Source organism: Sesamum indicum, linkage group LG6 (assembly GCF_000512975.1).
Source record: "Sesamum indicum cultivar Zhongzhi No. 13 linkage group LG6, S_indicum_v1.0, whole genome shotgun sequence".
In the NCBI taxonomy this organism is placed as follows: Eukaryota; Viridiplantae; Streptophyta; class Magnoliopsida; order Lamiales; family Pedaliaceae; genus Sesamum; species Sesamum indicum.
Window position 1 is genome coordinate 10,168,951 of NC_026150.1, and position 66,198 is coordinate 10,235,148.

At 31.2% G+C, this 66,198-nt stretch overlaps 4 protein-coding genes across 4 annotated transcripts; 2 read left to right on the plus strand and 2 right to left on the minus strand.

The window, feature by feature from the left end:
• LOC105164292 (adenine phosphoribosyltransferase 4) lies at positions 8,194–13,246 on the plus strand. The gene is made up of 6 exons (XM_011082914.2): positions 8,194–8,558; positions 8,754–8,864; positions 10,884–10,976; positions 11,427–11,576; positions 12,581–12,639; positions 12,987–13,246. Exons 1-6 carry the CDS (start codon positions 8,477–8,479, stop codon positions 13,038–13,040), a joined length of 549 nt encoding a protein of 182 aa, XP_011081216.1. The 5' UTR covers positions 8,194–8,476; the 3' UTR covers positions 13,041–13,246.
• Positions 18,845–20,182, minus strand: LOC105164293. The gene is given in 2 exon segments (XM_020694509.1): positions 18,845–19,113; positions 19,116–20,182. Coding segments are annotated over 2 exon segments (888 nt in total). The 5' UTR covers positions 19,783–20,182; the 3' UTR covers positions 18,845–18,892.
• LOC105164429 lies at positions 45,148–45,886 on the plus strand. The gene is made up of 2 exons (XM_011083082.1): positions 45,148–45,726; positions 45,851–45,886. Exons 1-2 carry the CDS (start codon positions 45,148–45,150, stop codon positions 45,884–45,886), a joined length of 615 nt encoding a protein of 204 aa, XP_011081384.1.
• Positions 45,918–48,611, minus strand: LOC110012084. The gene is made up of 5 exons (XM_020694188.1): positions 47,958–48,611; positions 47,649–47,886; positions 46,880–47,538; positions 46,137–46,434; positions 45,918–46,051 (listed from the first exon to the last, which is right to left on the minus strand). The coding sequence occupies exons 1-5, from the start codon at positions 48,609–48,611 to the stop codon at positions 45,918–45,920; spliced, it is 1,983 nt and encodes a 660-aa protein (XP_020549847.1).

Sequence of the window (66,198 nt, forward strand, 5' to 3'; positions counted from 1 at the left end):
TGAACAAGTTTGAAGTCATGGATTTTTGTTCCACCGATCGTATAAGTATTTGTCACATTTTATATACGTTTATTGTAATTTATTTTATAAAACTTATTTATATTAATGTATTAATTAAAATTAATGTGTTGCAGAATTTATTAAAATATTGATATAATTATCTTTTTAAAAAAAAAAATAGGGAGGGGGGAGGTTGCCCACAGAATATTTGAGTAGATTTTTTGATAGGAACATGTGATGTACCAAGAAAGAGATGGCCACGTTGTCTACAAACTACAATAGGTATAACCTTTCAAATCGCTCGAGTTTTGGACCTCAACTTGTCCTATTAAAAATGACTATTGAATATTATAGTAGGTTTATTTTATTAAATAGTGGACCAATTTTAATAGTTTTGGTCCATTTATTTTTTATAATTCAATTATATATAATGTGATGGATGATTTTTCACGTCTCTCAATTAAAAGCCTCCTACCCTAACATCTATACTATACATAATTAAAGATCACAAAAATTATGAGAATATTTCTTCAAATTAATTATATGATATTAATATGAGAAATAAATCATGAATTATATAGAAATAGTGAAAGTCATAAAAGATAACACAAATATTGATCAATTAGAAACATAATATTAATTATCAAAATATGTAAAAGGGATATTGATATTAATATATATATATATATATATATATTATGAAAAAGAAAGTAATTTCTTATAAAAGGGCTTTGAAACGTATATAGATTTTGTACGCCTCTTTATACAAAAAATTAAAAATTAAAAATTAAAAATAATATACGTAAATCAAAATCGATCGATGCAAATGTGTGAGATGTAATATAAAGTTCATATAAATATTGGGTTTAATACAAATTGCCCCTATGTTATTTTATATGTTTAAAAAAATCAATGTGAAAAAAATATCATTTTACTCCCTGTATTTTTAAAAGATACGCAAATTACTCCCCTCCGTCTGGAAGTGTTAGTCATGCATTCAAAATGCGGATGGGTAAGCAATTATCGCTTGTAAAAGGACAAAAATACCCTCCCTTCTCCAAATACGTTTTCCCCTCACCCAAAAGGAATTGTGCAGAATGTAAAATAAATTTAATTGAAGTAAAGATTATTAGCAAAATCTGAAAGCAATACGCCGTCTTCCCACATCATAATTAAGTAGATAATCAAAATTCCAATAGCCTCTAATTCTTGGATTACATTAAATCTCTTGATTTAACATTACCTTTGTCAAATCAATATTATATATCTTGTAATGTTGCTTTGATTTGCTAAGTTTGTCATTAAATAATTATTCCTAACTAAGTTTAAAGAAATAAATCATATTCTTATGGACTAACTACACCAACATATCACCTCCTTTCACTATCATCAATTTTCAAGGAAAAAAAAAGTTTTATATATATATAACTTTTGAAAAATTAATTTATATGTTTTTTTCACTATATCCAATAATTATTATTTTTTTTAGTGGACAGGTTACAATTATATCATAAATTTCAATTATCAACAAGCAATATACGATAATTATTAATAGCAAATATGTATAACTAATTAGTAGCTATTATTACAGTAGACTGGTAACTACTATTACAATACACACTGATGGAACAAAACTCATGATCTCTAACAGTAGGGCCTCAGCTTCATCGACTAAACTAGAGCTCATCCACCAATAATTATTAGGATAATTACACTCTCCTCTCATGAGGTTTGGTGTAATTACACATAGACCCCCTGTGATTTAGAAAATTACATATAACACTCCTGAGGTTTGCTCCCGCATAAAAAATAAGTCTCTCCGTTAGTCAAAATTCATCGAATTTGCTGATATTAACAAAAAAATCAGAAAAAATTATCCCCAGTTGACTTATTACAGGTCAAATAGATCTTTTTATGACCAAATCACCCTCATACTTCTTTATGCGTTAATGCATGTGAGGAGATATATTTTCACCGTTATAAGGATAATTTAGTCCAAAAAAAATATTTGACCTGCAATAAGTCAGTTATAAGTCAATCGAGGGTAAATATCAATTTTCATTCAGTTTTTTATTAATGTCAGCAAATTCGGTGAATTTTGACTAATGGAAGATTTTCTTTGTTAGACGGAAGTAAATTTGAAAAATACTAATTATAATTTTTCAAACTATAAAAAATTTACTTATAATTACACTAAATCTCAAAAAAGAAAAGTGTAATTATCTGATAATTTTTAATTGAGATAGTAGCTTTCAGTCCTACATATGAAAGATACAAGGGCAAAGCGCAGGTTGTGCAAAAGAACAAGAGTTAGGACAGAAGAATAGATTAGGATATAATTTCTGAAATTCTTCGAATGTGATGGGCTGCAACTCTCTGTAGATTTCTGCACAAAAAGACAAAAAGAATTTTTGCTCGCATCACTCACTTGTGTCTTATTATTATTGTTCGTAAAAAAACCTTATTATTGTCCTAAATTAGTTGCTTGATATTAATTTTGTAGTAATTGATGCAATAAGAATAATAATGACAATTAAAAAATTACATATATCTTGTAGTTTTTTTTTTCAAAAAAAAGATATATAGCGGCCGTTTATTAAATATAATTTATCTACACACTATATGCTGGAACTCTGCATTGAAACGGCAAATTTAGCCCTTATATAGTTTTGTTTTATATATATATATATAAATATATATATTCTGTTTATATTGCTATGGCAGAAAAAATAACGACACATTCATCTAATGCTATCATATAATTAGGCGACGGTACAACAAAATTAGACTAGTCTTCAATTTATTCCTATTAAATATGAAGCCTCATTTATTTTGAATCAATTCTAATTCTTTTTTTTTTTTTAATTTATTTGGTACTTGAATAAACTCTTTTGAATATTGCAGGAGCAAATATGTTCTACAATGTTATTTGAGACATGATATTGATGCTCATTAATTGGAGTTCAATAATACTGTATGATTTCAAAGGATCACTTTAGTATTATAAGGATATTTATCGAAAGACTAATTTGTAAAATAGGAATTAGAATTTCAATACTTAAGTTAGTAAAGAATTTTAAGAAAATACAATAGGAACACTAAGTAGGCTCGTAAGAATGAGTAATTTTGGTGATAAAATATACGTATTCATGTGGAATAAGGTGATAAGAGATAGAGAATTTTGCGTGTTAGAGTTGATGGAAAGTTGAAATACAAGTTGAGAATAAGTTACCTCCCTTGACCTGCTTAAACTTCTATTTATATGAGTAGGATGAGAAAACGAGGAGGTTATTGAGGGTGGTTGAGATATCCTTCGATTCCTCAGTATGTCTACTTTCCCATTATATGGTTGGTCTAGTTGTACGCCACATCATTTGTGTCCCAACAAAAATATAATCTATCACATTAAGCAGGGAAGTAACGAAAATAAAGAAAAGTGGTTATTTGTCGTTCCTATGCAATAGACAATATAGTTTGTCACGTTTATCCTTACTGATGTGCTTTTGTGACGACGTGTTATTCGAGGATCAGAATGTAGCTAACGTATTCGTTGAGCTAGATGGGCCATCAACGATCTATACTTAGGCTTGAATTAATTGTTGTCTTATCAATAGGATGAGAGTATTGTCAGACTGGTTAGACTTGATGCTTCACGCCTACTGGTATCATCCTATTTAGGCCTAATTTCTTAAGTTGATTTAGGTTGGACTTTTGTCATTGGGATTCGAAAAGGATACCCTAAGTATCAGTACCCCTTCCACTCTAGTAGTGCAATACTTTGTATTGGAATGTTAAATTAGAGTCTTAGTCTTGCTGAGTCCGGTCCATACCTACATAGAAAAATAAAAAATTTTAACTAGATGCCTCCCCTTTATGTGTTATCATCAGAAGGGGGGGGGGGGGAACGGGGGGGGATACTGTGCTGAGCTAAGACGGATACCAATCGTGCTATGATGAAACAATGGTTAGTCGCGTTGTGCTAAAGCAATGGTTACCCGTGTTGTGCTAGTTTCTACCCAAGTGGTTTTCTCGAACATGGGCTAATGTAGTTTAGTAGATAAGATGTTCAAGAATCTATTGTAAAAGTAGACCGCAAAAAAGAAGCAAGGTGATGCTTCTCTTGCTAGCACCTCCATTGTGCGCCGTATAATTGTTCACAGTCCGCCTCTTCCTGCAAGCTCTGCTCAAGCTAGGGATTCTTCCCGAGGCAAGCGCCTTGCCAAAGTCCTACTGGCCCCTCCTAAGCTCTCGAAGGGGTCTCCAAGCTCTCAAGCCCGTTGATGGTTCTCGACCTTCCTTAGAGTGCTACTACTCCTATCTCTCACCTTGAGAAAGGAGCGCGTCGAGGGAAGCATGTACTTAACTCATCCCTTCTCAAGGATCAGTCATTCTTCTTTGATGATGCTAAGGGTGACTTGGCCCTAAACATCGTGCGAACGACTCCTACTCCCATAACTAGGTCTATGTAGAGTGTCTCCCCTTGCCTCAGGTTGTTGTCTGCTTTGCCTCTTAGCTTAGGTAAATTTGTTAACGTTATCATAAATATACATTATTGACTATCGTACCAAAAAAGCATTTTTTAGAAACTAACTTGGAGTTCTTTAAGTTGCATTTGAATGGATGTATTCAAATTTTAAACAAAAGTTTGGGAGAAAACCTCGAATCCCTCTAAATTCTTATTGAATCTTGTGTAAAGTAAGAGCGGATAAGTGATTTGACAAGTTTTGGTTACATACTTCCAATAAATCTATTGATATTCCTTTTAAAAATTTTTTATAGTCATTCAAGATGTATTTTTATGAATTTTACCTGTTCTTTTTTTTTTTTTTTATTAAGATCTTACAACATCAAGGCATCTACTTATGATATGTTTGGATAGATAGATCTTTAGGTAGGGATTTCAAAAGTCTCTAATAATAAATCCTTTCTGATTTGTTGTAATAATTTCTTATTACAAATATTCCAAAAAAATCTTTCAACTATATTTTGTGAAATATTGATAGATTTCAAAATCTCTCATATAAAATAATTTAAAATTATCTTTTAAAATTCTTATAATTTCATCCAAATGTAGCCTTATATAACTTTCCACGGTCAAGGGTAATTAAGATATTATACACTCGTGCAACTAATTGCAAATAAAACTATAAAATCATTCCACTATTCCACATTTCATATATTTGTCTGTAAGTTTTTTTTTTTTTTTATTACTCCAAAGGTCCATAGAACGTAAATCCTAACATCACATATTATTTTTGTCTAATATTTTTTTACACATTACATTTACTATTAATCACAATTTTAAAATTTATTTCTATTGTAAACCAAACCTATCGATCTCATCATGTTATTTTTTGGATTAAATATATTTTGCCCCCTTAAATTATGCATATTGCCGCATTTATACATCTAAAGATGAAAGATAGCAAAATATAATTTGACATTGATAGAACAAAACTCACTTACTCCCTATACTTTTTATTTTACTCCTTAAAATATATTTTATTAAAAAAATCTCACGCAGAATTACTTATAGTGATTTAAAATTTTACTAAAATTTTAGTTAAAAAATTATATTAAAAATTTTTATAGCTTTTTATAATTTATGTAATACAAAAAATATTTACAAGCTAAATATATTTTACAAAGTAAATTATTTATGTTAAAAAATACATGTAAATATGTGTAAATACATAATGCATATAATTTTACAGAAAAAAAGAATGTTATATAACTTATAACTTTTATTCAATTACATGTACAAATAATTAAAATATATAATATTATTACTAAAAACTACAACATATTATAGATTAATTATATTATATATTTGTATATTTTACAGTGTATATATAGATGTTCAATGTAATATTTTGATAAAGACTATACTGATAATTTGTTTTTGAAAAAAGTTTAATATATATAATAATACAAGCAAAAACTATGTAAATATTGAACACATATGTAAAATATATAAAGATTGTAAATTGATAGAATTTATACAAATTCTATACTCATTATAAAAATCATAGATTTTGAATAGTATTTATTTTAAATAAAATTTTAATAATAATTTAAATTAAATTTTAGGGGTGTAAATAATAAAAATATTTTTATTATAAAAAATTGATTCATATCATGAATGGACATTTTATCATATTTTATTATTTGTAGAGATAAATACACTTAATGCAATATTCATGGTAAAAAATGCATTCAACCCTTCTTTTCCTCATAGAGAGAAGATGAAATCTGAAGCAATCTCTTTTCAGACATCTCATATTTATTATCAATAATATGGACATTTATAACACTTTAATTGATAAGAGTCACTGATTGCTCCAATATTTCTACTTCTAGGAAAGTAAACATTTAGGCCTACACGTAACGTGCTTTTTTGGGAGGCTTAGAGTTAATAACACGCTTCTTAAAACACACAACGATTTTATGTTTCAATGTGAAGTAGATTATTACTATGTACCATTAATAGAAAATTTTTATTAGCATTAAGTTTGATCTTATCCCATCAATTATGTGGAGAGTTATATTCACACTGGTTCTTAATGATATATGATAGGGAAAAATACACTAAATTTGTAAAAGGGCATAAAGACTTATGTGTGCATTAGACGGTTGACCTATTGATATGCGTCTGTATGAATTCTGACATATAAAGACTTATAAATATTTATAGGGTTCATTTAACAGGTATGCATTTATCGTACGAGAATGCACTCTCTAACGAGATCCCATTGTGAGATACTTATAACCCAAACCCCGACTAACTTAAGCTTCAAAGAATTTTAATTGAGGGACACTGCGACTAGGCCATCGATTCGTGTGTGCAGGCCAACCATTATTAATTCAACTCGGAATGCTCGTCGAACGTAACTTTCATATCGTTGTCAGGTCATCATCCAAATAAGCTCTAAGTAGCGAAGGACCTCGATTCAGGTCAATAACAAATTATGTCAATTATGTTGAGACCCGTGGTTATGAGGTTATGGGTTCGGATCCTATAAATATGAGTATTTTTCTATTTTAATGGTAGCTACGTATCTACTTTAATGGCAATGTTGTAAATGGTTTGAGTTGAACTAAATACATCATTGTTCAAGCTTGAAATTACCATTGAGCTTCAAAAGTTGTGTTTGAATTTGGTTTGTTTCTTAATCTAATTGAACTCAAACGAGATGTAATATGAATCGAGCTCGAGTTTTTCAATATTTTTATGTATATTTCATTTTTTTTGCACTAACTGTATCGAGTCGGCAAGTTTATCGAACATTTTTTTTTTCAACTTTTGTTTGTTAAATTGACATATTGAATTCAAACGAGCTTTTGTCGATCGATTTCAATCGAGTGTCAAACAATTTGATTTATTTTCAGCCCTGTTGTGATTTATGATATTTTTTTAGAAGCAATAATTATAGAGTTACATCAATATTTTAATAAAATTTGATGAACACATCGGTTCAGTCAATACATTAATATAACAAATAACATCGAAATAAATTATAATAAATTTCATAAAGTTATACAAATACTTACACAATCCATGGACTGAAACTCATGATTTTGAACGTGTTCGTAGGGCTTCATCCTCTCATTATATTTGATATATTAATAAAATAATTATAATTGTCTCTGATCGGGATTATCATGTCATTTTAATAAATTGTCTAAAAAATTCTACATAAATTGCATAATAAGTACAAGATACTCATCATATAATGAACTTTGCATTTGATCAAACTTGATTTAGACTAACATTTTTCAGTCTTAAAAAAGTTTGTTGAGAAAACGAACGCCCGATAAAATATTTATTTTAAAAAAGAACCGATCAAATATAATATTCAGTAAATCAAGATATTAAATGCTTATTAATAAATACATTAAAATAATTAAAAATACATCAAAACCTAACAAGTGACAACAAATATAAAAAAAATTTAAAAACCATTATACAAATAAGAAATACATATATATATATATATATAGGGGCCTCAAATTTAAAATTTCAATCAAACCAAGAATTTCGAGACTTGAACCTTATTATCGAGGCAAGACTTCGTTGGCCCATTAAAATACTATTTACTACTTCCACAAATGAAATTTTGTTTTAAATTATTTTTTTTGGAAAAGAAAAAAAGAAAAGGTAGAATTTCTTTGGAAGAAAAGCTAGTTTAAAAGAACATACGAAGTGCGAGATTTTACTATGATCCGGTTTGCTTATCGAGTAGATTTTTGCCTCTCTTGTGCAGAGCGCCCCGAAACACACACACATCTCCCTCTGTCCTATAAATAATTCCGAGTCCTTCTGAGGCTTTAATCTCCCTGCACCTACTGTTCTTTCTTCCATTTCATTCTTTACCTCAAAACACACACAAACACACAGAGCAGGGAGAGGGGATACAGCAAACACCACAACATTCAAAGAAAGCAAGTGAAATTAGCCTCCTTAACAGGACTCACAATGTCAGTTCTCAAAGCCGATGATCCACGTATTCCAGCCATTCAATCAAGAATCCGCGTTGTACCCAACTTCCCGAAACCAGGTTTTCACGCACACCCACTGTGTGTGCGCGCGTGTGTTCTTTTCTTCATATACATGTCATACACCCGCTCACTCGTACGGGTTGTTTTGTTCTTGAACTCTTCTTGGTTCAAGATTTTTCTTTTTTCATCCTTTTTCAATTCTTGAGTTCTTGTTTTGATTCTTATGATGTTAATTTTTTGTGGGTTCTTGACAGGGATAATGTTTCAAGACATCACCACACTCTTACTCGACCCAAAGGTCTTCAAAGACACCATTGATTTGTTCGTTGAGCGTTATAAAAGCAAGAACATTTCTGTTGTTGCTGGTATATATTTCTTTTATCTTTGTCTTCTTGCATTTGTTACTTGCGTATTTTACTTACCTTTGTCTTTCCACAGTATATCTTTTACTGTGTGGTCCCGTTTAATTTATTTATGCTGCTTTCTCTTGGGCTGGATGGAAATTTCATCTGATTCTGTCATTGTTACTGAATGAAACTGCTCTACATGTGGTCTTTTTTTTGTCTTCTTTTCCATTCTTAAAATGGACAGCTGAGCACTACTGTTGCTACATGGATGGGTTTGAAGAGATGGTGTAAAAAGACTCTGAATTTGGGAGTAATATTTTATGGGATTGGATTGGAGTGGGGAGAGGGGGAATTCATTTGTAAAGGTGGGGATGGGGGGGGGGGGGGGGTTTGAATTCTTTTGTAAGGGGGGGGGTGGGGGGGGGGGGTGTTTTAGATTTCTTTTATGGAAACATGAATATGAGGGTTTCAGAGTGATGAATGTTGGCATGTGCTTCTTAAGTCCCATTTGGGCATCAAGGGTTAAATTGTGGTGATGGTGGTGGTTGGTGATGGGTTCCCACAATCCACATTGTTGTTTAAATAAGGGCGTAGGGCCCATCGGGCAAAATGATGGGCTTATTTCTTTCATTGTATCCGTTTAATTCTATTAAGATTATGAAGTCGGTTGGGGGTATTCACTGTTTGATGCATTGGTGTGAGCCTCATCGGAGTAACAAGCGAGCGACCGATCTGTGTATCATGATTATGAAATATGATTGTATGTGAGTGGCATTGGGTTTTTCTGATAAGCAATGATGAAAAATTATTGTAGGAAAGATTGTTTTTTGAGGTCCAGAGTCCACTATGATCGGTAGCACCTTTATCTACTTCCACTGGTATTGGTTTCACTATGTTATGTTATGGTTGTTGAAACTTTATTATACTACTAACTTTATGAAAGTGGGAATGAATAGTGTCCTTGCTGTTGCATCTTTCCGTTTATTCGGGATGTTTTGTCAATGTGATATTTAAGTGAACAAAGAATACAAATTTGATTTTCCGCAGTGCCAAACAATTTACCAAAAAACACGCCTAAGATAAACATATTATATGGCTTGATGTTTTTACACTTATTTTTGTTTCACCAGTAGAGTTTTTGTCAATCATGTATGTCGCTGTAGTGTCAATATATGATACCTATTGTTCCTTTTTTCATGCATTACTTTCGACATATTATGTGAACATTTTATGTTGGCGATTCTTTTTCCCTTTTTCTTTTGTTTGGGTTTGGGGGACCTTGTTCAACATGTTCTTTTTATAGATTTTATGAAAGTTGGAATTTCTGTATCTACTCCTTGTTTTGTCCTTTTGCGTTTCTCGATACATCTCATCTACTTTTTTCAACTGCAGATTACCATCTTCTTGAATTCATAGAAGTTTCATAAGCAGTTCTGGAATCTTTACTTGCCAACTTTTTATTGTTGATATACTAGTATCCTGCTGTGCACATGTCCGTTAATTTGATATATATCTGGTACCTTTTAAAGCAAACCACACACATACACACACACACACATATATATAGAAGAGTTATTTGCTGACTGTTATAATCGTCCGCAGCATTTTCTTGTTCAATGTATTAAGGGTGTTCAAATGATTAGAGGCATAGTGAGTGATATAAATGTAAAATATGTCTGAAATGTTGAACTGAATCTCATACCTTGTTAATGTAGGTCCATAGTTACTTTGATCTTCACAGTACGCTTTTTATTTATTTTTTGCTGCGTTCTAGATTTGCTCATCTCGTCAATCACAAACTTGTGTGTTATCTAATATTAGTATGGGTTTGTGCTGGTGCTTTACAGTTCTCACAAGGTCTGTTGCTCATTTTACATTCTTAGAAGAGCATGTCTAAGTTAGCAAAACCCTGACTTTTCTCTACTGGATATCAGTATTAAATATTTAAGAGAAAAACATTATAAGGTCACTTGAAAAAATTACTGCACATTCTTCATTTATGATTTTGATATACTAATTGTCCATTTCTGTACTCAGGTGTAGAGGCTCGCGGCTTTATATTTGGTCCTCCTATTGCATTAGCAATTGGAGCAAAGTTCGTTCCATTAAGAAAACCAAAGAAACTTCCAGGTAACCTTGTACTCTTTTATTGAATTTTTAATTCAATATTTAAATGAGTGAACTGCTTGACCAGTTGAAACAAGAACATCAGTCAACTTGTAGTTTGCTGCTGCGCCATGCCATTCATTTAGTTCTAGAGTTATTGATTTTCTTCCTCTCTTGACCAGTTCAATATAGTTTTTACTTACATTCTTGTGTGGTGAAAATTGTTCAGGTGTTTGATATTACCACCCTTCCTTTCTTGTACATTTTACCAGTCTTAATCAAGCTCAGTCCCCTTCTTGCGCCAATTAAAACTCTGCAACCCATAATAATCTCTGTTATTATGCCAGTCCCCTTCTTGCATGTTAATGAAAACTTCGCAACCCAAATAATCTGTATTCACGCATTACTTGCTGGATTTTTAATTGCATCATATTAGAAGCTTTACTCTTTAATTGAATGTTTGTCATACTACAGGTAAAGTTTTCAGACAAGAGTATGACTTGGAATATGGAAGCGATTGTCTCGAGATGCATGTTGGAGCGGTGGCTCCTGGTGAGCGTGCCTTGGTAGTTGATGATCTGATTGCTACCGGAGGCACTCTCTGTGCAGCCATGGACTTATTAGGTACTCTATTTATCTCTGGAGCATGACTATAATAGACAGGCCTTTGAAAATCAATTGAGCTGGAAAAGTCTTCTGTGGGCCACAGATATAGTTTTCGACGCAAGTACTCTTGGAAAAATATTGCTTCTACGAGTGTGGGAGATGAGATATTAAAGTATTAGTTGCTGTTCCTTTGTGCAGAACTCTCGAAATGGGAAAAATAAATAAATAACGGGAGCTTTCTTTTTGTTCCCTCTTGGACTACGTATTGAGATATTATCACTGTTTATTTGGGACCCGATCAATAATACAAAGATGGCTGTAGAAGCCTTAGGGTAACTGGAGTCTTTCATTTTATCATATTCATCGGTTAACAGAAAGGCCTTTCTTCGTATGGCATTTCTACTGCCCTTATCATAGATGTGGATAGAAAGAAAGGAAACTGTTTCGATGGCAGGCAACGACATATGTCTTCCTCAGTTCCTCCAACCACCCCACCTGGAGAAACTTTAGTCTGATTGGAACTTTGGAGGATAGCATGCAAGAAGCAGGTAATAGAGAGTGGAGAAACCTTGTGCACAGTTGGGGTTGAGGAGAAGTTTGTGTCAGCGTCGAGGGTGTGGCCGTGCTATATTCGAGCAAGAAGGAAAAAGAGAATCAGAGTCTCATTCTAGTTACCTGATCTCATTGCCCATGTGGCCTCTGAGAGCACTTAATAGACTTGAGTAGTTCCTCCATATACAGCAATGTTGAGCAATCGGCTCAAATTTAAAAAAATGGCGTACAAGCTTCTTCATTGAAGTGGAAGCACATTCTGCTAAAGTTATTACGTATATTTAAAAACGTTCCTATATCTCCATTTTCATTTCCCTGTTTGTACCAAATTTGGTTTCTGAAGCAGTTGAATCCATCCATGAAACACTCCATAAGCATAGTGCATGTCATAATCTAGCACTCTCTCAGTATTCAACCTTCTGAACCGTATGTCAATAGATATGTTTGATCTTTAAATTTTTGTTTTTCAGAACGTGCTGGTGCTGAAGTGCTCGAGTGTGCTTGCGTCATCGAAATACCAGCTCTGAAGGTCTGCTTTTCTTTTTCCCGTGTTCTCATTTAGTTCCAAGTTTATACTCGTTCAATCTCTTACAGCAGTTTCTCATCCCGCCCATTCCTGGCCAATTCTTGTTGTGTTATTTTGGTCTTCCAAGGTATTACTGAGATGTTACCCCCATAACTCCACTTGAACTGTGCTGACACAAACATCTGAACTGATCCGACGCCCAAGTTCTTCTAACTCACCTGAAAGCTTCTCAGAAATACTATAGTTTGCTGAAACGAAAATCTCCAATATAATACGTCTTTATGTTGCTGTTACTGTTTACAATACACTGTTCGACATTGTCTCGTGTCCTTTCCTATTTTCTGTTACAGGGACGTGAGAGATTGAACGGCAAGCCGGTATATGTACTTGTGGACTCGCAATAGTACTCTCAGACGGGGAACGTGACGACATCTGTCTCTATACATGAGAACTCTATTGTTTGGACTATCATCTGGAAATTTTCCATTTTTACCTCTCCATTTCTCTGATTAATTCTCATTATTCAGACAGTTGATTCTGCGTATCAGTCTAGGAAATTTATGGCGAAAAGGCTTCTTATTGAATACATTTCCTCAATATTTCTCCCCTATCTGTCGATGATGCGACGCTCACTGGTTCTTTGTTAAGTGATTCTTTTCCAAAGATAAGCACCGGTTTAGTGCTCGTGTCTGTCGGTGTCGAGTAACTGACTCCTCGACTTAACCAGTGCTTGCAATAGCTTAATTTAAATGCTTATTAGCTTTTTGTTAAAATTAAATTGAAAATAGTGTTTTTTTTTTTATTTTCATTTTATACTTTTGAACAGTTTAAATTAAAAACTCGTTTAAGTCAAAAGTTATACTTGGCTGCTTTTATTTAGTAACACTTGTAAAAATCATGACCAATAAACGTTACGTTATGTAACCGTGGTCATTAATTATTGATTATGCTTATTTAATTTTAGGGTAAATTATAATGACTTCTCTTGAAGTTTGACATAGTTACGAATAATCTCTTATTGTTTGAAAAATTATTAATACTTCCTTAATTTTAACAGTCGTCCAATAATTAGCCCATCCTTTAGATTTTCATTCATTTTTATGGTGAACTAACCAAAATGTCATTGTGGATTAAAAATTATAATTTTATTTATTTAAAATAAAAGTATATTTTTTATGAATTAAGTGAATAATTTTTTTATAATGTTTAAATTTTTTTCATCTATTCTGTTTGATTTTTTTTATAAGTTTTTAACTTTTTTTAAAAAAAAAATACAGTAATGGCAAGTTGATAATTTCATACTTCCATCTAAGGATAATATAATTTCATCAAACATTAGAAAGGTATTTTTAATTTTTCAAAACAATGAGGATATTCGTAATTATATCAAATTTCAGGAAAAGTCATTGTAATTTACTTTTAATTTTAATTAAATGCAATTATTCATGGTTAAATATTATACCTTTCGTAGTGTATGCATATTAAGCCCGCTATTTGAGTGCAAATTCTATTTTATTTTTTTTTTTTTTGTCCTTTGGGTTATTTTCAATAATCACTTTTTGATTTAAATTCCGTTAAAACCATGTTTCGATAAAAGTTTTGATAAAATAACAATTCTCTGCACTCCAACACAAAAGGCCTCCCTCTGTTCTGATTCATCGAGTTAATAATTTATTTATTATTAGAAAAGAAAAATTATAAAAATAATATTTTTTTTAAATGAATTAAAAAATTTATGTCGAGTTATGGATGCTGTCTACGACTCGACACATTTTTTTTTTTTTAAAAATATTCAATCATCGAATCGTGGTTGCCATCTACGGTTCAAGGGGTTTTTTTTTAAAAAAGAAATTTGGCCGTCTGTCCACAACTCGATGGCTGATTTTTTTTTTAAAAAAATTATGTGTCGTCCACAACTCGACATCAATTTGTTAAATTCATTTAAAAATTACAACCTAATATTGTCTCACACAACGACAATCTAACATTTGTACAAAACAAAAAAAGAGAAGAATAATTACATCTAAACCTCCTGGCACATAGTCTATTAACATTAGCCGTTCTTATGTTTTGAAAAATTACACTTACTCTTATAAAAAATATCAATATCATTTACATAAATTATCTCTATATTTGCATAATTGCACAACCTCCAGAAACATCAATATCATTCTAATACGACCCCTATTTTTTTATTATTATAAATAATTTTTGCAATTACATAAAAATAGGAACATAATTTATATAAATAAACCATAAATTAGATATGTAAATATAATTAAATAAACCATAAATTAGATATGTAAATATAATTATATAAAAAAGAATAAGGTAAGTTGTGAATGTTGATATATTGGTGAAAGGGTATTGTCACCTGATTGCATTAAATTTGGTTGTGAACATCTTTTTAGTATTTGTTCGACAACACAAAAATCAGTGGTTGGTTGATGATGTAAGAAGCAAAGTCCATTTCCGTGACAATTGAACTCCACATTTTACACACTTGGCCCATATTGTTTCTTCACTTTAAAGTTATATTTCCTTTATATTAATTAATTAGCATAACGTAATTAGGTAATTCATGTTTATATTTTTATTTATTTTATTTGTTTCTTTAATAACTTATAGGATATTTGGTTAAGTTTATAAAGTTTATAAAACTGTTCAGTATTTGTTTTGGCTAAATTGCATAATAGGCTTCTATGTTTTAATGAAATAGTATGAAATTTTCTTGTGTTAATTTAATAGGCAAAAATTCTCCTCTCTGTTAAAAACAAACGGAGAGTGGCTGACACTCGCCTGGCTTCATTTTTTACTTTTTCTATGGATTATTTTAAATATATAAATGTCCGTTTTGCCAATTTCTTTAGTATTTAAATACATTTTCAATTGATTTATTTATATAGTTAATTAATTTAAAGTATTTATTGAGTTCAAATATATTACAATAAATTATATTTATTACGAGATACATTAATTTATATCTAAAACAACTAAACAGTATAAAATTTTTAAAATTTAAAAAATACAATACAAATTTAATATTTTAAAATTATTTTTAAATTAAATATTCATATAAAATACAATTTAGATATAAAAACATCTAAACAGTATATAAAATTTTTAAAAATTAAAAATTTAAATTGAACACAATACAAATTTAATATACTAAAATTATTTTTAACTAATTAGAAATAATAAAAAATTACTTATAATAATTATATTTATTAATTGAAATATATTTTAATAAAATTTATTTCTTTTAAATATATTTATTAAATATCAATAACTTATTAATTATTTTTAAATTATATTATTTACTATAAATATTATTTAAAATATTTTTTATTTTTAAAAATTAAATTTTTTTCTTCTTCTTCGTCACCGGCCATGACTAATGACCAGGGGCGTCGACCTCGATCTTGGTGACCACCTGAATTTGGCTGCCGCCCCTTCCAAAAGGGGGAGGTGGAACGAGGGCGACGCGACGTTGTCCCCTTTTTGCAGGGCCAACAACGTCGCCGCCGCCTAAGCCATCGACGCCGATGTAGGTGGTGGTCGCCGTCGCTACGAGCACATATATATTATATTATATATATGTATATATGATTGTGTATATATATTATAATATACATTATATATAGTGTACATATAAATATATAAATAAAAAATATATTTAAATTACTGAAAATTTGAACCGTTCATTTCTTACATTCGAAGATCCATAATTGTTATAAGGATATAATAATCAATTCAACAAAAATTCAACATTCTTAGGGCTTACCTAAATGAAAGGGAGAGTATGCAACATTTTAAAAAATATTAAGGGGTTTTTTGCCTATATTTTTAATACAAAGAGTTTTTAACTAAATTTTAAAAATATAGAAAAATTTTATGCAATTTATCCATTTTTTTAAATAGCTTAAAATATCTCAAAGTAATTTATTTACAATTTTTGAGCACTTTTTTTTTTTAAAGAGTAAGCTCAGCACATTTTATCTTATAAGATATTTTAAGCTCTTAAATTAGCATTATAAGATATCTTATAAGATATTTTGTTAATATTACATTTTTAACCCTTCATATCATTTACGTTTTAACCGCAAAAGCAAAATGATCTATTTATCTGATTTTAAATTCTAATATTTTGATGTTGTTTTTGGTCATAATTTTAATTTGAAGAGCTTATTATGTCAAATACTCCAACATTTTATAAGATCTTCACAAGTTATTTTGACACCACAAATATATATATTTTGACAATAATTATCTATTGTCACCAGATGGTCACTGTACACATCACTAATTATTTCTAGCTAGTGATAATTTTGTGTTACTAATTATTGATAGAGACAATTTTATAAAATAATTGTAACTATTAAAATCATAACAAAATTCATTATTGTAAGGAATTATTACGCCGACCCCTCCCTAAAGTCGGTGTAATTATACGTAAATCCCTCATAGTTTGAGATATTATGTTTAGTACATTTGACGTTTGTTTTCGTCTAACAAATTGATCCCGACGTTTATTAAAATTCACCAAATTTATGGATATTAGCAAAAAAAATAAAAAAAGTCTATATTTATCCCCAATTGACTTATTATTAACTTATTAGACAAGAATTCTTTCTAACCAAATTTGGTGAATTTTTACTAATGGAGGATTCCGTTTATTAGACGGAAACAAACGTCAAAGAACTAACTAAATGCAATTTCCTAAATCATATGCGGGTAATTACATCAAAGCTTAGAAAATGACGATGTAATATCCGAAAGTTCTTATCACTTGATCCATATAATTACTGATATTACTAATAATATTATCACTTAAATTATTTCTTTTTTATCATTATACACTCTGTGTTTTTGTCGAATATATTTGGCATGGGCGAAAAACTCTAGAGCTGATGGATGCATATGCATTTGATACATGTTCTTGATTTTATATTAAGCGCTGATGATTAAAGTATGAGTAAGTTTTCTGTTTGTTTTGTTGAAGTCGGAGAATGCCAGTTTGTAACTAAGGTGGCTACCTTGTCTTAAACTGAACATAATTATAGAATTAGACACTTGATTTGTCATCTTCAACTATATATATATATATAAATGTATGTATGTGTGGATGGTTAGTCACTTTCATTTGTTGTTTCTACCATAAATTGCATTAGATTAGGCTTAACTATATAACACCTTGTAAAATTACAACAACATCACTTGAGGGAGTGTTGGTGTAATTAATGTAAAGGTTTCATCATTGAATAGAAGGTGTACTTTATTATAACTATGATTTTATGGGAGTAATTATAATTTTGCAAACGATAGAAGGTGTTTGTATAATTTAATCTAACTTTATGGGGGAAAATTGCAATTCTAGTATGTAAATTAGAGGGGTTGGCATTTTCAATCCCGTATGAATTGAGTTTTACAATTTAGTTTTGTAAGTTTAAAATTTTGGCAAATTTTAGTCTTTTTTCGGTCAATTTGATAGGAAAATTGCATGTGACTTATACATGATCCAATGAAATTGCAATTTTAGTCCTATAAATCAATGCGTGTACGACCAAAAAGGCCAACCACTTAAGTTATAAATTACAGGACCGAAATATTCTTTGTGTACAAATTACATACAATTTTTTCATCAAATTGATAGAAAAGGACTAGAATTATCAAAAATTTAAAATTACAGAATAAATTAAAAAAATTAATTCGTACAGGATGAAAAATATCACATCCGTGAATAACAGGACTAGAATTGTATTTTTCCTCCTCATAGAATATCAATGTGATTTACTCCGAAATAATATTATATTCTTTTTATTTAATACATATATGCATCCATGTATGAAAAATATCATTTAAGAAGTATTGATAGCGTATATTAAGCTCCTATTTGGGCTTTTGAATGAGCAATTCTCGAGCTTATAATATGTTAGTAATGACAAATTTATAAGTAAAGTGATCGATCTGTTCAAATTTTAATAATAAATTAAAAACTTCTACTACTTCTAAAAAAAACTTGTAAATTCCTAATATCTTGAAAAGTTTAGAGGGTCGGCCAAACACAGAACTCAACGTATCTTTTTGTGTGCAAGAAAATGGAGGAAGCATTTATCAATCCAATTTTCTATAATTACAGCCCAGAAAAATAGTCGCAAAGTACCCAAAAAATAAAAAAGAAGAGAAATTACAAAAAAAAAAAAAAATAGAAGAAAATTGGAGTTGATAAACGCCCGAAACGTAACTCCGTTTACTTTTACAATTTGTAGATGATCAGGAAACACGGTAACAACGAGCGGGTGTCAAATACAAACAATTCTCCGTTATCCCCACCAGCTGAGTCGTACCCGATTCGCCCTTCAAGCAGCGAGTCAAACCCCAGTTGCTTACAAACCCGACCCGCTATGACCCGGCAAACCAGCATGGCCCTCCGCCCTCTCCCACCACCCGCATTCTCATGAGCCACACCACTCCCCGACCCGAAACTTTACCGCCGTGAAATGACCACGCGCCGCCGCAGGTCTCGTACGCGCCGCCTCCATTAGTGGTGGCTCCGAGGCAATAAAACCTCATAACCTCATTCCCATCTGCAACGCACCGCACGTGGTCCTCGCTGCCGTCGGCGCCCTTGGCTGCGCAGCTCGCCCGGGATTTCACCAATTCACGGTACTCCTCGAACCGGGTCACCGTCCTGGTCAAATTCTGGACCTTGAACACCATTTCCACCTGACCCGAGAAATTCTTCTCCCCCCAGCTGGTGTGGAAGATTATCTCCACCACATTACGCGACGGGTGGCCTTCGGGAAGCTCCACGAGCGACGGAGAGATTGATTCGGCGGTACCCGGCCTGGTTCTGATGGTGGGATGCGGGTCAGGTCCGGGTGCGGGCTTTCTTGAAACGGGTCGTTTAAACGGCGGCGCTTGAGGCGGTTTTGATGGCTTCGGCTTCTTGGGTTTGGACTCTTTGGTGGTTTCCACTACGTCTTTCAGACTCTGAAAGCTGTTTCTGCAGCTGGAGGAGTTGGACAACGAGCGGTGGTGATGGTGGTGGTTTTTAGGGTTTGAGTGGCGGTGGTGGTTGTGAACAACGACGTCGTCTAATGCTTTTGACTTGCATTGCAATGACTTCATCCATCCAGTCGCCATATCCCAGCCCCCTTCAAGCTTTCAGGGCCCTTTCTCTCTCTTTCTGTATTTATATATATACTACAAGTATATCTATGCATGTAAATGCGTATATATCCGTATCAATGCGTTTGGATACTAACAATCAGTGTGTGTAGTGCGTGTGAAATGGGGGTGGGGGGGGGTGAGGGAAGAGGGCTTGGAGCTAATGGAAAAACAGAGAATGTGGAATGGAGAAGACATGGCGCGATATTAAATGGGGAGCAAGCAAGCAAATATGACTGTATAACTCGATCAATATGTATGTATATGCGGATGAAATTACAAAAACACCCTTGTGATGGGCTCACAATTACCCATGCTTGGAGGGGTGAATGAGAGAAACAAGAGAACAGATTCTCATTAATACACACACTCTGGAAGAAAACAAGATCTCAGCGATCAATGATTATAAGGAGAAGAGAATCACAATTATGGTAAAATATTTGGTGGACCAACCAAATTAATAGAGCTGCATAGGGACAATTATGGTATTAATTACATTTGTTCGTATATTAGATTTAATTATATATATCGCTAATATGTCTGTATGTGATTGATCATTTTATTTAAATTGTGTATCAATAATATAATAAATATAGTTTATTTATTTTTTTATATAATTGGCTTTCAAATCAAGTGATAGTTCCAATATTATCATTAGCTATATTTATTCACTGACAAGAATTTTTATGTTGTCAAAATATTGAATTTATTAATTTTAATTAATTATAGGGATTACTATTTGTAAAAGTTATTGATCAGAGGTCTCACAATCATAAATTATTCATTTGAGCATTTTAATAATAATTTATTATTTATTTCTTTGAATGTATTTTTTAATTTAAGATTATTAATATGTTTAATCAAAGTTTTATGTCTTAATATATCAAGTCATTCAATAAATTTTGCCACACAAGCACCCTTTTTTTAAAAGAAAATAAAAATAAAAATTTAGATGAGTTTATATTATTTATTTTTATCTAAAATATTTATCAAATTTTTATTTCGTTAATTATCCTTTATCTTATTTAAGATTAGATAATTGTATAATAATTTATCTTTATTCAAGAGATTTAATTTTTTAAAAAAAATAAATTAATAAGCAACAAAATTCAAATTTATCTATTAATATTTTTCAAATTCAACTTTTTTTATTAAATTAAATTTTATACTTTTTCACCAATAGTTATTTCTATATTATAAATTTTAAATTACTCATAGTTTTTTATTCTATTTTACAAATTTTGTTAAAAATATAATTTTCGGTACTTTGCCACGAGGTACTAACTAGTTTATAAAAAAAAAAAAGTTAAATTAATCGTAGAAGAACATGGTGGGTTATATGGTCAGGTAATGATGATACAGTCCCATATGTTTTCTTCCTTAATCTCCTTTTATTCTACTTCTTCTTTCTTTTTGTACTAATATTGTCAAAAGAGTAATTAACGATTTGATCGAAAGTATTCCTTTTGCCGTTAATGATATCTCGTGTTTTACTTTGATTTTGAAGCTTAATTATGATGCTGAAATTCAACTATCATCATTTCATTTCAATCATTAGGTAAAAAGAATTGATCCCACAAGCATCCATTAATTCTCACTAGGGTAATAATTAGATAATTAATTACAAAGGTGTATTATAAAATATTTTTATTGACTTATAAATTGTGGAATTTTATTTTAAAAATAAACTTTTAAAATATTTGGATAAAATAAAATTAAAAAAATTATAACATGTAACTAATTATGGCAATTTTATAAGATATGATCAAAATTGAAGGGGTCCGCTACTTTTTTTTTAAAAAAAAAATAAGTAGGAAACTCCCTACTGAGTTTTAAAGGGTTAAATACAATTTACCCCCTATGATATGTGAAATAAGCAAATACCCTCTATAAAAAAAAAAGAATTAGCAAATTACCCCTTTGTGTTTCAAAAAGTGAAGCAAATTATCCCCCTGCCAATAGTTAATTTAGATAGGGTTGTAATTTGCTCATTTTCATAACACAGGGGGTAATTAACTATTTTGTTTTTCACAAGTTTTTTTTACTCATTTATCAAATGACAGGAGGGTAAATTGCATTTTCTTTCGAGTTTTAAAGAACTTTATAAGTTTATAACAACGATCTTAGAGAGTATTTAGCTAAATTTATTTGAAAAACATATTTTAAACTCTCGCGTCTTATGATTAGATGTTTAAGAGCTTAATTAAAGATATTTAATCTTATTTCAAGAATAAAAAAGTATTATTTAGATAAATAAAATGACCGAGTATTTGGCATGATAGACTCTTTATACTGTAATAATGATCAAAGAAAATATTAAACTATTAGAATTTAAAATTATACCAATTTATATTTGTGCGTCGGGGGACAATGTGAATTATACAAAAGGTAAAAATAAAATATCAAAAAAATTGTGAGAGCATTTTTGTCTATTGAATGTTAAGATTAAAGAGCTTAAATGATCTTATAAAAAAAATAGGTTAATCTTTTTTTTCAAAAAAAACTTATAAAATCTTGATCATCTTAATTTTCAAATTTTATAAACTCCTTAAAAAAATACCAAATAATTTTATATAATTTATAAGCATTCAAATATCTTATACGTTATTTTGAAAAATTTATAAATTCAGCCAACACTCTTTTAAGTTTTGATCATACAAACTCCTTTTTTATAAAAAATTTGTCAATATCTTATAAGTTTTTAAACAGCTGAATTACTGAAAATGGAAATCTGAATACTAATTGTGCATATGTATCTCCCAACCTGCATTATTTATATGGGAAATAATGTAAAATTATGCAAAATCTTTGGTACAAGGAAAGTACAAATAATCGAAAATAATGTAAAATATTTAAACAAAACTTTTGGTATAAAGGAAAGTACAAATAATTGAAGATAATGTAAAATTAAACAAAACTTTTGGTATAAGGAAAGTACGTACTATAATTCTAGGGTGAGCCAAATTGAAATTATCCAAGCACAACTTCAGCTTCGGTCCTCCACCTAAATTAGACTGCAGCTCAAATAAATATTAACTTTTTTTTCTTGTAATTAATTAAAAAAATTCGACACTAAAAGAAATATAATATTTTGTTATGATTAATTTTTATGATAGAAAGCAGCATCATGATTATACGGCGATGGTCCTAATGAACTAATTGTTCTAAATTTCTTGGTGTAGCTTGTTACAGGGGTCATGAGTGGAAAGTAAAAAAAAATAAAAAATTATGTCGAATACAAATTGATCGGGGTAAGCATCGCAATTAATCGTTGGTTTCGTAAATGATGTTAAAACATTAGTTATGGTTAAAATTCATAGCAAATGTTTCGGCTATTGCTAAAATAATGAAAAATGTTTATTAACTTTTGCTTTTGTTTGATGATGATAAATAATATTGATTTATCATGATTTTAAGTCATAGCTTGTTGTAATATCGGGGGAAAAAATCAATTTTTTTGTAATATCAATTCAATATTTTTGACGCTCCTAAAGTTTATGTTCACAATTGATGCTGATATGTGTCCTACATTGATTGCAGACTAGAAGCTTGAGAAGCTAATAATTTCCATAACCTTTTATTCTTGACATTCATCAGACGATACAATACCGCGAGTAATAATTAAAAAACTTGGGATGATCCCGACAAAATTTATCCAATAAACAAATAGAAAAAATGATGTAGAATAAGAGGCGGATATATTTTGGAAGCGTTTGGATAACCAAAAATTGAAAGTGTACTGTTTTACGTTGTGTGGTTTGACAGTAGAATTTCAAAGATCATAACTTTCGATTTATGAGAAGTTACGGAATGGTCTGCCTATCTTTTCGATCATCTTTTGGAGAAGAATCTAGCCCTCTTATTATTGTCATGAGAGTCTACTGTTTCGACCGCTGTCTACACATTTCTTTAAATATTTTTATTTTGGTTGATTTTAGTTAATTATATATTTTTTATAATTATTATTTTGGATCTGATATTTTATCAAGTTATTATTCAAATGTGAGGATTTTGTCCTTTTAAATAGCCACAAACTCTACTACGAGAGTTATTTAATAATAAAATATTTTACTTCAAATTCATGTTTTCAAAATATTGAAGAAGAGTTTTTTAATTTTTAATTTAATTTCGATATCTATTGTTTCGGTTCAATAAAACAAAAAAAATAAAATAAAATAATTCATTAGTCACTTGATCGTAAAAGATAAAAGAGTATTTCTTGGAGATGTGGAAATGAAAACATTAGCAACCACATAGGGTACAATACATAGTTGTCTGTGGTAGAAAAGGGACTTACTGGTCCCCAAGTGTTCGGTAGTTGAATTCCACGTCAGATCGCACAATTCACTGTAACACCCAACAATTTAATTTATGTCAAATTTTTTAATGATTTTTTCTTCTGACTTTGGATCATGGTTAATTTAATATAATTAAAATTTGTAATATTAATTAATTAATTATTGCCACACAACAATTATTAATCGTTTTGTAAACGACGCCAAAACATTAGCAATATTTTGATCATAACTTAATCCAAGAGGTGATTCTAAAAAAGGGCCAAACGATGTTAAAAATCGAATTTGCACTTGAAAAGTAGGTTTAGCCTACTTAATCCCATGGCCAAACACTATAGAAAAATGAATTATTCCCAATATTATAGTGATCATTAAATATTTTAAATCAATACTATTAAGAACAATCAAATATGATTGGTACAAAAAATTAAGTTTTTTTTTATCATGGTTAATGAATAGTTGCCATGATTTTAATTATTGTCAAAATATTTGTTGTAATTTTTAATTATGACTAATATTTTGGCCTTGCTTGTAGAAGTAATAATTTATAATCGTGTTGTGATTTGGATAAGGATACTAAGGTACCTAAAGGGCGTGGTATCATTGGTCATACGTTATATCAAATTTACTACTGTTCTTGAGGGATATAGTGGTGTTAGCTGGATAGCCAAAAATTCCAGTAGTAATGGGTGTTGTGGGGATGCAATCTCTTAGAAGTTTGCAAAACATATTTTGATAACCAGGTCTATTTTTGAAATCGAGTTACATGCGTTGGAAATGACTGGTACCGAGGCAGAATGGTTATGGGTTGTTATCACAACTTTCTATTGTAATTCAATCTCTTCCACTTATTGATATACATTATGATAGTCAAACCACAATTGCAAATATTTGGAGTCGCAAATACAATCAAAAGACCAAAAGATACATCCAAATTAGACTAAAGTCTATAAGGGCATTAGTGTCAGATAGAGTTACAGGTATTGATTTGTGGGAATAAAGGACAATGTGGTTGATCCTTTGACGAAAGGATTAGATTTGTCTCAAGTACAAAATTCAAATTGGGGATGGGACTGAAAATCCTTCAATAATATATCTATAATAGCAACCCAATCTTCTAAATAGAGATCCCACAAAGAAGGTTTAATGTGGTATTAACAAGTCATAGGATATGTCAGAGAATAAAAAATAGACAAAAATAGGGTATCACCTATAATTTTGGAAGGTGTTTATACTGCAAGTATATTAAGAGTTTAACTTTGAATGGGGCCAAGTCTATTACAAGATACTAGCAGTGCATCCATAGAGACACCCAACTAAGTGAATCCAATTGTTTGGCCGCAACTAAGAAATTGAGTTATTCCTAAAAGCATTTATGAATAGAATCTGGACACATAGCCTAAGTGTCAACCTTAAAGGTCAACACAAAGTCGATGGTTTGTTCTTACTGCAGACGTTGTCACACTCATAGGTTCAAATTCAAGGCTTAATTCTATTTGACCGGGTGATAGCTGACGTTAGATAACTTAGACACTAATTCAAACCGGAAGATACCATTGTTGAAAGCAAGCTACAAGAACTTAAGTTCAAATCTATGCATTTGTGAGGGAATGTTGTAATTTAAAAAAAAATTACATGTTAAAATCCATAGATTAGAAGTAAAAATTAAGAGATGTGGATATTCCACATAGGAAGATAATGCGGAATCAAAAGGGAATTGATATGTATATAAGGTAGATGTGGGGTGAATGTTCATACACTCAAGTTGTTCTCACATTGGAAGTTTATAACAAATATAAACTCCTTATATTAAGTTCAACTGTTCAAGTCCAAGTTGTGTTTGAAATATTATGGAGACTTGAGTGGACATGGAGTTGTCCCACACGCGGATGTAATTGCTTGCCTCAGATTTGGATTCCGGCATGGGTGCGGGCGTTAGGACGAATATCTCAATTTTAGGATATATCTTTTTGCAGCAGAAACATTTGAATTTAACCGGACATGAACAAAAATAGCCTTTCTTCAGGCAAAATAATTTTAAAATCTCATTTAAAATGGTTGACTGGCCGTTTTATAACTACCGACTGCTACCAGCCATTTTTGGTGGTTTTCGGCATGTTGGTTTCCGACGATTTTTTAAGGTTACCACTGGAAGTTTAATGTCCAGATGAATGCCTATAAAAGGGTGCTTCATTTTTCATTTTCAAACACACCTCAAACCAACAACAACCAAGTTCTCTCTTTTCTCTCTAGCTCTCGGATTTTCTTTAATTTCCAAAGTTTTAGCTTTAGTTTCGGTAAACGGCTACTGTGTGTTGTTCAAGGTGTTCACCAGTATAAGTGCTACACTGAACGAACAATAACCATCTTATCTTGGAAGAAGTATCACTGTACCTGAAGCACTTGATAAGGGGTGTTTTATTTCTTGAAGACAAGTAATTTTCCTGTGATTCGGTTAGTGTGAAATTTGGTTGTAAGATATTAACTTTAGTAATATGTTTTTAGTTAAGTTAATTAGTTGATCAGACATTTGGTTTTGATATCCCACAACCAATTAAACATCAATATAATTCCATTTAAATATTTTTCATGATTAAAATTTTAGCTATACTTGTAGAAACAACGATCCATAATCGTCGTGAAGCCGTAGTTAGTTTATATTTGACATAATTTTCTTCTTCTAACAATAGTAATTAACCATAGAAGGAAACTATATTTTTTTAGTGCTTCCAAATGAGACAAAAAAATTAACAATAAACCACAATTAGGAAATTATAATTTTTCCAGTGATTTCTCCATTAAATCATTTTAATCTTTAAATTATCAATTTGTAATTTAATATGATTTTTTGAATCCGATCATTTTAGTCAGAGGTTTTGAGTTCGAATATTACTTCCGCTCATTTTTGCAAAGGAGCTTTATATCCTAAAATATTTTAGAAAAAGAAAAATACATGAGTAGATCACTGAACGTGTTAAGAATATATAAGTTTTAAGTATATCTGCATCATAAAATAGAACCCTGATTTTATACCAATTTTTGAACGAATTTGCCTTTTAATGAGTTTATTAAAACACCCTTCAACTTTAAGCACATTTTATATTTTGATGCCATTATCCCATAATTGATAACCAACCCATCAATAAAAGAAATTAATTATTTATAATGTTTAAATTTTTTTGCACACACATCGACCATGCCGTGTACTGCTAGTGTACACAATGAGGATAAATTACATTGACACCTTTTAAAGTTAGACCAAAGTACACGACTCCTCCTGTCTTTTGTAAAATTATAGCTAAATCCCCTAAAGTAAGAGTTATAATTACAACTACACTCCCCGTTCAAAGGCAAAGACTACACAAGCTCCTCCCGAAAAATATTATACTAACAATCCTAAGGGGATGTAGACATAAATTTACAAAAGATAGGGGATGTTTTCGTAATTTAACCTAACAAATGGGAATATCTATATATATCAATGTAATTTATCCATATATATATATATATGTATGTTTGTATGTATACCTACTTGTTGATGAAATAGAAGAGAGTGATCATTTATGGAAATACAAGTTCCAAAAAAATACAATTTGATGTGTAGTCAGCCTCAAAGAACTGAATCAGCATTAATGCCCTCTCAATGTTGGGTTGGTGGACATATATTCATTTAGCTGCACTCCTACTTACATGTTTGCTCTTCAACTACTACTACTTGTATGTATATATATGTTCCCTGCCTTTCTTAGTTGTTGCTTACACACAACTCACAAACTGAGAACATTTTCACTTCATATATATATACATATAAATCTTTTAGGTAAGACTGAGATCTCAAACAAATTGAGTAGAGTGTTGATGATCAGATTGCCAAAAGTGAGTTTCTCTGCAAACTATATTCTTACACTTGTTTTCCTTTGCTATACATGGAAAAGTGGAGATGGTATCCACATACGCATCAGGAAGGATTGCGTCTACGAAATGTGTGCCGGCTAAGGTCTATATAATTGTCTAATCATGTGTAGAAATTGACGTACGTAGAGGTTAGGACGTATGTTTAACCCCATCAAATACCTTGGCAAAAATTTTAATAGCGACGTTCGGCCTTAACTATCGGTCACAACAACTGGTGATCTTTCGTTCATTAGTAACTACATTTACAAATGATATACATAGAATATACATGAACATATATACAATTAAAATTTTTCATGTGTTTATTTATTATTTAAAACTGTTACGAGTTTAAGGTTTCGTCCATGGTTGATTAGAATTAGATTTTACTAGGACTATTTAAGCGAATTACAACAAAAGAATATTACCTATCAACTATTCATATTAGAATACCTATAAAATATTACAAATGATCAAGTACTCTACATTTCAACAAAATCCACTTCAAATGACCTCTCATATATATATTTCATCTTCAATACTTTCAATTTCTTTTTTCCTCCCTTCTTCGGACATATTTTAATCGTTTTGAGGATATTTTTCTAACAACATGGGTGAGTCCCATGTGTTCCATCTCATGTCCCACAATAAAATAAACCATGAACAAATTATGGGTTGGAATCTTCTATAGGAGTTTGAAATGAAACATGTGCCACACATATGTATATATATATATACATAAGAAGAATAGAAAGAGAATGGAAACTGGCAAAAAGAATATAATATAAATACATTATTACATCTCAAAAGCACTGAAATTTAAACTAAGTATGGAAGCAGCAGCATGCACTGGTAGTAGTGAAATAATTTCTTCGTCTTTTCCCAGTGGCAAAAGGCATTTGTTTTCATTGGGAAAATGTGTCTCTACCTTCACTTCAAATCGACAACATTGGTATATGCAAACCCCTATTCATGCTCTATGACTAGCTACAATTGCTTTCCTTCATAAATTACAAGAGGCTTTTTTTAAATTTTGCATAATCATCTATATTTTTTTATTATTTAAACAATCGCAAATAATTTTTTTTTTAAATTAAAGACCGTCCAACAAATATTTTTTATAGTGAACTGTCCCGAGAGATATTTATTAGACCGTCATTACTTTTTTAGAGTATTTGTAATTTTTCAAATAAGGAGTATTTATAAATATGACAAATTTTTGGGAGACCCATTTAATTTTCCCTTGCTTTTTGTAGTTGATTTGATTGGTTTGTGAAGTACGCTTTCAGAATTATTGAATCAAACACACACATAAGGAGTTGTATTTAATTAAGTTTTAATGGATTAAAGGCATGGTAAATAACTATTATTACCCACAATTTAATAAAATCGATGAAAAACTCAACTTATTCACCAAGAAAATTACTTTTGGCAGGACTATGAGTTATGACATATTTTTTGACATGATTTTTAACCATGACGAATTTATTAGCTACACTCGCAAAAACCACGGTCAATAATCATCACGTGGTTGTGTCCATGACTTTTTACAACGACTGTTAAGTTTTAACTATGACAATTAACTATGATTAAATATTATTTTTTTTTTGTAGAATTTACATATATTTGTATATATATATATTAAAAACGCGACTTTTTGAGGTCTAATTATTTCTTCTTGGTATTGGGAAAAATTCAAAATTCTTTGACTATTGCATGGTTTCACTAAATGCTAGTCTCAAATATCAAAGGCTGCCATCTTTCAAGAATGTAGCTATTATGCTAGAATTTTATTTGTTTGGCAAACTAGGCCTTGCATTCTATTAAAAAAATTAATAATAATTCTGATGACACTACAATAAATAATATTATTAGCAATAACACAATTTTTTTTTGTAAAATATTAAAATTCGTTGCTAATTTCTGTCAGTAATGAATTTAGCAAGAACAATTGATTTTAGAATTTGATTTGTATTTTTTTTGCTAAGACCAGCTATGAAGTTTCGCAATATTAAATTTTTTTCTGTTTATAGCAAAAGAAATTTCATTTCTAATCTTTAAAATAAAAAAAAGTAGTTAAAATTCTTATTCTTTGCTAAATATCCTTTCTAATTTTTTTTTAACTATTGCCATAATTTGTTAGTGCGAAAATTTGCGATGGATAATTAAGAAAATCCTTGCAAAATAAATGTTGCAATGAATCTTCCACGACAGACAGACGCAGCAAAACAACCCATATTTATCTCTCTTTTCTGGGAAAAATGAAATTTCCGTGCACCATGTTGGATAGGTACTCAGATGGGGTATAATTTATAAGTCATTAAATGTAATGACACAATGATGTGAAATACCGATATCATTACACAAGAAAAAATATAATTCTTTATCGTAATTAATTATTTTATGGCGAAAAATAAAAGTGAGTGGTGGATACTAATAAATTACGGTTAAGTCATCAGACGACGTTTTTGCATTCAAGACTAAATATTAACGTTAGATAAAATTATGACAAATGTTTTGGTTATAGCCAAAATCATGACAAATGTTGATTAAACGTATACAAAACGTAAATTTTCGCATTAATTTTATAAATGTAGTAAATAATATTGATTTTTAATGATTATTCATATTGTCAGAAATAATTCACTTTTCCGTATTATGTTTTTGTAAGAATTTAAATTTAATCAACCTTGTAATTTACATGTGAATGCAATACTTGTATGTGCATGCACTAACATTCTGATGATAGAAATCGATCTAATTCCCAAAACGGATAGGCATATATGTGTTAGTTAATTTTTTTTTTAGAAGCATCTAATCAATTATACAATTCATTAAATCAGATATCAAGAATTAAATTTATACAACCAACAGCTATAAATTAAACATAAAACTTATTAGAAAACAAGTCATATATATATATATATATATAAATAATTCAAACTTAAATAAAAAAAAAATAACTTTTTAAAGTGGAAAAGCTTGGTGCCCTTTTGTGGACTTTAGGTAGTTCCAACTTCTCATTCAAGAACATTTATTTGGATTTAAGTCATCCCCACTTTATAATCTTTTAGGTCAAGTTTCTTTTAAATTTTGTGAATTCTTGTAATTAAATCTAGGGTGGTTCTGTTGATAAGGCAATTTTGGGTTTGGTGCCGACTTTTTAATTTCTGCTTTTTATTTATTCTTTTAGGGGGTGTGTCCTCATTTTATATTAAAAATTAATTCTGTTTGAGACGAGGCGAAAGAGTTAAACCACTTACAATAACTACAATTCTAAGGTTTCAAAAAACTACAAGAAATATAACACTTAACTATGGTTAATTATCATAGTTAATAATAAATATCTGTAACAAATAGTTATTAAGCACAGTCACGCAACGATTGTTGGTCGGGGTTTTTGCGAGAGTGTAAAAAAGTCATGATAAATATTTTTATCATGACTCTTAACTATGACAAATAATTTTTTTATGATGAGAAAGCTAATTTGTTGTATTGTTTTAATTAATCATGATTAATAATAGTTATTTATCATAATTATTAGCCATAATTATTAATGTTGTAGTCAATAATATTTTTTTACAGTAAACCCTATTGATGATGAACATCGACAAGAATTCGCTTTAAAATTCAGGTCCTGTACCTCTAATTAACCAACAATTTGTTGGTAGTGGGGGCCTTTTAGTTTCTAACCTATATTGGACATAAAACTAATTCTGTTGCGGAGCGGGAATGAAAGAGTTAAACTCAAAAGAACTGTATAAGTACTCTAAGGTATCAGACCCTAATCGTCGACAAGAATTCACCTTAACACTACAAGAAAATAGCTCAATAGCTACAAAAAAAAACTGATGCTAACAAGTAAACAATTCGTCGCTAAATTTATCAGTAAAAATTTTTTTCATTACCAAAAAGTAAATTTCTTGTATTAATATTTTAAATTAATAACAAAAATTTTTTACTTACTAATTAACTCAACGTGAATTTATTTCCATAATTATTAAGCCATTTTTTACAATGTAAAATTCAGCAATTTGTTGGTGGTGGGGACTTTTAGGGTGTAATCAAGAATGTGGGAGGGGTTTGCCAGCCTTTGACCTCACGCATGCAGAATCTATTGGAATCCCAGTTGTGTATCTTGGCGTGCTGCTACGTACCTCTGTGTATATATATATATATACTTGTCTCTTTTTATTCCTTTTGCCTCTTGCCTTTATTTCATCCTTAGTTTGGACAAAAATTGCTAATTTCCACACCAATGAGAGAGACAACAACCTAAACATTGTTGGGGAAGCCCCATAATTTTGTTTCCTGGTTGTGCTCAGTTTTTGTTTTCTCCTGATATGGGCAATTTACATCTTTCTATACAACTGCTGCATGCATACCTACAAGAAATTACTACCGGAAAGCTGTAATGCATGCACATATATATGGATATCAGACTGTCGGAAATTTAACTATTTCACTCAAAAATCAATTAATATTTAATATTGTTTTATAAAAATAAAATGAGTTATTCCGGACACCGTAAATCACCATGATTTAAGAATTCTGACATAGCGAGTTCTCTCTTCTCTCGCAAAAAAATTGAATCATATCCTTCCTTATTTTTATAAGTTGAAGCTTAGTAGAAGCAACACAATATTATATTTTCTACAAGTGAATCAAATAGGTCAAATGAAACACTCATATGCTACTACTGAAGAAAGGGCTAATTTTTCCTCCAATCAAAAGTACTTAACGGCAACGTGCTAGGCACATGACCTACATCGTTAAATTGTGGATGGAAAAGTGCATGAGGACTAAAAATTGCTAATTTTTGTAAGTAACGGGATTAAAAAAGCTAAGCCCATAACAAATGAGACCAAAAGTTACATAGGTCTAACTTACGAGACTAAAAATATTATTTCCCCATCTGTTGGTAATTAACATTTACCACGTTTACTTTTAACTATGATAATTAACCATAAAAAAATGATATATCTTCTAGTGTATGTCTAACACGTCCCCTGATGTACACGTTGGGTTCTTTTTGTCAAATTTTGACGTGAAACTCTTTTTTTTTTCATAAATAAGGGGGCTGGGGTGGGGTGAGATTTGTACCTAAAACTTCTTGTTTGGGCTTAGTTTTATACTGTGTTGAATGACCACTTTATTTAAAAATTTAAACTGTTAAAAATGAGATCTAATATCTCTTAACACAAATATTGCTATACGTAAATCTTAATTTTGATTGGGATACATTGCTCAAATATGAATATCCTATAAAAATCATATAACAAAAAATATAAATATAACTGGTAAATAATTTATATAAATACAAAAATACAACTAGAAGGAGAACAACATTTATTTCGGCTATGGGTTAAAGGAACTACAGAACATTGTCAGCAATACAAAGTCGAATCATGCTTGATGGGGATCCACAAGAAAGGCATTTAAAAGACAAAAATACCCTCCACAGAATTTCAAATGCCCAAACTAGGATCAAAGATTTGTGTATTTTTATTTGAATCAAGATCGAGTGATGATCAGTATTCACAACCGGTAAACATTCAACACTCAAATGGTGGAGACTTCGACACGTGAATTCTCATAAATACAGATATTATGGACCTATAAATACTCAAGATTCAACAATCTCGAATTCAAAAATCAATCCTAATGCAACACGATTCCAAATCTTTCTACCGCGCATCAATCCTTCATATGCAATTGCTATCCCTCCTTCCTTCTGAATATTTTCTATTAGTCGACAGTCGAATTTCCAACAAGTGCAAAATGAAAAACTTTTTTAAAAATAAGCGCGACGAATAAACTAAATTACTAATTTATATAATGAAATATATATAATCCTCTGAAATATGAGAAAACTGTGGGTGAAAAACAAGCAACATTCTTAACAACACGACTAGCATAAATTGACCAAACAACAACCTCTTAAAACACAAACAAAAATTTAAGCATTTATGTCATTTGTTGGTGTTCTGCATCAACCTACGTACCCCCATGTTCTCTTCTATAGATATATGTAACTTGACGATTGTTTCTTTCCCCACCCTCTTAATTACTACAGAAACCTGTTTTCTTCGTTTATTGTCTGCTTTTGGAGATAATGTTAAACCCCATCATTTTTATGGTCCCATTTTTATTTATTGTCCTAAATTTAAATTAATTTTCTCACATAAAATGACAATATATTTATATAATTCTCAGGTCCTCTTTAAATTTGTGAAATCTCACAACAGACAGTGCAATGATTGTGTGGTTTGTTTTACTCGTAGGCTGTGTATCATTTAAAGAATTAGTAGAGATCGACAGAAGTTTGATGTGATATATATATATATATATATATATATATATATATTAATTTAAAGACAACTTTGGAAGCACGAACTCATTAATGCATTTTAATTAATTAAAGAGTTGGGAATATCGAATTTCAAATGTGAGTTAAATATATGTGAGCCACCTTCTCCAATTAATGCATCAAAATTTTATAATATTTGAGCCATAAATGCAATTAAGTATTCACATATATATATATATATATGTATTTATTTTTTTTCTTAGAGGTAAGCTGTCAAGAACTTGGACTTTGTGCCAGTAACTAATTAATAGGGTAAATTAAATTGACATATACTCAAATTGTGTCAAGATACATTTACGCTATTTCTTTTATTTTGTTTTTTTTTTTTTGTAAAATTACAGTTACAAATTTCTGAGATTATAATTGTAATTGCCACTATAATTCTTATTTAAAAGCAAAATTTACACACTTTCTGAAAAATATTATATGTAGCTCTCATGAGTATAGCTGTAATTTTACAAAAAAATAGAGAGTATTTATGTATTTTTTACCTAATTTTATAGAGTGTTAGTGTCATTTATATAATTAATGATTGATATGTGTAATCCATTTATTGATTTTTTTTTCTAAGTCATATGTAGCGGCCAACTTATAATTCGATATATGTGATAATGGGAGTCATACTAAACAAAAAAAAATCATGAATTCAGATAATGTATTGGGTTGTTTATATTTTTCTTTAAAATAAAACGCGCATGATTATAACCTTTTTGGTATAAATCCAACATCAAGAATTCCTTATAATTAGGGTAATAAATCAATTGAATTGTGAAAAGCTGAAGTATGGGATGTAGAATTTAAAATGTGGAGTCCAGAAATGCTCGCCACATGATTTATGTTTTCTCCAATACTTGAGCATTCAATGCACGTACATATTTAAGACTCGAATACAAGACTTTTATAAAAAAATCTTATGCCTGAGTCGTAAAACACCTGATTTATGCATATGTGGAGCTGTTTAATTCGTTAACCCCCCAATCAAATGATTAATATGGACAAACTCATGCAAATACAAATTAATTATGTATATATACGTGTATGTATATACAAAAAGCTATCAACCGTTGTTTTTGTAAATGAGATCAAAATATTAGCTATAGTTAAAGACCATTATTAAATATTTTGGTTATAACGGTTACGAAATTCTTATTTTTGGTCCCATAACTTTCAAAAAATAACATTGTTGGTCCCAACACTTAATGAGCCCCACGTGGTCTTTTTTGTTAAATATCTAATGAAAAGGTACCATGGGACAAAAAAATGTTGCTTTTTGAAAGTTAAGGGACCAAAAGTGAGAACTTCGTAACAAATGAGATAAAAAGTGAAAAGATCCTAAATTATGAGATAAAAAAATATTATTTTCCTAATTTATAATAATGTTGAAGTCATAGTCATTTATAATATTCTCTTTTTTTTTTTTTTTTTTTTCTAATACTTTCCAGCAATCCTATAGTAACAGGATTTGGTGCTTGTGGGGGGTTTTGGCAAAATAGTAAATTAAGGTGATGGATTTTTACTTAGAGAAAATGCAAAATTGAGTTATGTATAGGCACCAACATATGTTTCCCACTTGGATGAAAGTTGCAAAACATTATTGATAGCATGTGGTGGTTCATGTGGTCAACACATTTCTGATTGGTGGGGAATTCAAGAATTCAAAATTCAATTTTTATTATTGTCCACGAAAATAACTGCATCTGTAATGATACGATAGCTGGAAGAGTTCAACTTTTCTATTATTTTATCACTATGTTTTCTACTCACACTTGAATTTTGGTCAAACTCTTCTATGTTTCACAAGCTAGCTTTTAGTCAAGAAAAAAATATATCAATTATTATTGTTATTAGGGTTCATTACATTTAAACCCTCTAAAGATATAAATTTTGACTTTTATGTAAAAAAATTTAAATTATAATTACGTCCTGTTTGATAATTTTACGTTTACAACTGTATCAGCGAAGATATCGTAAAATTACTTTACACTTGTGATGGAGTAATGTATTATATATAAAGTCTAAATAGTGTAGTTGTAATAAAATATTATTTTTGAATTAATTTATTTGATAAAAAATAGTTGTTGATAAATGAAAAAATTAGTTATATTATCGATAATTTATAAGGAATGCTAAATGAATTAAGTATAAAATTAGAAATTTATGGATCTTTTTTGTGAGGTAAGCATTTTCTATTAAAACCCTAACAAAAATGCTGCAGTTGTAAATGAAGAATTTTTGGAGGCGATGCAGATACAATTTCAAATTTTTTTGACAGGGTGTATGTAATTTTGCATTTTATGATGGGGCCTAAGTGTAATTAACCCTTACTACTACTATTATTATTATTATTCTAAAAAAGTTTGATGTGTGAAGTTCTATAATGATGTAGGCACACTATATGGACAAAATGCATAAAATCCCCCTATATTTTAAAAAATTTGCAAAAAAAACCCTCTTGTTATGAGAATAAGCTAAAAGCCCCCTTGTATTTTGTAAAACTCAGCTCAATCGTTTCCTCTCTATTAAATTCAATTAACAATGTTAATTTTTTAAAAAATAACCGTTATACCCTTACTTAGTATATATTATTTCTTATTTTATGATCGTTGAATATTTTTTGATCAAATACTGATCGTTAGATTTAATCAATTCATTTTAACCGTTAGATTTTTAAAAACTAACTTAAAATTAATAAATATTATATATATATATATATAATAACTACCCACGCCCCACCCCTTTCCCCCACTGCCATCGGCTGGATGAAATTTCTCCGGACTCGCCGTCTCACGACAGGTCCAGCCATAATGCCCATGTCATGAAATTTCTCCGCACACGCCGTCATGGCACCCTTGAAATCTGTTGGTTCGCCCAACATTTCGCCTCCACATTCTCTCTAAAATTTTGGTGGCGTCACGATGAGTCATCGAGCGCCACATATATCATTCGACTCCCCTTCATGATGCAAACATTTCCCCTCAAATAATTTAGGATTTCATCAATTATAGACGTTGGGCTACCACCACGACCACCGAAGCTTTCTGCTAACGGTTCTCCGTCACTGGAGCGACCCACGGTCGCGGACCACCACCAATCACTTCGCCTCTTCCTTGCGAATCGAATGAGCCCCCTCCCACCGATTTTCATCAACTCTATGCATAGATCTCGATTTTTCGATCGCCGGCCGCCACCAATCGCTCGCCTTCTGAATTTTTTTAATTTTTTAATTAATTTTAATTATATTAATTAAAATATATTTTAGTTAATTAAGAATATTTTAAATAATTACAATTATTAAATATTTTAACTGATTAAGAATAATTATAATGATAATTATTATAATTAAATATATATTTTAATTAATTAAAATAATTTTAAATTTAACAGTTAACAAATAATTTTAAAAAATGACTATGAAACGCAGTAGACGCGCGTCTCCTCTACTTCCTATTAATTGCTAACAGAATGTGGGTTTTTTGCTGATTAAAATAAAACAGGAGAGGGTTTTTAGCCTATTCTGAAAACAGAGGAATGTTTTTTGCATACTTTCTAAAACACAGGGGGGTTTTATACATTTTGTCCCATACTATATTTATTGCAAACAATGGGCTAGCTTGAGTGACTTATAAGCCTAACATCTCGCCTTTCTAGTGAAACGTTTTTATAAGAACAAAATCGTGAAATTTATATAAAGTCAGAGTAGACAATATCTCTACAACGAGGCGCCAACCGCGTCGCACGTCATATCATTTGGCATCGTGATGGGTAATTATAATTCTATGTGCCTGTCCATGTCCTTCTTCTAAGGCGACTAATGTTATAGGCTTACGTCTCACATTGATTGCAAATACAGAGTTTGAATGATTTATAAACACTAAAAAACCTATTTTTGATTAGCATCTGTCACTCTTATATTTTTAAATACATATAATTTTAAATCTATATAAATGCATTTACTTTGGAGGTGCGTCTGGATTCATAGATTATAAGTCATGATTTTCAAATTCTTTGTAACAAATGATTTGGATTTGTTTGAATTAATTCTAAATTCGGAGAATTTTAAATCTTTGGACTTTCATTTTAAAATGTATTTTATTAAATAGTGATAAATTTCAAATTCTTATAATATAAAATTATTTTTCCAAATTCATCGTTCAAATCTAAATTTGAATTATTTAAGAAAATTAAGCGAGGTCTTACATTTTGATTTGCTTTTATTTTTCTGGGTTGGTGGACATGACACGTATTGGACTGAAGCCCATATCTGGAAGCCCAACTGTCTTATGCATTGAAAAAGCCCATTTTGGGTCAGCCCAATAACCCACTTGTCCCTTAGTCCATCACTCTACCCTTATTAAATAGTGTTGGGAAAAAAGGAAAAAAAATTTAGGTCCTTTTGTTTTAAGGATAAATTATAACAAGCTCAAAATTTTTCACGTAATTATAAATATTTTTTTATTATTTAAAAAATTATTAATACTTTCATTATGTTTGGTCACATTATGTAAATGTTGAATGGAGGTTTGAAATTGTTAACTTTATACTTTTTTTTCCTAAAATATATAAAAGAATAAGGAAAAAAAAATCTCAAACGAGGTAGATGAAAAAATCTAAAAGCTCTCGTAACAATTGTTCACTTAGTCTATAAAAATTTTAAATAATAAATCAAATTATAGTGTATATTCAAAAAGACATTTGAGTCAAATAACCACAAAAAACGAATGAAAATCTTACAAAAACTAACGAATTATCCATGGAATCACCATCTTCCTCTACCCTCCATATTATTTTCTACTATATTCCTCCGTTAATGTCTTGACCTCTTCAATCACGGCCACCTCATCTTACAGGACGAAAATCGAGAAGGAATAAAATATGAATAATAATAATATAAATAATAATATATTTTTATAAAAATAGGTTAAATTGTATAAAATTTCGTATGTTTTAAAAAGTCGGCTAAAAAATTTTCTTTCTTTTAAAAATCGGCAAAAGACCCCCTCTCTATTTTATTAAATATAGCCCAATTGTCCCTCTTCATTAAATATAACTAATATCGTTAATTTTTTTACAAATCACCATTATAATATTATTTCTTATTTTAATAACTGATAGATCTGTATTGATTATATCAAAACTGACAGATTTAACTAATTAATTTTAATCATTGGATCTGAAATTTATAAAAAAAATCAAGAATTATATATATTTATAAAAAAAAATATCATTTAAAAAAATAAATTAAATAAAATTAAAGCACCCCCACCGCCACCCCCCTGCCCTCTCCACACCCCCCAAACCCCTGCCACCCTCCCCAGCCCCCATCCCCACCCGCCGCGACCCTCCCCACCTTCTATCCTCATTGTTGCCTCCCACAAAAGGGGACAACGGCGTCTGGACGACTCGCCGTCACCCAAATTCGCACTGTTTTGAACGATGGTGGACGCCCTCAATTTAACGTCAATTTTTTTAAATTTTAAATTTTAAAATAATTACAAAATTATATTAATTAAACTAAAACTAATTCATTGATATTTTTAACATAAATTAAAGAAAATTTTAATAATAATTATAAAAATTATTTAAATTTAAATAAATTTATGTAAATATTTTTAACTAAATAATAACCTAAATCATTAATATTATATAGTATTTATAATATTATATAATTATAATTCAAATTATTAATATAATATAATTTCTATAATATTTATTTAAATATTATAATTATTAACATTTACATTAGTTAAGATAATTTAAATTTGAAAAATGAATTTATTATTAATTTTTATACTGTGATTTTAATATAATATTTCAATTCAAATTATAAAACTTAAAATTTTTTATTTTTTTTTCATATTTTTAAGTAAATATATTTCAAAAAATATTTTATCTTTTGGTAGATGAAAAATGCAAAAAAAAAAATTTAAAACAAGTAAAAATATACATGTGAAATATATAAACACTATGAGGGTATTTTAATCAAAAGCACTAAAAAACAAAGTTAAAAGCAGCTAAAAAATACCCCCAAATGCATAAGAAGCGCGTGTAATGCACCTTGTGTTAATTACTAATGGAATGAGTATTTTTTGCTGAATTTTACAAAATACAGGTAGATTTTTAGCTTATTTCAAAAATATATGAAGGTTTTTAGCTATTTCAACAAAATATGGGAGAGTAAAATGCATTTTAGTCAATAAATATATTACAATAGTTCTATTATTAGTTGCAATGCCATAGTAATTAGAATTCATTACGTATTTAATTTCTTTCTTTATTATTGAATGAATATTTTTTCTTTAGAAATCCTAGATTTCAGCATAGTTAATTAGTTTAATCTAATTTAATTTTTGATTAGTTTGTCTTACATCAATTGCTCTTTCTTCTTCGATTACATTAATCATAATAGTTAATAATAAATAGTAACAACAAATAGTTATTAATCAAGACATGTAAGTCGTTGGTCGTGGTTGTGCTAGGGTAGCTAAAACATTTGTTATGGCTAAAAGTCATGACAAATATTTTTACCATGGCTTTTAGTTGTGGCAAATAGTTTTTTCATGATAAAAAATTAGTTTTTTACATCGATTTTATTTAAGCATAATTAATAAACTTATTTACCTAATTTTAGTTATTAATATTATCGTCAATAATAATATTTTTCTCCAAAAATATATTGTACACACATCGAGCTTTGTCCGTCTCCTATTGTCATTTATCAGGCCCAGGCCATGACATCTGATGAAATTTCACTATGCAAAGAAGCTACCATATACAGTGATCCATGGAATTTTACAAATCGTTAGAGGTTGTTTCCTAATGAGATATGAGTTATATAGGAAATTTTAGTCCGGATTCGATCTGGTTAAATTTAAATTTATTGTATGGCAAGTGCAATATGCTTGTTGTGTGATTAGTATACAGTTTAGGAAAAATAATCAATTAAATAGCAAGTATAGTACAATTACTTTGTGATTGATTTGATTCGACCAAATCTGGTCCAAATAAGAATTTTTTGAGTTATATATGCTTATTTGCTAAATAGAAAATTAGGGCCTAATTTTCAACTTTTGGGTGAGTTATTCCGACACATCTGAACTAGTAATAGTTTAGTATAAGTTACTAATCCTCTTCATCAGGGTTCAAAAATAAGGAAAAATGCTACCAATAATCCTCCTGATTTTATTGATTCCGAAAGTTAAATCACCGCAGTTTGTTTCTCAGTTTCGTCCTATTAGCTTATGTAATGTTATTTATATAGTTGTGTCAAATGTTATTGCAAATGTATTGAGTGTTTGTATAGATTCACTTATCTATGTAGTTCAGTCTGATTTCCGTTGGTGGTCGGCTTATTATGGATAATGTCTTATTTGATTATGAATGTAACAACTATTTGAAAAAGTAAGAGGAAAGGTAAGAAGGGTTTTGTTGCATTAAAATTTGATACTGGTAAGGCGTACGATAGAATTGAATAGGCTTTTATTGAAGCCACTTTGACAAAGATTAGTAATGAATACCTGTGTCGGACATTGTTCATATGATTTTGTTAAAATAATATTTAAATTTTATAATTTTTTATAAATGAGATATTTGTTAGTTTTGAATCTAAAGAAATTAATTCTGAAATCAACTCGAAACAATTCCTAATATATAGTAAAATTCAGACAAAGTAAAAATACTAAGTTTAAATAATAATAATAATATAATATACATATATTAAAGTAATTTTAATTAGTCTTTCTAATTTTTTATCTTGGTTCTTGGTAATGTGTTCTTCTTGCTCCCCTTAATGGATTTTGTATATCAAAATTGTTCTTGTTTTTTCTTCTTGTGCAGTCCACTTTTATTCTTCTGACTTATTTCAGTTGGGATCTCTTCATCTTTGTTATCAATCTGAACTTTAGTGTTGCCTTTCTCACTCGGAAGTTCTGTGTTTGATTCATCATCTTGTATTGCTTTAGCTAATGGATGTATATGTTCAATTACCTCTACTATGACTTTCAATATGGAAAAACTGCTATTTAGCCCCATGTGATATTACAAATATGCAATTTACCCCTTGTATTTTTTAAAATGAAACAATTTATCTTCCTGACTGCTTCATTTTAAAAAATAAAGGGGGTAAATTGCTATTTTTTTTTCCATAGATGGGTAATTTATTCATTTATAATATCACAGGAGAGTAAATTGCATTAAACCCCTTTCAATATTGGTTACTTCCACCTTTTTGTTGACTGCAGTGAGGAACTACTGAAATATCTCAAAATTGTACAACTGTTTTGCTGTCCGTAAATAGGAGTTCTCAAATTATGTCATATGTCATCATTGTCTACTCCAATATCTTGCAAATATAGTCATGACAGATAGGTGTTGCAAGATTTGCAATTTCCGTAACTGCTCCGCAAAACTGCGTGGGTAGACGACGACGTTTTCCGTCAAACCATGGACTCTCGCAATTCTATTCCTTCTCTCTCACACACATCCACTCCAACAGCCGGCGAAGATGGAGGCACTCCGGCCGGCGACGATGACATCAACGGTGATGGGGGCTGCGACGATGAGAGATGTTGTGCTGTTTTTTCAAACGTTATAAGGCTGTTAGAGAGTGGATCGAACCCGGCGATAGACGCGAATCAGGTCACGATTGTAGATTTGGTCGGTGACAATGATTGCTTATCCTTCATGGAGAGGGCAGAACTTGAATCCATATCATTCAACTTTTTGGAGTTTTTGAAACTTGCTCACACAGTTATTAATTTTGGCGACTTGCAATCGATGGAGGCTCTTAGAGAACTCAAACACAAGTGGACTACGCGCTTTGGAGAAGAAGCTTCGAAGAGGTGTTTTCCGACTGTTATGGCGCGACCTGCTACACCGATGGTTAACAGGGAGCGGAAAAAGGAGAACCCAATCGGGAAGATGAACAGTTTGTAGGAAACTACAATTTTCGATCAGACTGCAGGTGATCAGATTCTGATGACTGTTGTTTGCCAGTTGGATACTGCTAAACGTACTACTGATGTGGGAACGCATGAGGCTGATGAAGCTGCTGTGGATGATGTGGCAGTGGCAACGAGCGAATTGGCTGCTGATTTGGCAGCAGTAAACGGGACGTGGAACGGTCCTATGACGTGGAGTTCACGAAATATAACATGGCACGAGTTGGGAATGATGTGGTAGTGGATGGGGATGTGGAAATGGGCGCTAATAGAGTTCCACATATCAATAAGATGAACACGGGTCGTGCTGATGTGACAGTTGAACAAAATAAAAAATTCAAGGTATCTGCTCCTACTCGTATATTTGTTGGCAAGCGTGTTCGAATTCTATTGTTGACGACAAAATTGCTGATGCTTTCAATAATTCCTCGCGAAAGACTCTCTTATATATCCCGCCTACTATACAAAATGGTGAAGTAGTAGTGCGACCTACAATGGAATCTATTCATAACGGTTCTATTAAATGAAAAACTATTGTATTTGGGTATTTTCATATAAAAAATGCCATATTTTTATGATGTCAAAGAATTTGCCTTGTCAGTTTGGTCTGGTTTACAGGAGGTCAAGGAAAGGAAGAACAGATTTTTCTTCTTCCAGTTTAAAACAGTTGTGTATATGGAAGAGGTAATTGAAAGTGGACCATGGTTATTCCAAGGACAACCAATTGTGCTACAAAAATGGGAACCAGGGATGGTGATGCAGAAACTAAAGCATACGCAAGTTCTGATGTGGATTAAATTGAGACATTTACCGATTGAATTGTGGATAAAGGAGGGCCTAAGCACCGTGGCTAGTGGTATTGGCAAACCCCTATATCCGGACGCGATTACGAAAGCATGCACGAGACTGGACTTTGCTCGTGTATGCGTCATGCTGGATTTGAGCTCCAAACTTCCAAAACATATTATCATCATGACACCTGATGAGGAAAGAGGCGAATCACCGTGTAAAATTGATGTGGAGTTTGAATGGGTCCCACTCAAATGTACCAGTGGTATGACGTTAGGTTATTCGGCCAAGAATTGTGTGCACAACAAGCCACCGGTATCTGTTTACATTCCTAAAACAGGACCATCCGAACTGCCACAACTGCATGATCGGGGGATGAGTAGACCAACACCAAATCGAGAAGCGGATAAGTAGAGAGAAGGACATACCACTCCTAGAATGAATGCAGGCCCTAGTCAAGAGGAGAAGGGTAAGGTGATTGTAGTATATAATTAATTTAATACTCTACATATGCTCGATGATACAGATAAATTGTCTGGGGGTTCTAAGCATAGCAGCCCCATGGCAGGTGACCCATGTTGAATACAGCAATTTGGAATGTTCGTGCCTGAACAAACGAAACCATCAGCTAGCTGTAAAAGATCTTGTTGCTGAGTTCAGGTTACATTTTATTGGTCTCTTAAAAACTCGTATTCGCTTACATAATGTTACGTATATTCAGACCTGTTTGATGCCTCACTGAAAATGGTTCATGGATCTTGTTGCTATTGGTAACCGTATATGGATTGCTTGGGATGCGAATCATGTGGATGTTAATATTATCGATGTGGGTCCCCAGCTTATACACTGTCGGGTCACTGTTAAAGCTTTACATGAATCTATTGCTTTTTCCGTTGTGTATAGTGCTAATGGTGCCCCTGATAAAAGGAACCTATGGATTGCTCTAGAATCCTTAGCACCATAATGTGTGGATATCCCGTGGTTGGTGGGAGGAGATTTAAATGCGGTCAGGGACGAGAGTGAGGTGTGTGGCACATCTGGCGATATTAGGTTAGCGATGGAGGAATTTAATTCTTGTATCCAGAATTCCACCCTATTACCATTACCTATGCAGGGAGAATGGTATACATGGCCTAACAGGAGCACTGGTCCACGAAATCTTTGGAAGCGCCTTGATAAGATGCTAACGAATGATACATGGACAACGAGGTTCCCGAAGACTCTCTATATATGCCTCACCCCCCGAATGTTGGATCACTCGCCTATGGTGATACACGGGGACAATCAGCAACAGTTTAGAGATATGCTCCGATTTGACAATTATCTCATACGCTCACCAGAATTTATACCTGCTGTACAGAGTATTTGGCAACATGAGATAGTAGGTGCCCCCATGTTCTCGATCACAACGAAACTTGAAGCATTAAAGCATGTCTTTCAAGAGCAAAGGAGTAAGAAAGGGAATTTATCGCATAATGTGCAGTTGGCAAAGGGATTTCTCGACGCGGCCCAAAACTTGGTTAGTTCGGATCGTGAGGATAAACTATTTCTTTTTCTGGAGCATTGTTGTCGGGGCACGACGGCGCCAAGGGCTCCTGGAGCCATGGCGCACGGCGCGACGCTCGCCTTTTCGAAAGTTGGCGCAAAAATAACAAATAATCTATATATTTATATAATTAGTTAAATAAGACATATAAAACAACAAATTCAACATAACAAAACTTCATATAAGTAAAATGACCAATGTTGAACCATTGAAGGATAGCAAAAGTCATAAAGGTTCAAATAAATCCTAAATAGTTTATCAAAAAACAAATAAGCCTAAATCTAATCATCTGATTCTACTAGATAATCTTCAGATTCTTCACTTTCATTTCCATTATTTTCATTTTCGTCAGTAGATATATACTCAGCCTCTTCTTCAAAATCATTGAAGTTTTCTTCTTCGTCCTCTTCTTCTTCTTCATCAATTAGATTTAGACTGCGTCCACTATTTAGATGCAGAGGCCTTTTTGCTAGCTTTTGAAGAAGACGCTTTTAATTTACCCCTTGGTTCTATTGTAGATTGAGATCGCAAACTATAAGCATCTTCATCAACCCCGGCAGCTCGTGCAACATCACCCCAAGTCAAGTCATTATCTTCAAATACTGTAGCATTCTCTTCATCACTATCAAGAGTCAATCTCCATAACAACCACTCATTACTCTCATCAATTTCATCCAAAATAATAGGATCTATTGCATCACGTGCATCATATCGCCTCTTCAAAGTTCTATTATACTTGATGAAAACTAAATCATTGAGGCGTTTTTGCTCAAATTTATTTCTTTTCTTAGAATGAAGCTGCATAAATTTAAATTTGTAATTTAGTAACACTGAAATAAAAATTATATCTATCAAATATCAATAAATAGTAGCATACTTACATGTTAAAAAACACTCCAGTTTCGCTCACAACCCGATGAACTACAGGTTAGGCTCAAAATTTTGATTGTAAAATTTTGCAAATTCGGAGCTGATCCTCCAAAATTAGTCCACCATTCAGCTAGACATTTCAAAAATTAAAAAACTTAATATAAGTAGCATATAGTTCAAAAATGAACTTTTATTAAAATTATAAAATATAGTTCTCATTACCTGGTGTTTTTGTAGTCCTATGTCTTATTGCAAAAGGCATCCCAAAAAGTCCTTCTACGTTTTTGTACGTTGAAAATTCACTAATAATCTTATCTTGCAATTCAGTAGTTGGAACTAGTCTCCAAATGGAACTATATAAACCTTGCATAACCTCTGTATCTTGTTCTATATTAGGATGTGCATAAAAGAACTCTAGGTTCAAGTAGTAACCAGCTGCATGCAAAGGCCTATGAAGTTGAACATTCCATCTAGCATCAATCAATGCAAACACATCTTTATACTTCTCTTCATTGTTGGAAAATGAAGCAGCAATAGCTTCCTTGGCTCGGTCCATGGCTTCATAAATATAACCCATTGGTGGTTTTCTTTCACCATCTACCAATTGAAGCACCTTGACTAGTGGACCAGCAATTTTAATAATGTAAAGGACATGGTTCCAAAAGGAAGGCATCAAAATGACACTTGCTACTAATTTGCCTTGTGCTTCTCTCGCATACCTACTCTTAGTCCACTGTTCAGATGTAAACATCTTCCTCAAATTCCCCTTTTGAATATGGAATCGCTTCAAAGTTAGAAATGCAGTGGCAAAGCGAGTTTTTGCTGGCCTAACCATCTCTCTACTCTTAGTAAAATCTCTCATAATATCTAAGAGAGGTGGCCTATTATATATGTAGGCATTAATCATCACACCCCGCTCATATGTCTTTTTCAAATTAGGAAGTTTGAAAATATCTTCAAACATCAAATCTATATAATGAGCTGCACAAGGCGACCAGTATAAATGTGGGTATTTTGCTTCTAATATTTTTCCTGTTATTTAATAATAAGTAAAGAATTAAAAAATAAAATATTAAATAATAAAATTAGATAATAAGTAAAAGAACGTAAAGTATATAAATTATTTTTAAAAGAACTCTCACCAGCTAAAACGTTTGCGCTTGCATTGTCTATGACCACTTGAATCACATTTTTCTCCCCAACAAGTTGCACATACTTATCTAGCAACTCAAACATTTTTTCGCCCGTATGAGCATACGATGATCCATCCACAGATTCTATGAATTTGCTTCCTTTTGGGCTATTCACCAAAAAATTAATGAGCCTCATTTGTCTTGTATCAGTCCAACCATTTGCCATTAACGTGCAACTGTATTTAGCCTGAATCTCATCATAGTCTTTCAAAATGAGACGAGTGTGTTCCAATTCCTTTTTAAATAAGTGACCCTAACCTCATGATAGCTAGAGGGCTTCATACCAGGGCCAAATTGGCCAAGAGCTTCAATTGCTGGTCCAAAACTATCTGCTCTTACGGTGTTGAATGGGATCCCGGTATCGTACATCCACCGACAAAACTTTTGTACGGCATACTCCCCCATTTTCTTCCTATTCTCATCAAACAACTTCCCACCGTCTATGTTTTTCCTTTGTTTCACTACCTCATCAGCATCTTTCATAAAATATAGGTCAATAGGATCCATTGATCTTGGCTTTCTTTGTTGTATTTTTTGTGCAACAGAGAAAGATTGAGTAGATGAGCCTCCTTCAGATGGACGCTTGCCATGACTAATATCTTTTATTTGAGTTTCCCAGTTCCACTGCTCTTGTTCTTCAGCAATATCATCAAAATGTGGTATTGCATCCATCTGGTCTTTCAGTTGTTTCTTTTTTTCCACATATTCTCTAATCTCAGCCCTCACATGCTCGGGACATTTCGGACACGGTTTGCTATTACGAAAACCACCAATAAGGTGTTGTTTGTGTCTCGTAATCCCTCCTTTGTGTACTTTTGCACAAAAGTTACACTTAACAGTATTTGTGTTGTTAGGATCAGGTAAGGATGCATAATTCCATCCTGGATCCTTTTGGTTTGAAGCTTCAGACATTCTTAAATAAACAAAGATTAATCTGAAAATAAAATAAAAAACTAAGTTTGGATGTATCATGTATTATATGATAAAAATTAATATAGATTACAGATTTATAAGAACTTAAAAAATACAGTTTATAGAATTCAAAAAAAAAAAAATACAGATTACAGATTTTCAAAAAAAAAATACAGATTATTACAAATTTAAAAAAAATTACATTAATTAAATAAATATTTTAAGAACTTTAAGTATGTTGCATCATGCATGCAGTTTTGACTTTTGAGTTTCATGATTTTTGGCAAAAATCTAGAATACCGTTGAAGTGTGAACAGCAGCGGCAAGAAAGAAGATGCTTATAAGAAGAGAAGATGCTTATAAGCAGAGAAGATGAGAACTAGAGAAGAAAAGAAAAAGTGTTGGCAATGACAGAGGATTCGTAGAAGAGAAAAACTGAAAGAGAGAACTGAAGAGTCTCATGCATGGCAAATTCCTTTTTTAAAATAGGGTTTTTTTTTTTTTAAATTCATGGGCCTGGGCGGGCTGCAGCCCATCCAGCAGCCCGCTGCCCAAGCTCCTTCACTATGGCGCGCGTCTGGGCAATGCTGAAATAGCGCCCAGGCGCACGCTAAGGCGACGCCATGGTGAAGGCGGCCTTTAACTACACTGGTTGTCGGCTTGTTTATGCCAAAGCGGCAAAACTCGAACAGATTATGTTACATCAGCGGGCAAAACTCCAATGGATGAAGGGTGGTGACTAGTGCTCTCGGGTTTTCTTTCGCAAGATTGCTCAGCGTCGGACAGGTCGAAGAGTAGTACAAATTATAGATGCACATGGAATCACACACAGGGAACCAAATGCAGTGACTCAGGAATTTGTGTCCTACTATCAATCCTTGCTAGGAGGTGATAGGCGCAAACAGGTGATGAATCTACCGTTTCTCAGACCTTGGGCATGACATATATTGGAGGATGAGGAGCGCACCCAGTTTGTGCAGTCCTTCAGTGTTGATGATGTTAAAAATGTCATTTTTGATATTGATGAGGACAGCTCCGGGACCGGATGGATACTCATTCGGGTTCTACAAAGCAGCTTGGTTAGTAGTGGGGCAGGAGGTGACAAAGGCGGTACTGGATTTATTTTCCATGGGGAAGCTACTTAAACAAATCAATTGTACACTTCTGGCGCTTATTCCCAAGGTACATTCTCCGATTACTGTTAGTGATTTTAGACCTATTTCATGTTGCAATGTGCTGTATAAAATTATTGCAAAATTCATTGTCCAAAGACTGAGTGGGGTCTTGGATAAAATTATTAGCCCTTGCCAGCGTGCGTTTGTTCCTAGACGGAGTATATGAGATAATATTATGTTAGCACAAGAATTATTTGGGGGCTATAATCATACACGGTCGCCACCGAAATGTGCATTGAAAGTGGATATTCGAAAGGCCTATGATACTGTTGAGTGGGACTTCTTATACGTGGTTTTATAGCTTTTCGATTTCCCAGAGGCATTTAATGGGTGGATCATGGAGTTTGTCACTTCAGCCTCATTCTCCGTTAGCATAAATAGGAAACCACATAGGTTCTTTGTGGGTGCTAGAGGACTTAGACAGGAGGATCCTTTGTCACCATACCTCTTTGTGCTTGTGATGGAGGTACTGCGTATTGGATTCTTGCAACTAATTGAGCAGGATATGAGATTCACATTCCATTGGAAATGTGAAACTTCATGGGTTTTTCAGTTGGGATTTGCGGATGACCTATTACTATTTTTTCGGCAAACATTGAGTCGATCAGCGTGCTAAAAGATGGGATGGATCTTTTCTCCTCATGGTCCGGACTATGACTCAATTTTGAAAAGAGCCGTGTCATTATATCACGATCAGCCCAGGGTGTGAAGGAGGAAATCCTAGACGTGCTGGGATTCTAGGAGGGTCATCTCCCGATAAGGTATTTGAGACTCCCTTTATTATCCTCTAGATTAACTATTTCTGATTTCCAACCACTACTTAGTAAGACTAATGAACATATTAATGGTTGGGATGGCTTGGCACTCTCGTATGCAGGGAGGGTGCAAATCATTAAATCTGTTCTTATGGCATTGAGTGTGTATTGGGGCTCTGCTTTCATACTTCCAAAGGGGATCATCAAAGAAATCGAAAAGCGTCTAAGAAATTTTCAGTTGAAAGGTATGGGCAACAGTGGATATGCCAAAGTAGCATGGAAGGAAGTATGCAAGCTTAAGGACGAGGGAGGTCAAGGGCTGAGAGACATCGATACACTCAATCGTGCACTGATGTGTAAGAAGCTTTGTGAAGTCATAAGGTGTGAGAGAACTTTCATATGGGTGGATTGGCTGTTTCATGAGCGCCTATGAAATACATCTATTTGGACCATATCGGAGCAACGAAGACCATGGGGATGGAGAAAACTTCTGCGCCTACGACATTGGTTGCGTTCAGTAGTAGAATACCGAATTGGTGATGGTAGTACCTTCTACTTGTGGAAGGACCCTTGGCATCACTTGGGAGCTCTCATAAACAAATTTTCGCTGGGACCTATCACCATGGGATTGGATGCTTCTATTCCATTGTGCTCGGTTATACATGATGGCCAGTGGTACTGGCTAATGATCACGGACAGAGAGTATTTAGAGATTACACTCATGTTACCCCAAATATTTGGAGGTGATGACCGCATAGTATGGAGATTCCCTAGGAGCAGTCCTACGACCCAGGACATTTATCTCCTTATAATGTCGCCTGGATCAAAAGTAGGTTGGACTTCGCTACTTTCGGGTTCTTTGAAGATCCCTCGACATATGTTCATATTATGGCTAGCGATCTTGGAAAAGTTGGCCACTACGGACAAGCCGTGGTTGTCCCACCTCTGCAACTGTGTACTTTGTAATGAGGATATGGTGGAATCACATACCCACTTATTCTTCCGATGCAGATATAACAGACGTTGCATTAGCTCTATCAGACAGCTGACCCGGTTCCCTTGGCCCAATAGGGATTGGGCAAGGGATATTGATTGGGGGACGAAAAAGTGGAGAGGGAAGCACATCATCAATGTCGCCTACCGTGCATTACTTGGCTCGTGCATTTATCATATATGGAAGGAGCGGAATATGAGAAAATTCGAGCATGAGGAGAGACTGCCTTCTACATTGGCTAGGTTAATTGTAGAGGATATTCGGTACCGAATAATTAGCATTGAGTTAGCTAGTTTTGTGCGTACACGTGCATTATACAGACAATGGCGTATTTCTTGGCCTATTGAGAATAGTGCCTAGATGAGAACGTTGTTATACTATAATTTTACACATTTATGAAGATTACATTTTTTCAAAAAAAAAAAAAAAGTATAGCAATGACTAATTAATGGGATAATTATACATCTATCTTCCTCACGTATAATCTATTTATATAAATTCTTTTTATTTTTTAAAAATTTATAATAATATTATTTATATAAATCATTCTTATTTTTTAAAAATTACACATACACTCTCATAAACATCAACAATATTACACAAACTACTCTTATTTTTTTATTATCTGAGATGATTTATATAATTACAAAAAATATGAATGATTCTACAAATAGATCATAAAAAGGAGCGTAAATGTAATAATTCCTGAATTAATTTTCATTTCTTAATAATTTGAGCCATATTAGAAACAACTAGAACAAAAATCGGATTATTGAATTATATATATTATTTTGGAAAATTTGCAAGCAAATCTCCTGTGATATTACAAATGAGCAAATTACTCTTATGAAAAAAAATAGCAATTCCTTTTTTATATTTTGTAAAATACAATAATTTACCTCCCTTATTTTTAAAATAAAATAATTTACCTTCTTAAACGGAGAGGTAAATAAAGTACATGGAGTAAATATTAGGATTAATAATATTTTAACTCCCTATAAAACTATAAGTTAGCAAAAAATTCCCTAAACAAGAAAAGCGCAAATAGGGAGGGTTATTCAACATTAATATGCTTATATATGTAAATGAGGACAAAACAGATATTACACATGTCAGAAGTCATGTAATAATTACATTTTGTGTGTCTTTTTTTTTTCTTTTTAGGAGTTTTTGTTCATTAAAATTTTAATCTAATTTGAACATATTAAATTGTGCGAATTAGACATATAAATCAATAGTGAAATAATTCATATTCTTTAATATTTTTTACTCAATATAAAATAATCAGTAGTGGTCTTCAAACATTTGGTCAACATAAACAGTCGACGATAAAACTCGTTATGATATGATTAATATTTGTTGCTTAAAATTAGTATATACATAACGAAGTCACTCCATGTTGGATATAATTGAATATTAAAATTCAAGTATGCAATTTAATTATATAATTCAATATATTTAAATTTTAAATTTTATATTCAGTCGAGACAAAAAAATAATATATTATTTTAAAATTAAGTCAAACTGAAATATTGATTCAGATCAAGAAATGTGTTTCGATGAGCCAAAAAAAAATTTACGATGAAGGTAAACATATACTTATGTTTGTGGGATTAGAACTCACAATTTTTTGATCTTAAGACACGTTACACCCTCAAATTCATAAATATAGCTTTATGAACCAATGATGTCTTAGCTAAGGTTAAGATTGAGTCCTATTAATAAATTCAAGGTTATAGGTTTGAGTCCCACCGAACATGTGAATATTTGTCATTTTATGTAAGTGATTGTCTTATTGTAATTTGTTAATATTTTTAATCATATTGATGTATTACATCGACTAAATTGATATAAATTATTACTATTCTTAGTTATATTAATACAGTGGTTAGATCAATATATTACTAAAAAAAGTTAAAAATAAAACTTCTGAAATTATAATTAAAACTTAGATACATCTCTCGAAGTAAATCGATATCCTCATTTATAATTTATAAAAAAATATATATATTTATCTAATTAAATTTAATTTTAAAAAATATCGACTCAGTTTATCTAAAAAAATTAGTAATTGTTAATTGTTTCGAATGACAGATCAGAAAGAGTACATGGACACGTGCCAACGTGTTAACATTTATTGTGGTGCTGGTAGCTACACCAGCATAGTTCTTGAACAAATTCATCTTCAAGTCTTGCTGTATGCCACAAAAATTGCCAATTTTTTTTATATTAAAATGACTGTTCTTCACGTCCTTGTGAACAGTGAGACGTGCCTAAAAATATGGGCGTGACTTACATCATGCTATTTGAATTCATAAATTTAGATATGTGAATTTTAAATTTATAATTTAAATCAAAAGAAATATAATTTTTTTTAGATTTAAATGCAAGTTCTTTGGTGATAAGAAAAATGAATAAAAAACTTTCAAATAAAAAAAAAGTAATTTATATCTCTATATTTTTTTTAAAAATAAAGAACATATTTGATGAATTTCACACGTGATTTTTTTATTTTTTGTGAAATGGGCATGAGAGGAGGGGAAGGGGGAGGGTGGCGACGGGGGAGATGAGGGGTCGTGTACAAAAAATAGGAAGAAGGGAAAAGATAATATCTCCATTCTCAAAGTGATATGATGGAAGAATGATTCATTCATCATCAAAGAGAACCATACAATGAAACTTATATAAATACAACAAAAAGGAATTTAATTAACCGAATTCTAACTAACAAAAAATTATACAATAACTGAAAAACCAACAACTTACAGAAAAAGACAAAATAGTAAAACTGTACAAAACAGATCACAGGAGATGACAGTGATGCAACCTTGAGTTTGAGTAGCGATCTTCGAGGACTTGCAGGCATAGTTGATGCGACCTGATGAGCGGACACGACCTCGAGTCCAGACAAACGACCTTGAGGTCGTATGTATATATACTTTACAGGTCGGCAGCAACTTTAAGGGGAGGGAGAGGGGGGCAATGGTCCAACGAGGGTGGAGGAAAAGAATGGAAAAAATATATAAATTATTTTTTATACATAGTTATATATATTAATGAATTTAATATATAATATTATATATATAATAATATTTTTATTGGTTATCATCAAATCCAAATGCAGAGGCGAGTGTAGTGCACCACCCATTATTGGGGATTTTTACTTCATTTTCAAAAATACAAGAGTATTTTGTTGATATATATATGTATATATTATTTTTCTTTTACCCACAGGGTGGCTTTTATGCATTTATCATATCATAATAGGGTAAATTATATTTTTTTTTCTATTTTTCATCATTAAATATTATAGTAAAAGTTAAAAAAAAAAATGGAATTAACTAGGAGTGTGCAATGACTATTAACCACTGTTTTTGCAATTAGTTGAAACCATTTATTATAGTTAAAAACCACAGCAAATATTTTAGACATAAGTAAAATCACAGCAGATGTTGATTAATCGTGGTCAAAATTTAAGTTTTCACATTGCTTTTGTCTGATTGTAGTAAATATTATTGATTTATTATGATTTTTAAGCCGTTGTGATTTATAATAAAAAAAGTAATTAAGTTTTCTATAGTGTTAATTTGATTTATTTCGATAATTACCTCATATAATAAAAAAAATTATTTTTAAATTTATTTTGTAATATTATAATAAATTTCAAATGCATTTAACACATCTCTGGACTTTTTTTTTCTCGAATTCAAATTCTTACATTCAAATATTACCTCAGTTAATTTAGAAGGTGTAAATAAATAGAATGATTGGTGTTTAATTATTATTCCACTTCTTTATATACAATACAATACAAGATAATACTAATGATAAAATATCAAATTATAATTTAAAATTATCGCTAAAGATATACTAAAACATAATAATTTTGATTTTATCATTAATTAGTAATAAAATGTTATTACTATAAATAACACGTGTTATGCACGAAAAATTTATAAAGTCAGATATTTTTATAAATTTCGAGTTATATATATAGAGGTACATCATGTTTTTAATTATCGGAAATCTTGCTATATTCAATAGTGCAAAATTATTTATACAAAATTCAATATTGATTCTTTATTAAGTTTATATACTGATTATTTTGAAAATAAATAATTAAATATTATCATATTTTTAGACATTGAGAGAATTATCTTATAAGTTTCAAATACTATATATATTTTCACATTCAATTTATATATTTTAAGTAAAATAAAAAATATTAATACTTAAATATATTATATATATGTAAAATATACTATTGTGATATAAGAAAAAAAAAATGCAAGCAACCCCTCCGTGCTATTACAAATGAGTAAATTACCCTACTATGAAAAAATAAATAGCAATTTATTTATCTATATTTTTTATAATACAACAATTTACCTCCCTATGTTTTTTAAAATGCAGCAATCTACCTCCCTATTTAGGGAGGTAAATTGCTTCATTTTAAAAAGTATAGAGAGGTAAATTGCTATATTTTTTTCATAAGGGGGTAATTTGCTCATTTTCAATATTACAGAAGTTCACCCATAATATAAATGAATTTTTCTTAAAAAAATTGTAATATTGGTAAATAGTTAGTGACACGTGTAAGTACAATGAGGATTTAGTAACTGGTCATGTATTACTAATTATTTTCAATAACAATTTAATGACAATAAATAATATTATTATTGAGTTTTCACAATGCATATATCACTAATTATTTTTAATAACAAGTTTAATATGTATGCAATTCTTGTCACTAGTAATTATATGATCTTTAATAAAGTACAGATAAATAATATATTCCAAGTCTAACTTTTATTTAAAGCATACGCATTGAAAAAAACCTTTGGCTTTGGACTTTCTGCTTTGATAGATCTTTCCTCTCAAATTTGACCTAACCCACTATGTCCTTTGTTTAATACCCATTTCCAGGAGCCGGAACCTTGAATTGAAAACCCTTTCTTCTGCCCTCGACACTTCTTTCGCTGACCCTATCCACCTCCTTTGCGGAATACCAGATCAGGAGATGAATTAGCGGATCACAGGGCTAAGTCGAAGCATGCCTGAACCTTCTTTAGTAGTGAGCCGTACCGAGTAGCTCCTAGCAAGGGCTTCAAGATCACAGTAATAAGTGATCATAGAAACAAGTCGCAGCTAAGAAGGGATATGCTAAAGGTTCTCGGGCCGCCCTGCTCGCCTATTGGAGAACTGCCAAAGTATTAGCATCGAGACTTGACGAGACGGCTATGATTGGTACAAAGCAGCTGTGAGAGTAAGGAGTGGGGAGCTAGCTGCGTACCGTTCATTCCAAAAAGGGATGGGCATGTCGGACGAAGAAAATGGCTCCATACGGGATGATGGTGCTTGTTTTTGTAAGATAAAGCTAAAAGAGGAAAGGCTGCAATAGCAAGGGATAGAGGCATCTAGTCCTCGTTATTGCCCAGAGGAGAAGAATAGGTAGGGATGACAGGATTGGAACCCGTGACATTTTTTCTTTTTTTCTTATTAGTCAAGCGCTAGCGCCCCTATAGAGTCCGTTTTTCTGCTATCAATGAAACAAAAAACCAGTGCCTTTCGTATAGATCGAGACTTGTAGCTTGATTCTTTACTCATTCCATACTGGAAAGAATTGCAGGAAATCGTTCGATAACACTTCTTCCTATTTCTTTCTCATGATATCCGACGATCAAGACACATCCAAGGAATGCAGTAAGGCTCGTACTGATCTATCCCCGACCAGCTCTATTCTGACTGCAAGGAAGAATAGAGTAAGCTGGTCTACTGCTCTATCTCTCTTGGACTATGAGTTAGATGTTTAGCTGCTCTGAGTTCCTTGTTCCTTCTTTGAGCTATGTCGCCCATCCCATAACCCGCTTCCCTCGACTGCCTTCAGAGGTAGGAGGGGTTGTCATTTTCACAATGCATATATCACTAATTATTTTTAATAACAAGTTTAATATGTATGCAATTCTTGTCACTAGTAATTATATAATGATAAGATCAAATTTATTATTGTTTAATTTATATTTTCATTGACAACTCTAAAGCTATATTTGGATGGACAGATTTAGATTTCAACGAGGATTTGGAAAAAGATTTTCAAAGTTTCTATGTTAAATGGATTTAAAATACATCATAACGTTACTAAAAAGCTCAAAAAGAGAATCGAAGGATTTCAAAAAATTTGAAGCATAGAAATTATTCAAACAAGTGCAGGGAATTTATTATTATGGACTTGAAATTCTCAGCTCCAAATATATTAATCTAAACACAACATAAAACACGATATTTTGTCATTGGTATTAGGATAAATCATGATTACCTCTCTCAATTTTAGCATAATTACAAATAAACCCTTCTTGATTGAAAACTTATAAATACCATTTTACTTATTGAAAAATTATCAATACCCCTTCACATGAAAAATAATTATGTTGCTCCTAGATGGTGAGGTGAAAATTACTACTTTACCCTTATTATTTTTTTTAAAAAACAAAGTTTAAAAATATATAAAAAAATTTAAGGGTGGATAAACAAACTAATACATAGGGCATACTTGTCTATAAAAATATATTAAAAAATTCTAAAAAAATGGTATTATGGTCAATTCGTCATAAAAATTGCATGAAAACTTAATAAACACGAACAAAAGGACTATTTATTATACAGACGTTAAAATGAGGGAAAGGAGGATATGTAATATTCTAAACGACGAGGAGTCATTTAGAATTATGTCAAATATCATGAAAAGCGATAGTAACTTATCCTTTCATATTATATTTTGTTGCGGTTGAACCACTATGATTTGCTGATTGGATCTTTCTTTTTTTTTTTTAATTCCAAATCCTATTGTATCATTTATTTCATTTGACATATACCCCACTTATATAGATTAAACTATTTATTTATTTATTTAAAATTGATAAAATTATATTTTTGGTCCTGTAACTATAGGTCGATAGTACTTTTAGTTTTGTAATTTACTCCATTCACATATTTATTTTTTTCCCCGACGAATTTAGTTCTGAACATATCAAATTTAGTCCTTTTTTTTTTCAAATTTAATCTTGTGTTGACAATTTTTATGCTAACTACCTATAGTTACAGGACAAAAAAAGATACTTAATCTAGTGTAAAGAGAACCAAAATTGCCAAAATATGAGTAAATTTGTCAAAAAGGACCAAATATAAGATGTTGAAAACAAAATTTATAAAAAAAAAAGAATTATATATAAACACAGTAAGTTACAAGACAAAAAATGCTGACGACATATAGTGATATGACTAAAAATGTAATTTTACATAAAAAAAAATTATACACATTAAATTAAACAAAAACCACACAAATATTTGAAATAAAAAAAAAATCCAATCGTAATTGATCATGATTCAGGGCTTCGATCACATAACAATCAAAATTCAATAAACCCAGAAATCAAGATTCCTCCACTACAATATTCCTAATTGGGCAAGTAAATGATGTAATTATATATGTAGCCGGCCACATCTAGGAATTCCCAATTGGGGAACTAAATATGTAGTCTACTTTATGGAAAAGATGAGTGAGCATGCAATTATGAGAAGGTGGAGTCCCACAAGCATAGGCCTCAAAGATCTCCCCTAAGCACCCCCTTTATTGGAAATATATATATCTTATTGATTGTATAAAACAAACACAATGCCCATCCCAAACTGTGGAAGTAGGCCTCAGAATAATGAATGGGATGTGCTGAATTATTGGCTTTGTTTTGGGATAAAGAAACTGATGTAATCTCTAACCATGTGAGGAATTTTCAAAATTGATTCTTTGTATTTTAAATCTTGTTGTATTTTTTTATTGCATTTGGTATATGCATACGTACATTGTGTATAAAGATCGCGTCATTTATTGCCTTTAAAAAAATATTATAAATGTAGTGTGTATATATTTATATTGAAATAGAAGGTAACATGAATTAGAAAATCTAATCGAGGAAGTTTGGAGTTGATGATGCCCTCAACCATGTGAGGGATTTTTCAATTGAATTTTTTATTTAAATTTTGTTGCATCTTTTATTATATTTGATATACACAAGCCGCGTGAATAAAGATGGTGTTATTTATTATATTTAAGAAGGATTTATATATTTATAGCGTATATATATTTATTGAAATAGAATATAAAACATGATTTGAAATTGAAAATCTAATCCGAAGAATTTTGGAATCATTTTTTTTTTTTTGAGTCAGTCTATAACTCAGAGAGTGTTTGATTAAATATATTTAAAATAATTATAAATTCATATATTTTATAAAGTATTTGTAAAACTTATAAGATGTGAAAATCTTATTCTAAAAGTAAGTTTTTAAAGTGTTTGAAAAATTAAGGTTATAAAACTTATAAGATGTAATTAGTATTGATAATTTTGTAATTGATACGATCCAAATTGGACGAATTTGTCAAAAATTTAAAAATGAGTTGAGAACTTCTTACTATTTTTTTATAGGAGCTTATTATAAGCTTTTTATATCTTATTTTTGCATTTTATATGATCATTCTTTAAAAGATATTATCAAATATTTTTCAGTATCTTATAAACTTTCAAATATGTTATCATATGTTCTCACTATAATTCTTAAATACTCGGATTCGCCTCAATTTTGAAGCAAATTAGAAAATATAATGATGATACCGAGAAAATAATGAATTGTATACATGCGATCCCAACAAGAAAAGTAAATTACAATTTTATCTTTCATTAATTATAAAAAAAATCGGTAAGAATTACATCACAAGTCTAAGGAACATTTAGGAAATCTACTATTTGATATTTTTGAATTATTTCCTTTTCAATTATCACTATGCATTTTATAGTCTTTTTGAGATAATTCAATTATAATTACACAATAAATCTCAATTATAATTAATATATCAATACTCAATATCAAATATCTATAATTATCTAGCAACTATTATGAAATTAAATCAATAATTATTACTAAAATAAAACAACACCGGCACATTAATTAATAAGGTTTGAACCCACATATAATTACGCATCTTCATCTTTACCAATTGAGCTATACTTCACTGATACCGTACATTTTTAAAGTTTTGTTAATACTTTGGGTAAAAGAAAGAAATGAAAAGATTGTGGTGTTTTCATGTGCACTAGAAATATAATATTTTGCTATAACTAATTACAATAGTTAAAAAAAAAAAGAAAATAATTCGTAGTAAATGCAAATTAACCACGGCTCTACAATGATCATTACCCATTATTTCCGCAAGTGAGGTCAAAATATTAGTCATACATAGTTCAAACCATGGAAAATATTTTGATCATAGTTAAAAATCATGACAAATATTGATTAACAGTAACAAAAATTTATAAAATTTTTGTATTAATTTTGTTTGACCGTAGTTAATTTTTCATAATTTTAGAATCATGATCATTTATATTAGAGCGAAAAATTATTATTATTATTATTATTATTATTATTTTTCAATGGTGATTTTGAAGTGAGATTTGATGCTCCTTTATGTGACCAGAAAACGTGTTTAGATTGAGGCATCTATATTGGAAAATTGGTCGTGATTGTGACTAAGTTAAGCTTTTGGTGGACCCGTAATTACTAGGGAGTTAGCACACAAACTTTAGCTCCAGCCACATGGGGGCTGGAATAAAGAAACTAGGGCTTGTCCCATAAAGGGTTGGCACATAGGGAAGATTTACTATTAATGTGGTTGCCACAATTGCCAAAAATGCTTAGTGGAAGTAAGCTACTTTTGCTCATTTATAGGGAGTTTGATGTCACTTTTGGGTATTATTTCTTGAAAATATGAGGAGGAAATCAAATTATCTTTATATGGGCTTCTCTACTCTAGTCCTTTCATGGGAAGAAATAAGTCTTTTTGATATGGTTAATTATCGAATTAAAATAAAAATTTTGTGATAAATATTAATTAATTATGACTGTGTAATAATTATGAGTCGTTGTTTCTACAAGTAATATCAAAACATTAGCTACAGTTAAAAACTACAACAAATGCTTTTGCTATAAGCAAAATCATGCATGGAGAATATTAATTAATTGTGGCCAAAACTTAAATTTCACATTAATTTTGTTTGACTGTGATAGATAATATTAATTTGACATAATTTTTAAGTTGTAGTATTTATAATATAGACAAATAGTTATTTTTTATTTTGTTTTAGTGTTTGTTTGTTAGGGAAAGGGGATTTTTTTAGAGAATTTAATTGCAAAATAACATATATATATATATATATATATTCAATTTGGTAACATTATTTTTATATTGGGAAAGGATATATATATTTGTAAAAATTGGAGATATTGTTATAGTATTATTTTGATGGTATTCTTATTTTTTTCTGTGAAAATATGCTAAATAGACATTGTTACCTTATATATTACAGTGAAAAAGTGCTGATGCGGTTCACATTTTTCTGATTGTATGTACTGTACAACATGCCATCATCTCTAAGGATTTTGATTCATCTTCCTATTTAAATGTTGTAATGCTATCTAACAATTGAAATGGGCAATGACGTATTGCTCAAGTGATAAAGTTGAGGTTGTATGATTAAATGGTTGTTTTCTGAAATTTCACGTATGTGTATATATTCTATTTTTATAGTAGTTTCTTATTTCTTGTTTCTTTGTTCATTTGAACTTGTTCGTTGATTTGGAGGGGAATACCTATGTTGTTGTCATGAGCTCTGTCTTGTAGGATCCTTTGGAGCTTTTGGAGAGATCGTTTAACCGGATATAGGATTTATAAACACTAAGGACTTAATCAAATTCGACTTTGAGTTTAATGACGATTAATTTTATATATATATATATATATTAATATAGCGATTGGGTAGGTGAAGCCGGAGTTAGAATTTGGGATCTCTACTACAAATAAAAGAGGTAATGCAAATTCAAGCAATTGATTATGGACTATGCAAAACTTTTTATAATTAATTACTGCTAATGACAATTTTTATGTCATAACCATACTATTAAAATTATGAAATTAGGAAAACTTACAATTTTGATCCTATAAGTATAGGGGATTAGTGTTTTTAGTCTTATATGATTCTATTTTATCATTTTGATCCTGAAAGTAAATAATTTTCTCGTTATTAGTCCTATTCTGACGAAAATGGCTGGAAAAAGTCATGTGCGAGGCACATCACCATATTTTAAAAAAAAATTCAATCATTTCGCTGACTTGGCCGTTCAACTATGCTCTATTTTTATTTTTACTAAATGACGTGGCATTTAAATGTCAACTTGGCGAAGTCAACTAGTTATTCCTTCCAAAACATACTATGTAGGATTAAATTGGAGGAAAAGTTACCAACCACTTTTCCCTCTTTTATTTAACCCCAATTTGCAAGGTAAAAGCCCTAAAATAGCATCTGTCATTGTTCCAGTTGGGGAGGAGTTATGGGTGAAGGTTTCTGTTGATAAAGTCAAGTATAACAGCCTCTACCCGACAGTTATTGTGGGAGGAGAGTCATGCTACCAACATCATGGACAATCAAAAATTTCTGTCAGAAAATCAAAATATGTTTTTTGAAGTTCTGGTTATATCGAAATGTTGCAGAAATTAGTATAACTCAGAAACTTCACATAAATAATAATGTAGAAATTGCATAAAAAAGATTGATAAGTGATGTAAAGTTGTGATAGAAATTACATAACTGCAGAAATTTTACATCGTTTTGTAAAACTGTTGATATCACAAAAACTTCATGAATTGCTAATGTAACTCCTTGCTAGGCACTAATTACAAAAGCTGATAGCAAAACTAATCATAGAAGTTGATCACAAAAATTGATCTCTGCAGTAATTGGTCCTAATCACAAAAACTTCATCAAAATATATTTTAACTTTTAGACTGAGAAGGCCACTTGGAAACATCCACATACTTCTTGCCCCTCTCCAGAACTATGGATTTTTTTCCCTCAGGCATGCTGACACGTCTTGTAGAAAAAGAAGGAACCACTCCGGTGATAGGTGGTGGTGCTCTAATATTCAACCTACTATGGAGGACAGGTTGTGATTCTGTTGGCAAGCTTGGACTACTTATTTATAGTTGAGTGAACATTGATGGTCCTATTGTTGGCAACACTTGGGATTGTTGAGATGCTATTATATTAAGCTCTTGTTGTTGATAAGGCACCTCAATTTCGATAGGTAATGTTGAAGGTAATATCACTAGAGGTGTAGAAACAACCTGTGTTTGAAGGTTAAGTTCAATTAGTACTTAGTCACCAGAAATTAGTAAAACTTACACTTATTTCAAAAAATAATATATTTAGAGTTAATTCAAACATTCAAACAAATCAACTCTCATTTAACAAATAGATAAATAAATAAAATAAAATAAAGTTGGTGGCTAAGTCTAAATTTACACTTACATTTTCAGCCATCATGTTGGCATTCATCAAACTTGTATTGCTTCTTGGACCTGTGACTTCTTCTTTACCTAAAGGGATTTAAACACTATTTCGTAAGAAAAGTGTTATACCAAAAACTACATAAATGAATTAGTACAAAACCTGCATTTTTCCTTTTGAGTTCCTTGCCTTTTGATTTATTTGACTTGTATTTTTTCTCAACTTACAGACAACATTCAATAGTATATATTAATCATCAATTCATTGTGTTAAATTTTTTTTTTTTTTATATAATTGCTTGTTGCTATAGTTCAGCGACTAAGGATTCTTCGTGTGTTATGTCTTCTGAGCCTGTCTTGAATGGACATATCCTTTGATTATGCCCTTCCTCACTAGGGGTGGGCGATCGAGTCGGGTAATTCGGATCCCGATCCGACCTGACCCGATCGGGTAGTTTTTTTTTTTTTTTTTTTCCCTCGGATTTTCTTTAAAAGAATATTGGGTATTGGGTAACCAGATACCCAAATTAAAAAAATCGGGTCGGATTTCGGGTAGGATATCCCTATCTGAATTACACGATCGGGTACTCGAAATTTTTAAAAAGAATTATGTATTTTATGCTTTTTTCTAGCATTCCTCTCCTTCTCCACTCTTCCTCCGTCTTCTCCTTTATTCTTCTTCTCCAAACTCCCAACTCCTAACTCTCCCAATCATCCAATCCCAACAAGAAATCCATCATCTTTCTCTCAACTCTCAAGCTCTAAATTTCAAAGTGTCACAAGAAGATGATGGAATTAGATAGCCAAATCCAAAGATCAGTATTATTTTTAATTTCTTTTATTATTTAGCTTATTGTATATTCAAATTGTACTATGACCCAAAACATATAACAAGAAACAAAATAGAAGTGCAAAATATATATCAAGATGCAAAATTAAGAAATTAAAAAAAAATGACTGAAAACAGACTGTTTTCTGCTTCTATTTACAATTACAGTTTCTATTGTAAATAGAAGCTATTTCGAAAAATTGAAACAGCAAGAGCTGTTTCGAATTTTCGAAACACTCGGAAGTTCATTTTTTATATTTTTAATTTAATTTTTCAATTACTTTTTTTAAAATTTATATTATATTAATTTGTAATATTAAATTTATTAATAATTTAGCATCGATGGCCGTGTTCTTGATGCATTTTGGAATTCATTATCTCTTAAAATAGAACAAGCCCTTATTTGTACTCAAGATTGGCTTCGTATGGATTCTACGCCTATAAATGTTGAAAAAGATTTATATGAAATTGAAACAATTGAAAGAAGTATTTCTTTTCGCTCTTTTGACTTTTATATATATTTTTTATTTTGATACTTATTAATAATAATTACTGTGTTGTAGGAATACTCAACTTTGGGATTGATTCAACTATTGTCGATATTTGATGGTCTACGACTCCATTAGCAACTTGACATGCTTTAAGATTTAAAATATGAGTCTATAATTCTTTTTTATTTTGGATGAATGTAAAAATTGAATGATGTGTTGATTTTCATTTCATTTGGTTGATTATAAAACTTGGATTGTTGTTTTATTTTTATTGTGATTTGTGAATTTGTTAAGTTGAATGCTACCACTTTTATTTATTATTAGTCGCAAAAGAAATCAAAATCAATGAAGTTTGTTTAAAAAAAAAGGGAAGGGGGGGTGGGGGGGTTGAATTTCGGGTACCCAACAAGAATAACATCCAAAAACCAACTCGACCTCCACCCCTATTCGGCGCCAGAAATGCTACAATGCACTTTTGTTTGCTGCCTCTTCAACCTCTGTGCCTTCCTTCCAAGGCCTCTTTTTCTCTTGTTTGTAGCTTCATCAGGTTTCCTTCTCCATGCATTTGAAGGTCTACCAGGGTCTCTTCCAAAATTTGGTGGCAGCGGAGGAATAAACAAAGAGTGTACCCCACAATATTTTCCCACTAATTTCCATTATCATAGGTGTATAAACTTTCTTATACATGTTAACAGAGTAATAATTATGCACACAGTCTTTAGGTATCTCATTTTACTTAAAAATTGAACTCTGGATATGCTTGCAATGGATGCCACTAATGTCCAACTTTGTACATGTATAAGTCATTTTCTCCAAATCCACACAAAATTGTGACCCATCAGAGCATGATATTTGATAATGCTTATCATCAGCTTTTGTAGGGATGTAATCTCCAACTTTGTCCACATGCTTTTGAAGTAATTTTTTGATCTTAGGCCACACCCTTCCCTTC

What these genes read in the sequence shown, in the direction of transcription:
- LOC105164292 (XM_011082914.2), top strand. Translation starts at nt 8,477, where the DNA reads ATGTCAGTTCTCAAAGCCGATGATCCACGTATTCCAGCCATTCAATCA. An exon ending in GAACATTTCTGTTGTTGCTG is followed by an intron (nt 8,865 to 10,883) that starts GTATATATTTCT and finishes TTCTGTACTCAG; the next exon opens with GTGTAGAGGCTCGCGGCTTT. An exon ending in AAAACCAAAGAAACTTCCAG is followed by an intron (nt 10,977 to 11,426) that starts GTAACCTTGTAC and finishes GTCATACTACAG; the next exon opens with GTAAAGTTTTCAGACAAGAG.
- LOC105164429 (XM_011083082.1), top strand. Translation starts at nt 45,148, where the DNA reads ATGGAGGAATTTAATTCTTGTATCCAGAATTCCACCCTATTACCATTA. An exon ending in CGACGCTCGCCTTTTCGAAA is followed by an intron (nt 45,727 to 45,850) that starts GTTGGCGCAAAA and finishes GAACCATTGAAG; the next exon opens with GATAGCAAAAGTCATAAAGG.
- LOC110012084 (XM_020694188.1), bottom strand. Translation starts at nt 48,611, where the DNA reads ATGTCTGAAGCTTCAAACCAAAAGGATCCAGGATGGAATTATGCATCC. An exon ending in AGCCCTCTAGCTATCATGAG is followed by an intron (nt 47,887 to 47,957) that starts GTTAGGGTCACT and finishes GATGAGATTCAG; the next exon opens with GCTAAATACAGTTGCACGTT. An exon ending in AAGCGCAAACGTTTTAGCTG is followed by an intron (nt 47,539 to 47,648) that starts GTGAGAGTTCTT and finishes ATTAAATAACAG; the next exon opens with GAAAAATATTAGAAGCAAAA.